General features: G+C 37.0%; 1 protein-coding gene across 5 annotated transcripts; it reads left to right on the plus strand.

The window, feature by feature from the left end:
• The first annotated feature begins 608 nt into the window (after positions 1 to 608).
• SGO2 (shugoshin 2) lies at positions 609 to 51,584 on the plus strand. Of its 5 annotated transcripts, none has more exons than XM_037850119.1 (9): positions 609 to 732; positions 3,537 to 3,671; positions 5,382 to 5,557; positions 6,340 to 6,417; positions 14,181 to 14,266; positions 33,288 to 33,535; positions 34,545 to 37,433; positions 38,852 to 39,002; positions 51,261 to 51,584. In XM_037850119.1, the coding sequence occupies exons 2-9, from the start codon at positions 3,539 to 3,541 to the stop codon at positions 51,274 to 51,276; spliced, it is 3,777 nt and encodes a 1,258-aa protein (XP_037706047.1). In that variant the 5' UTR covers positions 609 to 732; positions 3,537 to 3,538; the 3' UTR covers positions 51,277 to 51,584. The 5 variants fall into 5 exon arrangements, with proteins under 5 accessions (XP_037706047.1, XP_037706050.1, XP_037706051.1 ...); XM_037850122.1 differs by having other exon boundaries at positions 34,545 to 36,815; XM_037850123.1 differs by lacking the exons at positions 38,852 to 39,002; positions 51,261 to 51,584 and having other exon boundaries at positions 34,545 to 36,815; positions 37,238 to 37,402.
• The last annotated feature ends 637 nt before the right edge of the window (positions 51,585 to 52,221 follow it).

Raw genomic sequence — 52,221 nt, forward strand, 5'->3', positions numbered from 1 at the left:
ATTTTATTCTCTGTACCCTGTTCCCAAATTCTTTGTATAAAATTTGAAAGTCATTTGTGAAAGGAAACTAAGCTAACTGACATGGAAGATAAAGTGAATAAAATATTATTTAATGTAGTTGGGTATAACCAACAACACAATTCTTGGTAGTCTGCTAAAACAGACCATTAGTATAAGACCTAAACTTAATGAGATCCAGGATTTTCAAGGAAATGTGTTTCTTTTCCCTCAGAAATTTAAAGAAAATTCGAGATGGCTTTTAAGTGAAAACTAAATAAAAGCTCTGGAATCACAATTGACAGTCCGAAGGAAGCAGAAGAAACGATAAGATGTGGGAGGGCAGTCTCCTAATAATGTCATAAACAACATAAACCTTCCAACGGACTTCAGGTGACTATCAAGCCTTTTAGATGCCTGATTGATAAAGCAGTTTTGTCAAAGGAGAATCTCCTTTTTCACCAGCGTACCAGGGGTCAGCGAATCCCCACCTACCTCAGAGCCCAGAGACGCCCTTCTACCCCAGGCTGGCCCCGCCCCTTCCAGGCCAGCCCAGCGAGTCCCCGCCCCTTCCACCGCCTACTTCCTCTCAACCATACGCTTTTCCGCCGCCTTCTCGGTATCTGATTGGCCGGCCTGGCAACTGCTAACGGCTGAGGAGTTTAAACTCGAGCCCGGACTGCGGTTCCTCGCCCAAGTCTGGGTGCCCGGTGGTGGCCCCACGCTAAAAAAGCGGTAAGTTTGTGACTTTTGACATTTGGCGTGGGTTCCCCTGGTCTGGCGCTGTGGTGTCTTACCGGAGCTCAACCTGCCGGCGTCCCGTCCGTCGAGCTCCGCCGGGCCGGAGGTCCCCCCACCCTCCGGGATCCCGGGCCGCGACTCCTGCGCTGGCTTCGGGAGGCTCGTTGAGGTGAATCCCCGGGTTAGATCTGAGTCGCTGCCCTTCTTGTCTCGGCATTTGAACGCCCAGCTTGTCGAGGGGAGGGTGGGCCATTTGTTAGAATATCAGTTCCTTGAGGGAAGGGTTTTTTTATTTGTTTGTTTTTGTTTTTGTTCTGCTTCTATTGCACTTAGTGGCTCATTGTAAGCGCTCAATAAATATCTGCTCACTGAATGTTAGGGACTGCTTCTCGAAGTTCTTGAAGGAGTCTTCCTTTGGGCTCTCGTTTATGAGAGAAGGGAAATTTAGGCTGACTGAAGGCAAAGGGGTGAGTGAGGGATGACTAGGAGAATTTAGAACTTATGATTGGTCTTGATGTACAGGTAGGATTTCGGTAGAGAATAGGTATGATGATTTTTCTAGATGAGGGACCTGATTCAGGACAACTGGATGTGGAACCGAGTATTTCTGATTTAGAGATAGCCAAGATGCTTGCCAGACAGGAGCTACAGAGTAATAGATAAGTAATATTAATAAATGCTGCCTTATGTATCAGGTCCTATACTAGACATTTTACATTTATTAGCTCATCTGGTCCTTAAAATGAGATGCTCTTATTTTCTGTAATTTTAAATCTGAAAATTGAGACTTGGAGATGTTAAGATCACATAGCTTTTAAGTATTGAAACTGTGGCTCTTACACACTTCTGACTTCTATCTGTAATGCCTCAGGCTCTATATGATAAATCACAATAAAATTATATTTTATTATTTGATTTCCTTATTGTCTATCTTTTCCTACTAAAATGGAAGAGGGTTTCAGGAGCCTGGCTGTGGTTTCTGAAGTACTGCCTAGTCAGGACCTTGATTTGGGGGGGTGAGAGGGCATGAGCATTTGGGTGGATGATTGATGGTGCCATTTATTAAGTTAGGGAACTGGGTAAGAGCTAGCTTAGTGGGGAGGGCAATTCAGCTGTGGTTTCATAATTTGTAAAATGAGATTTGTTCTTCCTGACTGGAGTTTTTAGAAGATAGACTAAATTTCTAAGGATTCCTTTCAGGTGTGAGATGCAACTATTTGCATGGAGTTTCTGTGTGTGCCTATGTTCTATTAATGAAATTACTGCGGAGTAAATAGCGATCCTCTTTGATTTTAAGGGTGCTTTTTTGTTTTTGTTTTTTGGCAAAACTTTTAGAAGCAGCATTGAGCCTTAGTGTTGAAAGATTCTTAGTTCAACTTCTTGCCCATTGCAGAAATTTCTTCTAAAACCATCCTCCCATTATTTGCTTGACATCTTCTGTCTTCTGCTCCACACTTTCAGAGAAGTCCCATTCCAAGATTGGGCAAGAATGAATTCTTCCATTCGTTTAGTTTTTCAACAAATGTTTATCCAGTAGCTGCTATGTGCAAGGCACTAGGGATTTAGCAGCCAATAAACTGATAAAAATCCATGCCTTCATGGAGCTTGCATTTTAATAGAAAAAGACAGACAATAAGGAAATCAAATAAGAAAATTATTGTACGTTAGACATTGATAAGTCAGTAAAGAAAAATAAGACAGGGAGGAGAATGGGGGCAGGTGTGTGATTTTAAATAGGGTGGGGAGACTCTCTAAAAAAGTGACATTTGAACAGACTTAGTGGCTATTTGAAGAATCCATAAAAAGGAAAAAAGAAATACAAACATTCTGTAGCAGAAGCATGCTGAAGAGGTCATTGTGACTGGAGCTGAGTGAGCAAGAGGAAGAGTAGTAAGGAGGCCAGAGAAATATACTGATGATGGACATTGACTTACCACAGGGATCAAATGAGGGATATGCAGAGCTGGATGGAGATTAGAATGACGGAGATGAGAGTGACCTGGGGATCTGGGGATTCTTGTGGTGATTGAGATAAAGAACATTGTGAGATTAGTCCTGTGGACTCAAAACAGGTAGTGGTGAGAAGGCTGAGTATTGGAAGTTAGGCAGGAGCAGGTAACAGGGTTTCCTCTAGATCCCTGTAAATGGAGGCAGGGAGACTTGGGGAGGGGATGGAGGTTCAAAATCAACTGTACCTTCTTAGTGAAACCTTTCCTGACCCTTTTCTTCTGCCCTGGCAGAGTTAATCACTTCACTTATACATTGTGTATTATATCCATTGTTCTTATCATACTGTACAGTAATCATTTCTTTAGGTAATCTTCCTGTTTCCCTTATTAGACTATAAGGTCTAATAGACTATAAATCTTAACACACCAATAGACGGAGTTCAAGATTTCCTGCCTGCTTCCTCCCACCAACCCCTAGTAGCATTAGGTATGTGTTTTCTGGACTTGCATTAAACTCTGTACATATCTCTAAGTTACAGTTTTCACATTGTATCATAACAGTGTCTGTTCCTATATTGGACTATGCATTCCATGAGAGCAGGGATCATATCATGTCATCTGTCCCCACTGCCTGCAACGTAAATGTAATATAAATTTGAATGAAAAAATAAAAGTCATTTATCTTTTTGGATTCTACTTTAACCCACTTTTGATTACATTCATATTATCAAATTTTATACAAAGCATATTGTTTAAGCCATGACCATTACTTTTTAGAACTTATTTATCAGTTACCCTTTTATCTTTTCTTAATTAACAATCTGATTTTTTTTTTTTTTTGTACGTCAGTGATGGAGTGCCCAGTGATGGAAAGTGGCTCACTTTTTACCCCAGGAATTAAGAAGCATGTGAAAGACAAAAGAATTTCAAAGACTGCTAAGTTGAATGTTTCTCTTGCTTCAAAAATCAAAACAAAAATAATAAGTAAGTGCCATTAGTTTTGAAATATACTCACATTTTTATTTTTCCATGGAGAACTATTATGATGTTGGATTCCTTATTTTTATCAAGTAGAGACTAAAATGGCAATTTATTTTGTTAATTGATAGCTTTTTCCATTTGATCCTTTCTGTTCCCTTCAACTCCTAGTAATTAGGTGGTTATGATGATTAATCTTCAGGGCTGAAAGCTGAATTTTTGGCAGTGAGGCTGAGATGGCCCAAGGCAGCTATCTCCTACCCTGGAAAAGAGCTAAAAAGAGTGACAGTTTGTTCTTCTGGCATGCTGTAGCAATGGGAAGATGGATAATCTAGAGGTGGTGGGCTCAGAAAGGGTGCTGTTTTAGATGATTATATATAGCCAGAGTTCATCAGGAGGGCTCTAAGCACTTTTGAGATGGGGTGTCATGGATTCTGGGAGTTATGATATGAGAAGGCACAAAAAAAAAAAGAAGTAGGAAAACTCCTCAAAATAAATCTTGATTACTTTACTACTGAAAATTATCTCAGTGGTTCATACCCAAGGAGTGAGGGAGGAAGTATCCTTGTAGTCACATTTCCTGCTAATCTAGCTCCTGTAAAAGATCACTGTGTGTGCCTTGTGAAACAGCTGAGCCACCCATGTGTCTTCAATTTATGATGTTGATCCTACTCAGATCTCTAGGGATGTGTTGTATATTTCACTTCTTATAATGGCTATTTCCTGCTATTTCTATGGCAGGACTTGGTATACTCACTGTTAGAAAAGAAAACACTGAGTTTGATGAGTGCAATAGGAGATATTATTACCCTTTCACTTCTGGTAATGCTAAGCTGTTTCTAGTCTATTTCCATTTGTTATCAAGTATGGCTGTTGGAAGCTCCTCTCTCTGTGCCAAGGATAAAGACTTTCTTTGGCTTTGTTTTTCAGATGCTTTAACTTTTCCTGAGTATTTTACAAATATTAAATTTTATAAAATTTATTTTACATTCACTACTTTTATTCCATGGAATATATTATTGGATAGTGGCATGTAAATCAAAATTATGAAAAAAATAATTATTCTTTAAGTGAAACAAAGGAATACACTATATTTCCTAAGAAAGTCACAATCAAATGTCTTTGCTACCAACAGAATAGCATTTCAGGAGTGATTTAAATCATATTTACATAGTGCTTTTAAAGTGATGAGGTCAAATTTAGATTGTGATAGATGCCTAGAAATAGTTACCACATGATCAGTTTGATAGAGGTAGAAGATCCCGCAGGATAGATGACCTGCCCAACTTTACAGTAAGTATGCCCCTTTTCACTCAAGGTTTTGGAAACTGGACTTTGAAAAATGGAGCATTAACTAATTTGTTCAGTTCTGGAACCACAGAAACTGGCTTTAAAACTTCAAAGATCTTGACTGGCTACCCTAATTCCTATGGTACACTTCTAATTAGAGCTGTGGAATTCTACCTCCTAGTCAAAGAGCAAAAGGTATCAAGATTTTTTTTTTGAAACTGATCTAATTATCTAAAATACCATGTATATACTACAATCCTCTTATTTCTATCTCTGTTTTCATACTCATTCTCTTCTTTTCCAGTCTTCATTTAAAACATATAAAGTGAAGTACGTTTTGTCCCAAATAGTTTTACTGAGGAATACGAAAATTTATTAAGGTATTAAGTAAGATCAATATTAACTCTTTTAAAAATCTTTTTACAGATAATTCTTCTATTTTCAAAATTTCTTTAAAGCACAACAACAGGGCATTAGCTCAGGCTCTTAGTAGAGAGAAAGAGAATTCTCGAAGACTCACAACTGAAAAGATGCTATTGCAAAAAGAAGTGAAGAAGCTGAATTTTGAGAATACGTTTCTTCGCCTAAAGATAAATAATTTGGTATGGAAGCTATATTGTGCTTGAATTCTAAAGCATAACCAAAATCTTTTAACTACATTGTTATAGAAGCTCTAAAAAAAGTTTCTCAGACCTCCAGATATTGTGAAAAATTATTGAAAGGCAGTATACCATTTAAATCTATGTTAAAGATTAAACTGCTAATGGGATAATTAAGTAGGTTTCTTAAATGTGTGCTTTTGTGCTCTGTGAACCGGTATACTACCTTGGCCAACTTTTGATTGCTTATCACAAGCAAAGGTTGGTGCATTAACACATTTTTTAATGCTGGGCATAATTCTTCTAGTGAATTGAAAAGAGGAGAGTTCCCAGAGTATTTGTGTTCCCTCTAATCCTAGCATTTCGCTGATCACAAGTCAAATAGAATGAAAATTGTAGTAGTTGTTTTTCCTTCCAAGTTCCAACTCTTTCCACCAAGAGGGCATTAAAAACGAATAATTACCTAGGCTGTAAACCATAGATTCTAAATCTAAAATGAGCAGAAATTAATTAAAATTGGAAAATAATGTACTTGTGGCTGACAAACTATGTTCACTTGTCAAATTTTATTATGCAAAGATAGTAAAATGTTTGTAGGAATATTCATGATGCATAGCTCAAAAGCATTCAATATATGTATTATGATTGGCTATTTGGCCTATATAGTATAGTACCTTTCTAGCTCAGTGTGATCTAAATTGTTTTCTAAGTCTTTTCACATTATGGTATTATAATAAAGTCTGAATCTCAATTGATTAAAAGTGGTCTTTATTTTACATTTACAGAATAAAAAGCTTATAGAAATAGAAACACTCATGAACAATAACTTGATAACTGCTATTGAAATGAGCAGTCTCTCTGAGGTAAGTAGAATTTATGTGTAAGAAGGGTAATTTTTAAGTATCACTGAGGATAATTGAGATTAAATAGCACCAAGGTTAGAGGTTCGTATTTCAAACTGTGCAAAGGAATGATATTATCTATTTTAACTGGCACATAGCATGTTGTTATTAATATCAGTTTTTGAAATTATTATATAAAAATTAGGTTTAGATTAAAAGTAACAGAATTAGACAGCTCACTGGAACATACTAGTACTTAAATTCAAAAACATAAAGGAAATTAGTAGAAAGTAAAGATAGCATTTCAAATTATCAAGGAATTGGTATTATTAAAAAAAAAAAAGATTGACACAGTTGAAAAACTATTTGGGAAAAATAGACTCAGATCCTACTTTATACCATCCTCTAAAATGAATTCTAGATGGGTTTAAATATAAAAAAGAAATTATATAAAATGAGAAGAAATACAAATGAATTTAATTTCTGTAGGAGGGCCTTTCTATTCCTTCAAGCAGAGTTAGAAACCATAAAGGAAGTTACTGATAGATTTTTCAGGGGAAAAAATATTTAGACAGTTAAAAAGTCATAAAAATAAAAGATAATGGCAAATTGGGGAAAATAAACACATGGTAGACAAAGCATTAATATTATTAATAAACAGTTCTTATACATAGCATGAGGAAAATAAAATCAGTAGAAAAATCAACAAAGGAGAAAGAAAGATGAAATATTAGTGACATTAACTCAAGTATCTAAACAGGAAAAATAGTGTTGTGAAGGAATAACTAATGAGAAGCCAAAATTTACATGGTAAGTAAACTAAAGAAAGGTTATGAAATAATGTATGCCATGAAATCCCAATTTTAGATAAATTTCTGGATAGATTCTGGAGGCAGTTTAGTACTTGAGAGGATGGCTTTGAAATGGGGCCTGTATTTAGATCCTAACTCTACTACTTCCTGGTCCTGTGACAATGGCTTAATTTAAGCTATTTGAACCTTAATTTCCTCATCTGCCAGACATGGATAATGATGATATATCTACAAAGAGTTATTGTAAGAGTTAAATGTGACTAGCGTGTGTCTGGCAATGGAAAGAGTGCAATAAGTGTTAATCATTGCTTTTCATTGTATGTGTATTTTCCTGTGTTTTCTAAATTTTTTGCAAATTCCCCTTTTAAAAACTTTAAAAGTCATTTTTTGAATTTAAATTTATAGTCTTTGTGATGATTTTTTTTTTAATTTTTATTTTGAAATAAATTCAAACTTACAGGAACAGTTGCAAAAATAGTACAAACCCCATACACAGAACTCCAGCATACACCCAATCCCCCTCCACCAATATCCCGATCTACCAACCTTAATATTTTGTCACTTTACCATTTCTTTCTTTCCTTCCCTATCTATCATCCGTCATCTATTACTCTGCCTTCTGAACATATGAGAGCAAGTTGCACACATCCTTGAACAAATAATTTAATTCACATATACATTTCCTATGAGCAAGAATATTCATTTATGTAATCACATTAAGTGTAGTTAAGAAGTTCAAGAAATTTAACATTGATATAAAGCTTACATTCTATATTTCATTTTCTTTCTTATGTCCCAATTGTGTCCTTTTGAGCCTTTTCTCCTCTATTCTTAGACCTCATCCAGGATCATCTATGGCATTTAATTGTCATTATCTATTTAGACTGTCTTTTTTCAATTGTGGAAACATATATACAGCATAAATCTTCCCATTCCAACCCCTCCCACACATTCCATTTAGTGGGATTAATCACATTCACAATGTTACAATGCCATCACCTTCCCACCATCCATTACTAGAAATTTTCCTTCACCCCAAACAGAAACCCTACACTCATTTCTTATTAACTCCCCATTGCCCCTTCCCCCACTTCTCATAACCCTTAGTCTACTTTTCGTCTCTATGATCATATTCTCTGACACTTTCTTTGTGTTTACTGTGGGGCTTAAATTTAACATTTTAAGTCTATAACAATCTTGTTTTCTTTGATACCAAGTTAACTTCAACAGGATACATAAACTATGTTCCTATACTCCTCCATTCCCCCACCTTTATGTAGTTCTTGTCAAAAATTACATATTTTACATTGAGTCCAAAACCACTGATTCATCATTACACTTTATGTATTTTAGATCCTGTAGGTAGTAAATAGTGGAGTTACAAATCAAAAATACAGAAGTATTGGTATTTATATTTACCATGTGATCTTTACTGGAAATCTTTATTTCTTCATGTGGTTTCAGTCAATTGTTTAGTGTCCCTTCCTTTCAGCCTGCACAATTCCCTTTAGCATTTCTTACAGGACTGATCTACTGGTGATGAAGTCACTTAGCTTTTGATTATCTGGGAATATTTTCATCTCCCACTCATTTTTAACCTCCAGATGTTTGTGAATTTTCTAAGGCTCTGATGATTATTCACTTCTATTTGTATTCCATTGTGGTCAGAGAATGTGCTTTGAATAATCTCATTTTTTTTAAAATTTATTGAGGCTTGTTTTATGTCCCAGCCTATGGTCTATTCTGGAGAACTACCATGATCACTAGGGAAGAATGTGTATCCTGGTGATTTGGGATGTAATGTTCTATATACGTCTGCTAAATTTCTCTATATCTCTCTCTGCTTTCTTTGTTTCTCTGTCGGTAGGGCTCCCTTTAGTATCTGAAGTAGGGCAGGATTTTATTAGCAAAATCTCTCAGCATTTGTTTGTCTGTGAAAAATTTAAGCTCTCCCTCAAATTTGAAGGAGAATTTTGCTGGATAAAGTATTCTTGGTTGGAAATTTTTCTCTCTGAGAATTTTAAATATGTCATGCCACTGCATTCTCGCCTCCATGGTAGCCGCTGAGTAGTCACTGCTTAGTCTTATATTGTTTCCTTTGAATGTGGTGAATTTCTTTTCTCTTGCTGGTTTCAGAAATTGCTCCTTCTCTTCAGTATTTGACATTCTGATCAGAATATGTCTTGGAGTGGGTTTATTTGGATTTATTCTATTTAGAGTTTGCTGGGCATTTATGCTTTGTGTATTCATATTGTGTAAAATGTTAGGGAAGTTTTCCCCAACAATTTCTTTGAATACTCTTTCTAGACCTTTACCCTTCTCTTCCCCTTCTGGGACACCAATGAGTCTTATATTTGGATGTTTTATTTCATCTCTCATATCCCTGAGGTCCTTTTCGATTTTTTTCCCCATTCTTTCTTTTGTTGTTCTTTCATTTTCCGTTCTGGGGTTCTTGAGGTAGCTGATGTGTTGTTCAGCTTCCTCTAGGCTTGTACTATGAGTATCCAGAATCTTTTTAATTTGGTCACCAGTTTCTTTTATTTCCATAAGATCATCTATTTTTTTATTTACTCTTGCAGTTTCTTCTTTATGCTCTTCTAGGGTCTTCTTCATGTCCTTTATATCCTGTGCCATGCTCTTCTTCATGTCCTTTATATCGTGTGCCATGCTTTCCCTGTTTATCTTTAGTTCTTTGATTAATTGCTCCAAGTACTGTGTCTCCTCTGATCTTTTGATGTGGGTGTTTGGGTTTGGGTTATCCATATCGTCTGGTTTTTTCGTATGCTTTAAAATTTTCTGTTGTTTTTGGCCTCTTGGCATTTGCTTTACTTGATAGGGTTCTTTTAGGATATGAAGGATTATTCAAACATCAATCTCTAGTTTGTCAGATCTACAGCTTGGTGGTACACTTCCTTTAATTAACCAGCAGATGGCATCTGCGAGTCCCCTATTCCCCTCAAAACAGTTCTCCCCAACTTTGTCTTTGTGGTGTGTGGGGGTCTGGTTCTTGTGGGGTCCAATTGGTGAACCAAGTTTGGGTGTGTTGTTGGTGCTGTCCACCCTGAATGTGGGCCATGTGTCTGAGTGGTTAAGGAGGCAGGGCAGCTTTAATAATCCAACCTCCCAGGTGTTCCTGGAGATATAAGGCTGTTGCAGGAGTCTAAACCTTCATTTCAGTCTTGCTACAGATCGTCTCTGCTGCTGACCCACAAGACCTTGGTATTGGCATGTGGTCCCTGGGATTTCCGAGCAGGTCCCTCTTCCTAGCCGTGCCCTTCTAGAGCCTCTGCTGGTGATGAAGTCCTTCAGCTTTTGATTATCCGGGAATGTTTTCATCTCCCCCTCATTTTTAACCTCCAGGTGTTTGTGAATTTTCTGTCTGTGTTGATTATTGATTTCTATTTATATTTCATTGTGGTCAGAGAATGTGCTTTGAATAATCTCATTTTTTAAAAAAATTAATTGAGGCTTGCTTTATGTCCCAGCCTATGGTCTATTCTGGAGAAAGTTCCATGATCACTAGAGAAGAATGTGTATCCCGGTGATTTGGGATGTAGTGTTCTATATATGTCTGTTAAATTTCTCTATATCTCTCTCTCCTTTCTTTGTTTCTCTGTTGATAGGGCTCCCTTTAGTATCTGAAGTAGGGCAGGTCTTTTATTAGCAAAATCTCTCAGCATTTGTTTGTCTGTGAAAAATTTAAGCTCTCCCTCAAATCTGAAGGAGAATTTTGCTGGATGAAGTATTCTTGGTTGGAAATTTTTCTCTGTCAGAGTTTTGAAAACGTCATCACAGTGAAGCTTTCCCTTGCAACCCTGTATAAATTTAAAATCTACCTCACTCCCACCCCAACATTTCATATCCAGCTTCCCTGCTTTAATTGTTCTCCTTAGTGTTTACCACTAGATAACATACTGTATCATTTTTCTTATTAATTTAATTGTTCATCCTACCAGAATGTATGCTTTTTGAGTGCAGGGATTTTTGTCTATACCAGAACAATGTCTAGAATATAGTAGAATGTCATACATACATATAAAATGTTGAATACTGTTTTCCCTTTAAGAATGATGCTCACATTTATTTTTTAAGGTTAAGGTGCAAGTTTATGCTGTGAGAGCTATGTTGTTTGAGCTTTATAAATGAAAAATAATGTTAAACAATCTAAAATGCCTTTTTAGCATGTATGACTATGATCATAGGTTCTTTTTTCTTAGGTGTATTAATGTGATGACTTATTTTACTAGCTCTTCTAATTTTGCATTTCTGGAATAAACTTCAGAAATGATTTATTTTTCTTTTAATTTTCTATTGCTATTCATGTAAGGTTTCTTTGACATTTCTTTTTGTACAGTCTTTTTAGTTACTGATTAAAATGTTATAAATATAAGCTCATAAGAAAAATGTAGGTGTCTTCTTTCTTTTCCTAATCTCTGAAAAAGTGAATTATTAGCATTAGAATTAGAGTTATTTGTTCTTTAAAGGTTTAGTAGAATTTTTCTGTGAAACCATCTAGACCTGAGACTTTTTTGGTGGAAGTATTAGTAATTTATTTTTTCTAGGAATACTGGTCTTAGATTTCTTTCTTCTGTTAGCAGTTTTATTAAGTTACATTTCCTTAGAGAATTATCTTTTTCATCCAGAGTTTCAAATTGGTTTGCATAGAGTTGACCAAAGTGTCCATTGTTGTTGTTGTTGTTGTTATTATTTTTGCTGTTTGTGTTGTTATTTCCCCAGTTGTCTAGTTCTGTGTATTTTGGAACCTGTCTTTTCCTCCACTTGATTACATCATTATGTTTAGGTCATATGATTTTTGTATTTTATTTGTTTTTTAAAAAGAACCATCTTTTGGATTTAATTTTGAGTTCTACTATTTTGTTGTTTCAAAGATTAATTTTTGCTTTTGTCTTTGGTAAGTCCCTCTTTCTACTTTTCTTGGTTTATTTTGTTGTCACTTTTCTAATTTTGAGTCAGACACTTAATTTCATTTATTTTAATTCTTACCTGCCAGGTAAGGTGTCATTTCTGTCACTGCTTTCAGGATTTTGTTCTTTGTGTTTAGCTTTGAGAAATTTGACTATAATGTATCTTGGTATGGACTTCTTTGGGTCTTTCCTTTTTGGGATTCACTCAGCTTCTTGAATCTTGTAGATTTATGTCTTTTGCCAAGTTTGGGAGATTTTCAGCCAGTATTTCTGCAGATACTTATTGCCTCTTATTCTGAGATTCCAGTGGCATTAATCTTAGACCATTTGTTTAGTCCCACCAATCCCTGATCCCTTGTTACTTTTTTTCAGTCTTTTTCCTCTCTTATACAGGCTGGTAATTTCTGTTGCTCTGTCTTCAAGTTCACTGATTCTGTCCTTTATCCTCTCCATCCTGCTATTGAGCCCATCCATTGAGTTTTTAATGTTATTCTATTTTTCATTCTAAATCTTCTATTTATTTTGAGATTTTCTATTTTTTTCTCATTTATTTCAAGCATATTAGTAATTTCTTACTGAAGCATTTTTATGATTGTGTAAAAATCCTTGTTGGATAATTGAAACACCTGTGTCATCTTGGTGTTGACATCTGTTACTATTTTTTCTCATTGAAATTTAGACTTTCCTGAACCTTGGCATGGTGTATTTTTTTTTATTGTATCATGGACATTTTAGGTTTTAGGCTCTGAAACTCAGTCTTATTTAAATCTGCTTTAGCAGACCTCTTCTTACACTGTGCTGGTAGGGAAAGGGGAGGTGCTGTCTACTGCCAGGTGGGAATTGAAGTTTAGGTTCCCCACTCAGCCTCTGTTGATACACTGGTGGGAAGAGGTGCCTCATTGCTAATGGGTGGGATTGGGAGTTCAGGCTGACAGCACCCTGGCTGGAACAGGGAGGGGCACTTCCTTACTCTTCTCACATGGTCTCTGATAACAGGACTCTGGGGCAGTGCGGGCAGGGGCGGGGAGACTTGTTACCACTGGAAGTTGATGAAAATCCTGGCTTTCCACCAGACCTCCTCTCTTACTACCCCAGGGTAGAGGGAAAAGGGGCTCCTTGTTATCACCAAGTGGGGATAGAAATCTAGGATCTTCATGTTTTCTCTACTGACAGCTCTGGGTGGGGGGGTGCTCAGTTACTACTGGGCTGTCCCAGCTTCCCCTGGGTCTTTTTTTACACTATCCTGGTTAAAAGGAGAGGTGCCATGTTATAGCCTGGCAAGGATAGAAGTGTCGACCCCCTCATATGCCCTTTTGTACCTTTCTCAAAAATTAATGACCAAATATATATAGGTCTATTTCTGGACTCTCTGTTCTATTCCATTAATATATTTGTCTATGTTTATGCTAATACCACATAGTTTTAGTTACTGTAAATCCTGCAACTTTGTTCTTCAAAATTGGCTATTCTAAGTCTTTTGCATTTCCATGTGAATTTTTAAAAATAAGCTTGTCAATTTGGCCATACTTACTTTTTGTGTTACGGCCTAGCATTATATTAGGAAAACATGATTGTATGTTGCTTAATTTTATGGTCTTTATTAAATGATTGAAACATTGATTTCAGAAAATTTGGAAAATGTAGATAAGCAAAAACCTAAAATATACTAAAGTCATCCAGATCTTGAATAAAAAGCCATTTAAAAGTACATACATGAATACATGCATAAAAATACATGCAATCCAATAATGTAGACACGAATTATTGGGTTTATATGTAGAGCTATGTGTTTAGGTATACACATGTATTTATTTCTGTCCACAGAAGAAAGTTTGGAAGGTTATATATCAAAATATTACTGACAGTTATCTTTGGGTGGCATCATTAAGGATGAACTGTGTTTTGATCTCAACACCACTTGATTCTCATTCAATTACTGAAGGCTAATTCTATTGATATCCTTGTTTAATTTGATACTTTAAGATAAACATGATTTAATGAGATGAGAAATTCATTTCTTTTAATTTTCCTTGTTCTTTTCAAATAGTTTCATCAGAGTCCCTTTCTACTACCAGCTAGCCAGAAGAAACGTGTTAGTAAACAATGCAAGTCAATGCATCTCCTGTTTGCAAGGTAATCTATTCAAAACTTGGTTAAATATTGCCTTGTACACCTCTATCTAAATTGGACTTTGAGTAGTTTTTATTTAGCCTGCTTCTTTGAAATATAGAAAAACACTAAAAACATAAAATACGTTGTTGGCATTGCATTAATAAAAGAAATTGAAGACAATAATTTAATAGAATTCAGTTTTAAACTTTGAAATAATATTCAGTTTTCCCATAGACCCTAGAGAAAGGGGTGGATCTTGAGGCATATGGTTTTGATTTACACAGGTTCAGATTACATAGATTTTATATAACATGATCAATGTTTGTATATTTTACACAACATTTGGGTTTCATCAACCTATACTTTGCCCACGATGTTCTAAATGAGATGATTGGTGGTGTCTTTTTTGCTACAGGTTGTTTCTCCAGAGCTCCAAGGAAGCTTACCCCTCAATTCAATAATCGAGTTTGTGGTATCATGCCACCATTTAGTTCTTTTCTTTCTTTTTCCCCCAGATAACCACTGGCCTCATCTGTCATGTAAATCTGATAACCATTTTTATCTAATTATCTTGCATACTGCTCCAAGCTTTAAAATTAGCTTTCATCTTTTCTATTCCCTTCCTGTCTAAAATTCTCATTTTTTTGGATTAATTTGATTATAAGTCATATAAAGGACCCTATTTCAAAACTATCAATTTAAAGGCAAAGTCATTGAGGCTCAGTGGGGTGAAATGAATCAGTGAACTAGTGGCATTGACCAAAATCCTTCTGCCTCTTTAGACAATATTGGTTCTGCATATAAACCTATAGCTTACAGGTTTAATGCTTTTATTTATATTGAAATGTTATCTGTACCATAGTAAGGAATTTCTTATATCTACTCTGTCACTTTCTGTTTATTTTTGTTTGTTTCATAGATTTGCCTATTGTACAGTAGCAGTACCTTTTAATTGTTGTAGTTTTCAAATAGTGAATTATGTTGTCTGGTAGGTCCTTTATTTAATTCTTGATAGTCTTCATTCCTACACTCTTCTCCAAACTTTCTCTCTTGTCTTTTGCTATCAGCCTGTAGTACTCCCTTTAGTATTTCTTTTAGAGCAGGTCTTTTTATTCACAAACGTGGTGTATGTCTGTCTTTAAATATTTTAAACTCTCCCTCATTTTTTTAAAAATTAAATTCAACTTTATTGAGATATAGTGACATGCGATACAATCATCCGTGGTGTACAATCAGCTGTTCATAGTACCATCAAACAGTTATGCATTTATCACCCTAATCTATTTTTTAACATTTTCCTTACACCAGAAAGAATAAGAATAAAAATTAAAAGAAAAAAGAACACCCAAATCACCTCCCACCCCATCCCACCCTATTTTTCATTTAGTTTTTGTCCCCATTTTTCTACTTATCCATCCATGCACTGGATAAAGGGAGTGCAATCCACAAGGTTTTCACAATCACACTGTTACCCCATATAAGTTACATTGCTATACAATTGTCTTTTCAAGAGTCAGGGCTACTGGGTTGAAGTTTTATACTTCCAAGTATTTACTTCTAGCTATCCCAATACATTAAAACCTAAAAAGGGTTATCTATATAGTGTGTAAGAATGTCCACCAGAGTGACCTCTCTACTCCACTTGAAATCTCTCAGCCAGTGAAACTTTATTTCATTTCATTTCACATCCCCCTTTTGTTCAAGAAGATGTTCTGAAGCCCATGATGCCAGGTCCAGATTCATCCCCAGAAGTTATATCCTGCAGCTCCCATGTAGGGGGAAGGGCAGTGAGTTCACCTTCTCCCTCTTTTTTTTTTTTTTTTTTTTTTTTTAATGCAACAATTTCACTGTTTTAATGAAGTAGGTAGAAATATCTTGTTCATCTTCTCTCCACTGTAACAACAACAAAAAGAAAACAGTACCTAAGTTTTTAGGCAAATATCTACAAAATAAAATAATATTCTTAAAAAAATACAGGGTGTATGGTGGAAGTGTTATTGATGGAAAAGATATCATCCAATTCATGAAAAGAATTCTTATCGTATGAACAATAGTTGAGAAGCGAAATCTTGGCTCTTAACTTTGATCACCGTAGCCAGCATTCTTTTGTCTCTCTCAATATTATTTTACTATAGGTTCTGAGCGGGACAATACAGAATACTTGGGCCCTTGTTTTTTCTTTAGGGGCAGTTCTTTTGTAGACAAATGATGTTAAATCCCTAGAATGTTAGAGGATAAAGCCTAATATTTGATTGTCTCTTGAATCATATCCTGGGGGAAGGTAGTCAACTTGGAAGTGTGTTCCTCAGTACACTAAAGATAAGAAAAAATTACAACCACTCATTTGTTTTGGGAAGTTTGGAGTAATGTGATTCCAGTTGGTGACTTTCTGATACTATTTGGGTTCCAGTTGAGATGCAGCATTGTGAGGGTGTCTATTTAGTTTTTTTTTTTTTTTAAATCTTCATTTTATTGAGATACATTCACATACCACATAGTCATACAAAACAAATCGTACATTCGATTGTTCACAGTACCATTATATAGTTGTACATTCATCACCTAAATCAATCCCTGACACCTTCATTAGCACACACAAAAATAACAAGAATAATAATTAAAGTGAAAAAGAGCAATTAAAGTAAAAAAGAACACTGGGTACCTTTGTCTGTTTGTTTCCTTCCCCTATTTTTCTACTCATCCATCCATAAACAGAAATGTTGCTATATTAGGTAACTTTCTTGGGGTAGAGTAGGAACATGTTGGAAGTAAAGTAGTTATCTCCCTCATTTTTGAAGGACACTTTTGCTGGATATAAAATCTTGGTTGGCAGCTTTTCTCTTTCAGTATCTTAAATATGTCATACCGTTGTCTTCTCACCTCCATGGTTTCTGCTGGAAATCCACAGATAGTCTTATCGAGTTTCCGTTGTATGTGATGGCTCGCTTTCCTCTTGCTGCTTTCAGAATCCGTTCTTTGTCTTTCACATTTGACAATCTGATTAGTAAGTGTCTTGGAGAAGGTCACTTCAGGTCTTTTCTGTTTGGGGTATTCTGTGCTTCTTGAATCTGTAATTTTATGTCATTCATAAGAGATGGGAAATTTTCTGTGGTTATTTCCTCCATTCTTTCTGCCCTTTTTCCCTTCTCTTCTCCTTCAGGGACACCCATGTATATTCGTGTGCTTCATGTTGTCATTCAGTTCCCTGAGACCTGTTCATATTTTTCCATTCATTTTCCTATCTGTTCCTTTGTGTCTAGGATTTCAGACAGTTGGTCACTAATTCTTTCTTCTCCCTCTTCATATTTGCTGTTTAAGTCTCCATTGTGTTTTTTTTTTTTTAATTTTATTTTGAAATAAATTCAAAGTTATAGGAACAGTAGCAAAAACAATACTAACCCCATACAAAGAATTCCATCATACCCTGACCCCCCTCCCCCGATAGCTCAACCCACCAACCTTAACATGCTGTCACATCGCTATTTCTTTCCTTCCCTCCCTATCATGCATCATCTATTGCTCTGTCTTCTGAACATCTGAGAGCTAGCTGCACACATCCTTGAACATACACTATAATTCACGTATACACTTCCCATGAACAAGAACATTCTTTTATACAATCCCATTAAGCACAGCTAAGAAGTACAACAGGTTCAACAATGATACAAAGCTTACATTCTATATTTCCTTTACCTTATGTCTCAACTGTGTCCCTTGGAGCCACCTGTCCTCTATCCTCTAATTCCATCCAAGTTCATCCTTGGCATTCAATCATCTATTTAGGCTGTCTTTTTTTTTTTTTTTTTTTTTTTTTAGTTGTGGGAACCTATATACAGCCTAAATCTTCCCATTCCACCCCCTCCCTAGCCTTCCATTAGTGGGATTAATCGCCTTCAGAATGTTGTAATGCTCTTTCCCACCATCCATTACTAGAAATTTCCCTTCACCTCAAACAGCAACTCCACCCTCATTTCTTAACTCCCCATTGCCCCTTCCCCCATTTCTCTAAACCCAAACTCTACATTTCATCTCTATGGTTATATTCTCTGATAATTTCTTTGTGTTTGCTGTGGGGCTTAAAATTAACCTCTTAAATCCATATCAATCTTGTTTTTCTTTGATACCACCTTCACTTCAATAGGACACATAAACTATGTTCCTATACTCCTCCATTCCCCCACCTTTATATAGTTGTCTAAAATTACATATTTTACATTGAGTTCAAAACCACTGATTTGTCATTAGGGTTTGTGTAATTTATATCATGTAGGAAGTAAATAGTGGAATTACAGTTCAAAAATTATTGACTTCTATTTGTATTCCATTGTGGTTGGAGAATGTGTTTTGAGTATATTCAATTTTGTTTTTTAAATTTCTTGAGGCTTGTTTTATGTCCCAGCTTATGGTCCCTGCTGGAGAAAGAGCCATGATTACTAGAGAAAAATGAGTGTCCTGGTGCTTTGGGATGTAAGGTACTATATATTTCTGTTAAAATTCTCTATATCTCTTTCTCCTTTCTGTTGTTTCTCTGTTGGTAGGGCTCCCTTTAGAATCTGAAGTAGGGCAGGTCTTTTATTGGCAAAGTCTCTCAGGATTTGTTTGTGAAAAATTTAAGCTCTCCCTCAAATTTGAAGGAGTGTTTTGCTGGATAAAGTATTCTTGGTTGGAAATTTTTCTCTCTCAGAATTTTAAATATGTCATGCCACTGCCCTCTAGCCTCCATGGTGGCCACTGAGTAGTCACAACTTAGTCTTATGTTGTTTCCTTTGTATGTGGTGAATTGCTTTTCTCTTGCTGCTTTCAGAGCTTGCTCCTTCTCTTCAGTATTTGAGAGTTTGATCAGAATATGTCTCGGAGTGGTTTTATTTGGGTTTATTCTATTTGGAGTTCGCTGGGCATTTACGCTTTGTGTATTTATATTGTGTATAAGGTTGGGGAAGTTTTCCCCAACAATTTCTTTGAATACTCTTTCTAGACCTTTACCTTTCTCTTCCCCTTCTGGGACACCAATGAGTCTTAAGTTTGGACGTTTTATATTATCTATTGTTTCCCTGAGATCCTTTTCAATTTTTTCGATTTTTTTCTCCATTCTTTCTTTTGTTCTTTCATTTTCTGTTCTGTGGACTTCTAGGACAGTGAGGTGTTGTTGTTCAGCTTCCTCTAGTCTTGTATTGTGAATATCCAGAGCCTTTTAATTTGGCCAAAAGTTTCTTTTATTTCCATAAGATCTTCTATCTTTTTATTTACTCTTGCAATGTCTTCTTTATGCTTTTCTAGGGTCTTCTTTATGTTGCTTATATCTTGGGCCATGGTCTTCTTGATGTCCTTTAAATCCTTTGCCATATTTTTGTTCCTCGATTGTATTTCTTTGACTAATTCTGTGAGGAACTTTGTTTCTTCTGATAACTTGATTTGTGTGTTTGGAGTTGGATTCTCCATATCATCTAGTTTTATCATATGCATTGAGATTTTCTGTTGTTTTGGTCTCTTGGCATTTGCTCTGCTCGACAGGGTTCTTTTAATTTGTAAAAAAAAAAAACCTATCTAATTTTTCAGAAACACTGTTTGGTGACGTACACTTTCTCTAACTAACCAGCAGATGGCGTCTGTGAGTCACCTATACCTCTCAAGTCAGTTCTCTGCCTTGTCCCCGTGGTGTGTGGGGAAATGATTCTTGTGGGGTCCAGCCAGAGAACTCAGCCTGGATGTGTTGCTGGAGCTGTCTGCCCTGAATGCGGGGTGCTTGTACGGGTGCCCAGGGAGGAAGGACAGCCTCAATATTCAAATTCCCCCGGTTCCCGGAGATTCAAGGCCACCGCAAGAGTCCCAGCCTTCATTTCATTTCAGCCCCAGCCCCTCTCTCTCACTGTCCCACAAATCACCGGACTTGGCATAGTGTCCCTGGGATCTCCGAGCGGGTCCCCCCACCCAGCTGCTATCCTTCAGGACCTCTTCTGAGGGAATGCCATGCTACATCACCAGTGCGCGCTGTCCCTCAAGGGAAGCCCCAGGCCAGAGGGCCGAGCCGGCTCGCTTTCAGCCTGATGCGAAAATGGCCGAACGGGGCATTTCCACACTCCCCTCGTTGCACAGTTCCTTCTTCACAGCTCCGGGACAACTGGCGGGCTCTGGGCTGTGGGCATGGCCCCAGGCAGGAGTTAATCCATCCCTCCCGGGAGCGAGCTGCTAGCTGCAGGATTTCATTCCGCTTCTGGCTCTTCCCTCCGTTCCCCCAGCCCCCAGGATATCTGCCTCGGGCTATCCTGCAGGCCAGACACCGCAAGGCCGGTCCAGCCCCCTCTTGCTATGTTTTACTGAGTGGTTCCCACGATCGCACCTGCAGCCGCACCTGGATTTTTCCCTTTTTTTTTTTTTTTTTTTTTTTTAATTAAAAGACCCGTTGGTCTCCAGACGCCAAACCCTGGCTTCCCCAGATCACCGCACAGCTGCGGGACTTCCAGGCAGCTTACTCACTCGTTTCAGAATGCAGACTCCCAGTTTCACCAAGTATACAGCCCCTAGGAACTAGCAGATTTCGTGCAGCTGGCACATCGCTGTAACCAGTATTCTGGGTCACTCTGTGGTCCTTTTCTAGTGTTTTCCACGGAGGTGTTCCTTAGACCTGTCTCACCTAGCCGCCATCTTGGTTTCTCCTCTCCATTGTGCTTTTATCTCTTCCATTTTGCCTTTCATTCCTGTAAGTTCTGCCATTTTTTCTTCAAACTTTCAAGTTCTTCCTTAGTTTCTCTTAGTGTCTTCATTATATCCTTCATCTCTTTTGCCAAATCTTCCCTCAGCACATTGGTTTGGTTTTTTTAATTGGTTTAGCATGTTTGTTCGAGCATCTTTAATTAGTTCTTTCCACTCTTGTATCTTGTTGGAAGTGTTACTTTTTTTCCTTTGGGCCATATCTTTGCTTTTCCTAGTGTGACTCATAATTTTTTATTGATGTCTGGGCATCTGGTTTCCTTGATTAGTTTATTCTAGAGGTAGTTTTCACTCTTTAACTTTGGGTTTTCTTGTTGGTTGGCTTTGTTCTCTATCTGTTCTTTGGCATTCAGTTCAACTTACTGTAGACCTTTAACATAGCTTCTGTTTATAACTGATCAGAATTTTTTAGCTCTTGTTATTCTGGTTCTTGCCCTGTCTATATGTCTCTCTTATTGGCCAGTTGTCAGATTAGCTGTCACCCACTCTCCTCCCAAAACCAGGTACCCACAGCAGCCTGCCTCTGGGGAGATAGGCACTGGACACCACAGCAAGTTCTCTATGTGTGGGTAAAACATGTCTGCTGGCTCCCAGTGGTGCTGTGGTTTTCACCAGCCAGCAAGTCCTGGGTTTGTTTTGGAGCACTGCTTTAACCGTTGGGTCATCTGTATTTCTCAACTTAAACTGGACTGTGTTCCCATGCAGGGGGTGTAGACCAGCCCCAGTGGGCCTGGAATAAGGTCTGAAGAGATTCTGAAAATTCCTAATATTCCCAGCAGATGGTGCTGTTCGGAGACTTAATTGTCCTCAGAAGGTGTTTACCTTCTGGATCTGGAGCAGTGTCTGACTAGGCAAGCTGAATTACCTCTTGGATCCTGGTTGAGTCTGCTGGGCAGGGCTGAATTATCTCTTGGAGCCATGCTGAGTCTGTCTGGGCAGGGCTGAATTACCTCTTGGAGCCCAGCTGAGTCTGGCTGGGCAGGACTGAATTACCTCCAGGAGTCCTCGTCTGACAGGTTACGGCTGAAGCTTATGGGTTCCTGCGCCCTCACTTTGCTGGGAAAAGTTTGACTCAGTGTGGGACTGTGTCCCCCATTCTCCTTGTGGAACAGGATTCCCCCAGCTGCCATGGATTTCAGCTGTCCCCCAGGCAAGAATTGGGCCCCCAGCTACTATGTTCCCATTGGGCTTTCAGACCCAGGGGTGGCATCAGTCTCTGCCCATGTTTTCTCAGACTCTTTGTCCCTCACTGATCTAGTTCTTGAAATGTCCTACCCTATCTCCTTGATCTCCAAACAATGGGTATCTGTCTCACTGCTGTGAACGATTTAATAGTCTTTGTCCCCCATGGAAGGTGAGAGGAATCCCAACTGCTGGTTCTGTGTTCCTTCCATGCTGCATGATGCTGAGTGGGGAGGAGGGGAAAAGACCAGCAGGCCTGGAATGGAATTCCCCTACCTGATTTCTCTCTTCTTCAATTAGGCATTTGTAGGGTTCTTCTCCTGTCCATACGCTCCTCCATAGTTCCAAATACATCAGGATTATCCACCTTTTTTGCTGAATATCTGAGGGGAAGTTTTCAGTTGCTGTTTACATTGCCATGTTGATGACATTGCCCCTATTCTGGTATACTAAAGCTGCCATTATGCAAAATACTGTAAATGGGTTGGCTTTTATAAAGGGGATTTATTAGGTTACAGATTTACAGTTCTAAGGCCATAAAAATGTCCAAACTAATGCATCAACCAAGAGGATACCTTCACTAAAGAAAGGCCAATGGTGTCTGGAACATCTGTCAGCTGGGAAATCATGTGACTGGCATCTGCTGGTCCTTTGCTCCCGGGTTGTGTTTCAGATAGGTTTTCTCCAAAATGCCTCTGGGATTCTGTCTCTCTTAGCTTCTCTTAGCTCTCTGCTTGGTTCTCCTGGAGCGTTTCTCTTTAAGAGTCTGGGAGTCCTCTCTTAGCTTCTCTGGGGCAAACTGTGGGCTCCATCTCTTAGCTCTTTTGCATCTTGGCTTATTCTCCCAGGGCAAACTCTGGATTATGTATCTTAGCTTCTCTCCAAAATGTCTCTCTCAGCTTCTTTTAACCCAGCATCTCCATATGTCCTTCTGTCTGCATGTCCCAGTGTCTCCAAGTATCTGTGTCAGCTCTTGAGCTCTCTGAAGTACTCCAGTGAACTATTCAAGAACCACCCTGAATGGGTGGGGTCCACACTTCCATGGAAATAATTTAATTAATGATCTCACTCACAGTTGGGTGAGTCACATCTCCACGGAGACACTTGATCAAAAGGTTCCACCCTAATCAAAAGACTAATATATCTGTTCCCACAAGATTGCATTAAAGAACAAGGCTTTTGTGGAGTCATAACAGTTTCAAACTGTCACATCCCCCATTGTGTTTTCTTTTTTTTTTTTCTCCTATGGACTAGATGCTGCCAGATTCATTGACTCTCCAGAAGAGTAAGCCCTGCCAAATTTTTGCCTATTATTTGCTCCTTTGTTTTCTGACCTCCTTGATTTCTATTCCCTTCTATTTGCATATTCTCTCTAAAAACAGTTATAAAACTGAGCAACAGAGCAGCTTAACAGAGCAGCTTGTAGTTCCCTTTCACATCAGTTGTTACCACCATAGACACATTGATTGGATTTGGTTATGTAGAAACTATAGCCTTCAGCAAGTTTCTTCTACTGATGGTTGGTTCATATCCGTCATCACATCTTTTTTTTTTTTAAGTTTTATTGAGATTGTTCACATACCATACAATTATCCAAAGATTCAAAGTGTACAATCAGTTGCCCCTGGTATCCTTATACAGCTGTGCATCCATCACCACACTTAATTTTTGTTCAATTTTTAGAGCCTTTTCATTACTCCAGACAAGAAAAAAAGCAAAAGACGAAAAAAGAAAAAAAAAAAAGGAAAGGAAAGGAAACTCGAATCCTCTCATATCCCTAACTAACCCCTCTCAATTGTTGACTTGTAGTATTGGTATAGTACATTTGTTACTGTTTATGAAAGAACGTTGAAATACTACTAACTTTACTATATAGTTCGCAATATGTATATATTTTTTCTCCTATATGCCCCTCTATTATTACCTTCTAATTGTATTGTCATACATTTGTTCTGGTTCATGGAAGAGATTTCTCATATTTGTACAGTTAATCATGGACATTGCCCACCATAGGATTCAGTTTTATACATTCCCATCTTTTGACCTCCAACTTTCCTTCTGGTGACATATATGACTCTGAGCTTCCCCTTTCCACCTCATTCACGCACCATTCGGCACTGTTAGTTATTCTCACGTCTTGCTACCAACACCTCTGTTCATTTCCAAACATTTAAGATCATCCTAGTTGAACATTCTGCTCATACTAAGCAACCACTCCCCATTCTTTAGCCTCGTCCTGTATCTTGGTACCTTATATTTCATGTCTATGAATTTACATATTATAATTAGTTCCTATCAGTGAGACCCAGCAATATTTGTCCGTATGTGTCTGGCTTATTTCACTCAGTATATTGCCCTCAAGGCTTCTTCATCAACCCATTTTTTTTTTAGATGGTTTTGTTCACATGCCATACATTCCATTCTAAGTAAACAATTGATGGTTCTCTGTATGATCACATATTTATGTGTTCACCACCTTCACTATCTATATAAGGGCATCTACATTTCTTCCACAAGGCAGGAGGGAGAGTCAAAGAAGGTAGAGAGGTATTGCTGACAGGGCGATGCAGGAATGAGACACGGACACAAAGCTAAGAATTAAGGGAGCAGGGGGCCCACTTGTGTCTCGTGCTAAGTGGACGACAGTGCAGCCTTGCTCCAGCTATTTATTTCAGAAGATTAGGTGTATATGCTAAAGGTGCTCAGGTGGGGGAAAGTCCATCAGGTGTATCCAATCTAGGTTTAAGATAATGGTAGTCACAAGACACACCTCTTTACAGGGCGGGCCTGCATGGCATTCTATGCAGGCCTGCAGCTCAGCATTCCAAGTCACCACCCTAGATATGCCTCAGGCAACATGGAAGACTCAGTTTCCCACAGAGAGGCAAAAGAAAAAGAAAAAAGAAAGAGAAAAAAAAATGACACTAGGAAGCAGCAAAAGCAAAAATAACGTTAAATCAAAGTAGAGTAAAGAGTCAGACACCACCACCAATGTCAAGTATCTAACACGCCTCCCCTATCCCCCCTCTTATCTGCATTTACCTTGGTATATCGCCTTTGTTACAATAAAGGAAACATAATACAATGGTTCTGTTAGTTACAGTCTCTGGTTTAGTTGATCGTATCCCTCCCCCAATGCCTCCCCATTTTTAACACCTTGCAAGGTTGACTTGTTCTCCTTTGTAAAAGAACATATTTCTACATTTTATCACAATTGTTGAACACTCCATATTTCACTGAGTTACGCAGTCCCAGTCTTTATCTTTCCTCCTTTCTTCTAGTGTCTCACATGCTCCCAACCTTCCTCTCTCAACCGGATTCATAGTTATCTTTGTTCAGTGTACTTACTTTGCTGTGCTACCATCTCCCAAATTGTGTTCCAAACCTCTCGCTCCTATCTTCTCCTATCACTCTGTAGTGTTCCCTTTAGTATTTCCTGTAGGGTGGGTGTCTTGTTCACAAAGTCTCTTGTTGTCTGTTTGTTGGAAAATATTTTGAGCTCTCCCTCATATTTGAAGGACAGCTTTGCTGGATATAGGATTCTTGGTTGGTGGTTTTTCTCTTTCAGTTTCTTAAATATATCACACCACTTCCTTCTTGCCTCCATGGATTCTGCTGAGAGATCCACACATAGTCTTATTAAGCTTCTTTTGTATGTGACGGATTGCTTTTCTCTTGCTGCTTTTAGGATTCTCTCTTTGTCTTTGACGTTAGATAATCTGATTATTAAGTGTCTTGGCATAGGCCTATTCACATCTATTCTGTTTGGAGTATGCTGTGCTTCTTGGGTCTGTAATTTTATGTCTTTCATAAGAGATGGGAAATTTTCATTGATTATTTCCTCTATTATTGCCTCTGCCCCTCTTCCCTTCTCTTCTCTTTCTGGGACACCAGTGATACGTACATTCTTGTTCTTTGTTTCATCCTTGAGTTCCCGGAGACGTTGCTTACATGTTTTCATTCTTTTCTCCATCTGCTCCTTTGTGTTAGGCTTTCAGGTGTTTTGTTCTCCAGTTCCTGAGTGTTTTCTTCTGCCTCTTGAGATCTGCTGTTGTATGTTTCCATTGTGTCTTTCATCTCTTGTGTTGTGCCTTTCATTTCCATGCATTCTGATAGTTGTTTTTTTGAACTTTCAGTTTCTGCCTTACATATGCCAATGTTTTCTTTATAGCCTTTATCTCTTTTGCCAAATCTTCTCTAAACTTTTTGAATTGATTTAGCATTAGTTGTTTAAATTCCTATATCTCAGTTGAAGGGTATGTTTGTTCCTTTGACTGGGCCATAAGTTCGTTTTTCTTAGTGTAGGTTGTAGTTTTCTGTTGTCTAGGCATCTGACCTCCTAGGCCACCCCAATCAGGTTTTCCCAGACGAGAACAGGCTCAGGTCACAGAAGGAGGAAATATTCAGTATCCAGTTTCCCTGATGGTTTTTCTTAGAGGATTGACACACCCTGTGCTTTTCTGCCTGGAAGGTGCACCTGTCAGCCTTTCACCGGCTGGTGTAAGGGGATGTGGCCTGTGGCTCTCCTCCCCCAGGCTTTGGGGTCTGGTTATGGTAAGGCAAGCAGTAGAGCTGGGTCCCTCCCTTTCCTCTTGGGAAGCTATGCCCCCTCCAGAGAGGTCATCTGCTTATCAATAAGTTCTTTGTTTCTCTGACTCTGCTGGTTAAAGTGCTGCAATTTTAAAATGGCTGATGCTTTTTATTCTGCAAAGCACTGCGGGCTGAAAATGGCTGAGACTTTCTCCATAGAGAGAGAAAGGGACAGAAAGCTCCCAGATTCACCCATCAGCCGGAGATAGCACTCCATCCTCTGGGCTCCCCATCCTGAGACAGATTTGTCCCCTGACTCTCCCAAGGTCAGTTGTCACCAAAAGCCTCTGTCTGCTTGTTGGAGATTCACAGTCTGTATTGAGCAGTTAACATTAAAACCCCAGTTGGAGCTGGGCTGAGGTACACTAGCTTGTTTGGGGAGTTCTGCTCTCTAGCACCGCGGGCTTCCGTGAGGAAGGGGCTCTTGGCTCTCGGCTCTCGGCGTGGGGCCGCAGTTTTTACTTACAGATTTTATGCTGCCATCTTGGGCATTCCTCCCAATTCAGGTTGGTGGATGATGAGTGGAAAATCACGTTTGTCTCCCGCAGTTATTCCAGGTTATTTACTAGTTTTTTGGTCATTTATGAATTGTTCCAGGGCAGGACTAACAGTCTTCCACTCCTCTCTATGCTGCCATCTTAGCTCCTCCCCCGTTGTGTTTTCTTAAAGTAAACTTTTGTTTGAAGTGTAACAGACATACTAGAAAAGTGAAAAATCTTTAGAGCTTCGTAAATTTTCACGAAGTGTGAACACTGCTATATAGCCAATACACAGGTCAAAAAAAGAACATTGCTAGTACCTCAGATACTTCTCTTGGCCACATTCTAGAGACTACCTACCACCTGCTAACCTGACTTCTAATATACATTAGTTTTGCCTGTTTTTGTATTTTGTATAATGGAATTATAAAGTTTGTGTGATTTTTGTATGTATTTGTGATTTTCTATGATTATACTACAATTTTTCCATTCTTCTGATGGTGAACTTTAGGTTTATTTCCAATTTTGTTTATTTCAAATAGTGCTGCCATGCATGTGCCTTTTGATGAATATTATATATACACATTTCTGTCAGTACCTACCTAGGAGTCAAATTATTGAGTTTACATATATTTATTTTTAGGACAAAGTAAAACAGTTTTCTAAAGTGGTTGTACCAGTTTTCATTTCTATCAGCAATATATGAGAATTCTTGTTGGTCTGCATCCTCAGCAACACTTGTTATTGTCTCTCATTTTAGCCATTTTGGAGGTGTGTAGTGGTATTATATTGAGGTTTAAATTTTCATTTCCCAAATTGTTAATGAAGTTAAGTGTCTACTCATATGCTTATTTTTTTCCATTGGGTTGTTTGTTGTTTTCTTACATATTTGCAGGAATTATTTTATACTGTATATGAGTTCTTCATGTTCTACAAATTTCTTCTCCCATTCTGTGGCCTGCTTCTTCACTCTTTTAATGATGAACACAAATTCTGTATATACAGACACACATATGTGTCTGTATTTTTTCCCTTCTCTATAGTTAGTACTTTTGTATCCTTTTAACAAAATCTTTACCAATTTGCATCTATGTTCATAAGGGATATTGGTCTGTAATTTTCTTGTAATATCTTTGATAGATTTTGATAAAGTTTATGCTGGCTTCATAAAATGAGGTGAAAGTATTTCCTTTTTCCTCTGTTTTCTGAAAAAGTTTGTGTACAGTTGTTATTTCTTCCTTCAGCACTTGATAGAACTCACAAGTGAAGTAATCTGGGCTTAGAGTTTTTAATTATGAATTTAGTTTCTTAAATACATATGGGACTTTTCGGATTTTCTGTTTCTTCCTGAGTAAATTTAAAAAAATTTTGTCTTTCAAGAAAGTCATCTGTTTCATCCAGGTTGTCAAGTTTATTGGCATTAAGTTGTTTGTAATATGCCCTTATTATTCTCTTAATGCTTGTTTTCGATCTGTAGTAACATTATTTCTTTCATTTCTGATATTAGTAATTTGTTTCTTCTTTCTCTTTTGCTCAAACTGGGTAGAGGTTTGTGCTGGTTTGAACCTATTATGAACCCCAAAAGAGCCATGATCTTTTATTCCAATCTTGTGTGGTAGGACCTTTTGATTAGGTTGTTTCCATGGAGTTGTGACACACCCATTTGTGGGTGGAACCTTTGATTAAATCATTTCCATGTTGGTATGAGGCTGCCCATTTAAGGTGGGTCTTGGTTAGTTTACTAGAATCATTTAAAAGAGCTCATGGAGAAGGAGCTCAGAAATGCTGAGAGAGACATTTTGGAGAGAAGCTAAGATACGTAAACCAGAGTTTGCCCCCGAGAGAAGCTAAGAACCAACACAAACCAAGATGCTTGGAGATGCAGACAGAAAGATTTTCGAGATGCTAAACTAATAGATTATGCCCAGAGTTTGCCCCAGAGAAGCTAAGAAAGGACCCCCAGAAGCTTAGAGAGAAACACCCAGGGAGAACAAGGAAGAATGCACTGGAGCTGAGAGAGAGCTGCTAAGAGAGACAGAAGCCCAGAGAAAGTTTGGAGAAAGCCGTTTTGAAACCTGACCCAGGAGTAAAAGACCAGCAGGTGCCAGCTATATGCCTTCTCAGGTGTTCCAGATGCCATCAGCCTTTCTTCAGTGAAGGTATCCTCTTGTTGATGCCTTAGTTTGGACACTTTTGTGGCCTTAGAACAGAAAGTTTGTGACCTAATAAATTCCCTATATACAAGCCAGTTTAGCTCTGTTCCAGGAAGATGGAGGACTAGGAGAGACAGAACAAAATTGTCCTCTGTGAAAAACACTACAAAAGGATGGAAAGCGCCCCTGAATAGCAGGTCCAGGGTTCCACCAGCTGGGCAGAGACTTCTATAGCCATAGTGAGTGTATACTTGGAGAAACAGAGAGACTGTGTTTAAGACTGGTGAGTGTTCAGCCCCGAACACTGCCAGGGAACAGGCATTGGAGCCAGCTGGCAATCGTGGAGGGGAGCAGCCTTCCACGACCTGGGCACTGCCCTCGGCACGTGGCTTGGGTGATAACCCTTCACAGACCCATGGCCAAGATGCTCCCTTGCCAGGGACTGGTGGTTGGAGCAGGCAGACAGGTGCGGAGAGGGGCAGCTTTCCATGCTCCTTGCAGCAATCTTTGCAGTTGGCTGGGAGATAACCCTTCACAGCACTGCAGCCGAGAGCTTCCTTGAGGGAATTTGGGGTTTGGTGGACTTGTGACGGTGTCCACTGTACCTCCATGGAAGCCCACAGTATGCACAGCCTAGAGGCAGGGGTGTTGCATGGAGGTGCCAGGAGATCTCCCCCAGTACCAGGAACTCATGGATGCCCAGCAAACAAAGGAGTATGGGGCATTTGAGCTGGAAGGTAAGATGTGCATCCCTGCAGCCTCAGAGTACTCCACCTGCAGCCTCAGGAATGGCCGTGACCACCATGTCCTGCAGCGGACTTCCTGCCAAACTGCTCAGTCCACGCCCCCACAGGGCTGACAGTCCCCAATGCACACAGGAAATTGGTACACTGATTGGACTTCCACATTGTTTGGACTCCTACTCAGTGCATAGACGTAGTTGGGGGGAACTGTCTTGATGGTAAGTGGTGGCTCAGGAGCACCATCTGCTGGTAGGTCAGGGAAAGTTCACTCCACCAGGCTGTAGCTCTGCCAAATTATAGATAAATGTTCAAATAACCCTGCATATCCCAAAAGAGCCCTATCAAGATAAGCAAATGCCAAGAGGACAAAAACAGCAGAAAATTATAAAGCATGTGAACAAACCACAAGATATGGATAACCCAAATGTCCAAATTAAAAGGCCAGAGGAGACACAGAACTTGAAGCAGTTAATCAAAGAAGTACATGCAAACATCAGTGTCATGGCTAAGGATATAAAGGAAATGAAGAAAACCCTAGAAGAGCATAAAGAAAAGAATTTGCAAGAGTAAATAAAAAAATAGTGGGTCTTATGGAAATAAAACATACTGTTGTTCAAGTTAAAAATATTCTTGAGACCTATAACAGCATATTTGAAGAGGTAGAGGAATGAATTTGCAAACTCGAGGACAGGATGATGGAATGTGAAAGCACAAAAGAATAAGAGGTGAAAAAATTGAATAATTTGAAATGGATCGCAGGGAAGTGATGGACAACATGAAGCGCACAAATATAAGAATCATTGGTATTCTACAAGGGAAGAGAAGAGAAAAAGGCTAGGAAGAGTATTCAAAGACATTGTTGGGGAAGTCTTCCCAGCCCTTCTAAATGACATAAATATGCAAATAAAAGATGCCCAACGAGCTGCAAATAGAATAAACCCAAACAGATCCACTCCAAGACATATTCTGATCAGATTGTCAAATGCTGAAGAGAAGGAGAAAGTTCTGAAAGCAGCAAGGGAGAAGTGTTTCACCGCATACAAGGGAAATGACATAAGACTAAGTACTGACTACTCAGCAGGCACCACAGATGTGAGAAGCCAGTGGTATGACATATTTAAAATTCTGAAAGAGAAAAATTACGAGGCAAGATTGGGGGTATATTAGTTCACAAATTTGTAGTTCTAAGGTCATAAAAGTGTCTAAACTAAGGAACCAACAAGAGGATACCTTCACTGAGGAAAAGCCAATGGGTCCAGAACACCTTTGTCAGCTGGGAAGGTACGTGGCTGGTCTGCTGGTCCTTTGCTCCCAGTTTGCATTGCTTTCAGCTTCTGATTCCAGTGGCCTCCTCTTTAGTCATCTGTGGTTTCTCACTTTTAGCTTTTCCAAGGCAAACTCTGGGCTTCATCTCTTAGCTTAGCATCTCCAAACATCTGGTTTCAACACTGTATCCAAAATGTCTCTGGATGTTTTCTCTCTAAGCATCTCTTTTCAAAATGTTTCTCTTAGTTTCTCTGAGCTCGTTTTTCTCCGTGAGCTCTCTTCAAGAACTCCAGTAAACTAATCAAGACCCACCCTGAATGGGCTGGTTCACACCTCCATGGAAATAATTTATTCAAAGATCTCACCCACAGTTGGGTGGGTCACATCTCCATGGAAGCATTCAATCAAAAGTCCCACTGCACAAGGTTGGATTAAAAGATAATGGCTCTTCTGGGATGCATAACAGCTTCAAACAGGCACACTATAGTAGTTAGGGTTTATTTCTAGACTCTCAATTAAATTCCAGTGGTATATATGTCTATCCTTATGCCAGTACCACACTGTTTTGGTTATTGTAGCTTTATAGTAAATATTGAAATCCAGACATATGCGTCTTCCTACTTTGTTTACTTTTTGAAAATTGTTTTGGCTAATTGAGGCCCCTTGTGGTTCCATATGATGTTGAAAATCAGCTTTTCATTTCTAAAAATAAAAGGACTTTGTTTAGGATTTTTGGTGGGATTGCATTACACCAGTAGATATGTAGGTCCGTTTGGGTAGTATTGACATCTTAGCAATACTAAGTCTTCCAGTCAGTAAACATGGGATGTCTTTTCATTTATTTAGGTCTTTCATTTCTTTCAGCAATGTTTTCTAGTTTTCAGTGTACTAGTCTTTCACCTCCTTGATTAAATTTATTCCTAGGTATTTTATTCTTTTTGATGCTGTTGTAAATAGAATTGTTCTTTCAATTTCCTTTTTGGATCATTCTTTGCTTGTGTGTAGAAACACGATTTTTGTGCATTGATGACTCAGTTTATTTTTGCTAACTTGTTTTCTTAAGTGGCTTAGAAATTTCCTCCCAATGGTTATTCCAAGAGTAGTTACCTTTACATTTTAACAAATATTTTTCAATATTTATTTTTTTCATTATTAAGAATTTTTGATTATCTGTGATTTTTTTCGGGGTACAAAGCAAGATCTTTAGCATTAGGGGATATTAGTCTTTATTTGAATTCAAGATTGTCAGTTTATCAAGTCATTTCTATGGGTTTCTACCTTCCATTTTTCCCCAAAGATTTAACTACTCTAGGAATATGAATTAATTGTACATGAATGCTCCTTGGGAACAACAAATTTATTTATCTCATAACTTTATATATAATTATACTTATGAAGCCAGATAAAGAGTTTTGGGAATTCCATAAAATTAAATTTAAGTATAGGAAGACTATAAATATAATAAATGAGTACTTGTAAGTATGTTTGAAATTTATTTATTTAATTAGTAGTGTTATCCTAAGAGATTATTGATTATATCAGATCTCTCCTTTTGGGGCCACTGCGACTATGTGTATGAAGCATTCCTATTTCATGACAATTTCTGTATTTCTAGAAACTAATTGTGAATAAGAAAGCATTCCTATGTCACGACAACTTCTGTATTTCTAGGAACTATTTGTTACCTTTAATTGTCTTCATTGAACAAGAAAAGGTATCTGGGCAGGGTTTTCTGTTCAATCTTAAATAAAAGGAATATAGAAAGAACTATCTGCAATTTCCTAAATAATTATTTCATTTATATTTATTATTTTATTTATATTTTATTTTATAAATTATATTTATAATTTATATTATTTTATTTATATTTTATTTATAAAATATAAAATCCCTCATTCCAGAATTTTGCTCTTTCCCTTAGGGTTCCTTTAACTTCAAATGATGATGATGATGATGATGATGATGATGAAATTAAAGAGAAAATGCAGTGTGACAACAATGTTATATCAAAGACATCACCTGATATTCCCTCTTCAGTATCAATAAGACAAACTTCATCAACTCAGCAAAAGTTGGAATCATTATTTCTTAAAGAAAATAAAAGTCAGGATATATGTGGTTCAGATAATTCAGAACATATTTCTTCTATTGTTGATATACTTCCCAAAGGTGAGATTGTTTTAAAAATTCATTTTGTATGTCTGTATCAAATAGTTTGTATTCGTCAGATTTTTTCTTGAGGACAATGATGTACAGTTAATAAGTTAGAGCTCTTATATTGAAGATTTGTTAATAACTTCTGCCATTTAATACTGCTGATAAAAACTATAATTTAAAATTAAATATGCTCACAAGTGTTAGATTCACAGTAGCCTAATACTGTTACGTGGAGACAATGTTTAGACATGAGTTGACCTAAAGAACTTTTTCTTGGTGCCCTAGCATATAAATTGCAAGATAGCATTTATTTATTTTAGTTTTACTTTGTCTGTTTTATAGCTAAGAAAATTTGAGTCTAAATAGGTGCAGTGACTTTTCAAGATAATATCCAGTTGGTAGTAAAGCAAAAATTTGAATCTGGATAATGACTGAACAGGAGAAAATGTTAATGCTTACGTATTATTAATGTGGTATTTCTAAATGGTAATCTTGTGGTGTATTCTTTGATGCTTATGTATTTGTGATAGATTTTCAGATTGGACTATGGAACCATAACTATATTGAATTTAGAGCTTAGAATTCTTTTTTGTTTCTGAAAATTTATATGTTTATTAAACTTATATAATTAAATTTATTGAAATTTCAGCTTCTTGCTTTTAATCTTTTGATAATAAACCTTTTCATAGTTATCTCTGATTTGGGTTTATTTGCTCATCTCCCAGCCACTCTAGAAATATATGTTAATGACTAAACTGTTAGCAATATTCCACTCTATTGTTGGGTCTGAGGCAGATGTATTCTCAATGTAGATACAAATGTAAAATGTGACTTTTGAATACTCTGATCTTTTCTACTTTATTTCTTACCCGCATAGATTGTTGGTAATATACAGATCTTAACAGAGCACATTGTCACATATCATACCTGTGAAAGAGCTTGATTTTAATCTCATTTGTTTAAAATGCTAAATTCCTTCTCATTGCTTTTTTTCTTAATTTCGTTTGTCTTTATTTTATAGAAAGCCTTTCTCATTCAGACCAAAGTTCCAAGAATTCCCTAATGAGTGAGATGAAAAATGTTCAGTCGATAAACAACAGAAAGGAGAAACCATCTCCAAGTAATGTGACCGAAAGGAAGAAACGTGTGTCAACTTGGGAGTCAAATAATCCTTCTGCAGATATTCCCTTTGTGATAGATTTAGATCAACAGCTGGTTTCAGGTTCAGATTTAAATTGGAGTAATGAGATAAATGATCATACTAATGAAGCAAATATTAAAAGACAAATACCTCCTTGCCTTCCTGCTTCACCTGAGTGTATGACTGAACCTGTTGCAGAGTGTGTGAATAAAATTCAGAGTAGCAATGACTTTCAGTTGCAGAAAACTGTGTATGATGAAGACATGGATTTAACTGCTGGTGAACTAAGCAAAATTATTACAGTTTCAACAAATACTAAAAATAAAAGTAATAAAAAAGCAAATGATTGTGTATTGAAAACTTTCAGAAAAGTGAAAGATTCAAGCTCTGAAAAAAAGAGAGAAAGATCAAAGCAACAATTTAAAAATAGTTCAGATGCAGATGTTGAGGAAAAGATTGAAAACAGACCAGAAAGATCTGTTGTTCTGGATGGCACAAGGGATTCAGAAGATAGAGATTTAATTTTCAGTACTGAACAATTGACTCAGACGAACATACTGAAGGAAATAACACCTGATAATGTCTTTGATCTAGATGACAGACAAAGTACACAGTGTAATAAAAAGAGAAGAATTTATGGAATCAATAAGCAAGAGGAAATATCTTCTTTTTCCCAAAGTTCGGATAAATTCCAGCAGGAGAGTGAATTTGATATGACTCAGATTTCCCTAACCTGTAATAAAAGTAAAGCTTCTAGGCAGACGTTTGTGATTCATAAGTTAGAAAAAGGTAACTCCTTCCCAAACAAAAAGGATAAGAAAATCATTTCTGAAAACCTAGAAGTTACAGATGAATTTCAAATTGCTGGTCTTTCCACCAAGGATAATGGAATTTTATCTGATTACAAGATCCAGAATATGTTGGGTTTGAAAAAGCTTATCACTGATAAGCAATATGTTCAGCAAAATGAATCAAAAATAAATAAGCTTAAGCAGAAAGTAAATCGGAAAACACAGATAATTTCAGAAATGAACCACATATATGAGAGTGTTAATAAAGATGATCATGGTCCAGAAAAAGGTAACTTTTTCTTCCAAACCCAAAAGGATAAAGAAACCATTTCTGGAAAGCTTGATGTCTCAAAAGAGTTTCAAACGCCTGCTATTTCCACCAGAGATAATGGAAACCTGTGTGATTGTGAGACACAGAGTGTTTTGGGTTTGCAAAAGCAGATCACTGATATATATCCTGTTCAGCATAATGAATCAAAAGTAAATAAGAAGCTTAGGCAGAAAATAAATCGGAAGACAGAAATAATTTCTGAAGTGAATCATACAGGTAATGACAAAGGTGTGCATAGCCCAGAAAAGGCTAATAACTTTTTTTTACTAACCCAAAAGGATAAAGACACCATCTCTCAAGACCTAGAAGACTCAGATGAGTTTCAGACACCTACTCTTTGTACCAAAGATAGTGGAAACTTATGTGATTATGGGACTCAAAATGTTTTGGGTGTGAAAAAACATTTCCATGATAGGCAACCTGTTTGTCAAAATGAATCAAACATAGATAAGAAGCTTCGGCAAAAGGTATATCGGAAGACAGAAGTAATTTCGGAAATGAACCAAATAAATGAGAATGATGACAAAGGCATGCATGACCTGGAAAAAGGTAACTTCTTTTCTCTAACACCAAAGGATAAAAAAGCCATTTCAGAAGACTTGAAAGTTACAAATGAATTGCAAATAGCTAATCTTTCCACCGAAGATAATGGAAATTTATATGATTGTGAGACCCAGAATATACTGGGTGTGGAAAAGCATGTCACTGATATACAACCTGTTCAGCAAAATGAATCAAAAATAAATAAGAAACTTAGGCAGAAAGTAAACCGGAAGACACAGTTAATTTCAGAAATGAACCAAATGTATGAGGATAATGACAAAGATGAGCATGATCTAGAAAGCAATACAGGAGATGTTGATTTCATAACAAGTAAACAAAGACTTGAATGCCAAAGCATTACTAGTGGATACTGTTTGGAAATCAACAGTAATGAAAAGGAAAATTGTGATCAAACTTCAAATCCTTACAAATTAGTTAAAAAGCATAGGAAAGAATCCAGCAAGGCAAAGAATGTTTTGGCAAAAGGTAAGAGCAAACCTATTTTGCAGTTAATAGATTCTTCACAGATTTCTGTCTGCTTAGAATCAGATCTAAAACAAATTACTAGTGAGTCTCATTTTGATCCTGGAAACCAAATTGAACTACATAACAATCGGAAGCAAAGCACTGCAACTCTGAATAAAAAAAGGGGTATCCCTTTTGTGGAAGTGGTAAAAGAAGGAAAGTGCAAGGTCAAAAAAGTAAATAGAATGATATCCAAATCAAAGAAAAGGAAGACCTTCATAGATTCTCCTCCTGTCAGCTGTGAAATAATGGAGGCGATATCTGACATTGTACAGGGAAAGTCAGCTGAATCTGAAAAAATTGATAAAAAAAATTTGGAGAATGAGGAAATTGTCACAATTGAGCCAGACTTGTATGCAAATGTGTTTAAATCTTTATCTCAGATATATTCACCTAAAATACAGGATTCCTCCTTTGACACTGTTTATGAGAGTCCAGTACCTGTGAGTAGAAATCTGATAATAAAAGAAAATTTTGCCCCAAAGAACTCATCAGTTTCTCAAGTAAGTGGTGACGTGCGTAAGAAGACAAGAGAGATGAAATTTAAAGTCAGCCAAAGAGTACAGAAATCAAGAATAGGTAGGTTAATATCTGAAGTGATTAAGTTTTAGAAGTGACTTTTTTTTTCCTTATCCAGTAAGGTATTAACTGTTATAACTTAAGTTTTGTGGAATTTTAAAACTGTAATTTGTAGCTTGATATATAGAAGCAACATGAAAGGATTTAGAAATTTTAATACTTTGGGTGCATAACAGGTGAGAGTATCTTGTGTATTCAACACCTAAAACTGATTCAGCCATTACCACAAACTTGTCTAATAATGGCTTTAGGGCAGATGATTTCCTCTTGTGTTTGAAGGACATTGAATGTTTTAAATAAATACAATAATGAGTTGTACTTGTTTTATTTTACTAAAACAATTGCAAGTTTCTTGAGGGTGTGACTATTTCACCATTCAACAGTTATTTATATTTAATGTGATAAAAACATTATAATAGGTATTGTAGAGGATTAAAAAATAAATAATACCGGCTTCCTTTCCTCAGGATAGAGGTATGTAAAAGTAACAAAAATAGTGGTTAATATGTGGTAAATGGTTAATTTAGGTGGTAAATGCTAAGGGATGCAATGGGAAGTGATTGTGACTAGAGGAATCTGCAAAGATGTCATGAAGTAGGTAGCATTTTAGGCCCTGAAGGATAAGTAGATTTCTAGCTTTAGTGTTTCCTTTTTATTTTTCTTCAGTTATTAAAATAATATGCATTGTATAAAATTGAAAGTTGAGAATCAGAAAACAAAAAAAAATCACCTGAAAGAACTATTGCCAATATTTTGGCATGAGCATCCATACTTTAATCTATGGATTTTTAAATACATATTTGAAATCATATTACACATAAAATTTTTATCCCACATTTTTCCTTAATATTGGATCCTTTGTCATTAGAAATTTTTTAAAATGAAACATTTCCATATCAATAAAAATTTTCTGTTGGGGACCTAACTATCAATATGTATGTTAAACACTAGGATTTTGATGGATAAGGCTGCTCCAGGTGAAAGGAACACTGTAGCAAAAAGAAGTACAAAGGTCAATAATTACAGGATATGTTAGAGAACTGGTGAATCATCTTTTTTCTTTATACTCCTTGTTGTGCCTTTCACTGAGTGCACATTGAATGAATGTGCATTAACTTGTGTAATTTTGTGAATAGAGTTGAACCTAAAGAATTTGTCAGCCTATATGTGATTTCAGAATTAAAATGTTGGAGACTTCTTTGATAGTGTGTTTCAGATTTTAAGTCTCATTTCCCCTCAATATTGTTGGAAAAAATTGAACTGATTCATAGATTTTTCAGTGCTATTGTAATATTTAAAGTTATAATTAAGTTTTAAAATTTGCTCCCTATTACTTCAAACCACCATATTTCCCATATCTATTTCTACATCTCTATATATTTTATTCCAAATGTTTATAAGAATATTATTCTTTTCAGGGGACAGAATACTACAAGACTTGACAAATACCAGTGTTGTTTCAAATCATTCTCCTAAATCTGAAAATAAATCAGAAGATCCATCTTCAGAGCAGCCAATCAGAAGGAGGAAGTGTACTCCTCTCTCTTTAAAAGAACCAAGTCTCAAACAGTAAGTATTTCGGTGATACTAAAGTTTGGGGTGATGAAAAGGTTTGGGTTGTGGATGGTGGTGGTATTGAACACATAGTGAATATATAATATCACTGAATTGCACACATGATAGAGGTTAAAATGGGAAATTTCATATTGTATATATGTCATCACAATAAAATTTAAGAAAAAAAAGACATTATTGGTTGGTTTAATACTTTTGAATAGTGATAAAACTTATAATGTTGATATGTAACAACCACAGTATGATCTGAGTAAGATTTGAAGGAATTTATTCTCTGAACAGGATTTTTTGCTCAAAGATCTCAATGTTTTAAAGAATAAATCAACTACTTATTTTGGAGAACCTGATCATATTGGAACCGTATTTTCAGAAGAAAGAGAAAAATGTCTTTAAATTTTCTTTTCCTTTGCATTGTATTGGTGTTTGCTTCTTTTATAAAATAAATAAACAGACATTGGTATTGGGAAATGCAAATCAAAACCACAATGAAATACCACTTCCTACCCACTAGGAGGGTTACTGTTATTTTTTAAAAAAAAAACAGGAAATCACACTGTTAGCAGGGATGCAGAAAAATCAGAATCCTCATACCCTGCTGGTGGGAATGCAAAATGGAGCAGCTGTTGTAGCAGTTTAGCAATTCCTCCGAAAGTTAAACATAGAATTACTACCTTATGACCCAGCAATTCCACTCCTAGGTATATACCCAAAAGAATTGAAAACAGACTTGAACAGGTATTTGTACAGCAATGATCATAGCAGCATTATTCACAATAGCCAAAAGGTAGAAGCAGCCCAAGTGTCCATCAACAAATGAATGAATAAACAAAACATAGTATATACACACAGTGGAATATTATTCAGCCGTAAAAAATGAGTGAAGGTCTGATACAGCATGAGTGAAACTTGAATATATCATGTTGAGTGAAACAAGCCAGACAAAGAAGGACAGATAGTGTATAATTTCACTTACATGAAATACCTAGCAAATATGTAGCGACAGAAGTGGATTTCCAGGGGCTGGGAATTGCAGATTTAGGGGCGTGGAAATGGAAAGTTATTGCTTGATGGCTATGGAGTTTCTGTTTGGGGTGATGAAAAAGTTTGGGTAATGGATGGTGTTGGTATTGATCACATAGTACATATATAATTAATATCACTGAATTGTACACATGATAGAGGTTAAAATGGGAAATTCTGTATTGTTTATATGTCATCACAATAAAAATTAAGAAAAAAAAAAAAGACATTGGTTGGTTCTGACAGGTATTTTAAAACAGTAACCAGCAGATGGCATCAGAAGGGAAAGTGAAAAAATCAAATTAGGAGTACATAAAGGGCCAACAGCTTTTCTTAAACTTTTTATTTTGAATTAATTTTAGACTTACAGAAGAATTACAAAAACAGTGCAGAGGGTTTCCATATATGCCTCACTCAGCTTTCACTAATTTTAACATCTTACATACCCACTATGTAGGTATCCAACCTAGAAAATTAACACTGGTACAATATTATTAACTAAACTATAGATTTATCTGAATTTCACCAGTTTTTCCACTAATGCTCTTTTTCTGTTTTAGAATCCTATCCAGCATCCCATGTTGTAATTAATGTGGTTTCTCCTTAGCCTCCTCCAGTCTGTGACAGTTCCTCAGCCTTTCCTTGTCTTTGATGACTTTGACACCCTTGAAGAGTACTGGTCAGTTGTTTTGCAGAATGCCCCTCAATTTGAGTTTGTCTGATGTTTCCTTATAACCATAGTGCAGTTATGCATTTTTGGCAAGAATATTATGGAAATGATGTGTCCTTCTCATTGCATCATATCAAGGGGTTCATCATGTCAATATATCTTATAATACTGGTGTGAATTTTGGTTAAGGTGGTATTGCGGTTTGCTAATGCTGCCATTTTGCAAAACACCAGAAATGGATTGCCTTTTATAAAAGGGGTTTATTTGGTTACAGAGTTACAGTCTTAAGGCCATAAATTGACCAAGGTAAGGCATCAATGACAGGGTACCTTCAATGAAGGATGGTGGATGGCATCTGAAAACCTCTATTACCTTAGAACCAGGCATGTGGCTGGCATCTGCTTGCTCTCAGGTTGCGTTTCAAAATGGCGTTCTCCAAGATGTTGCCCCTGGGGTGTTTTGTCCTCTGTTAGCTGCAGCTCCTCTTCAGAATGTCACTCTCAGTTGCTCTGAGGTCCTTCTGTCTGTGAATTCCTGTATGTGACTCCAGTGATCCAATTAACACCCACCCTGGATGGGTGGGGTAACACCTCCATGGAAATTATCCCATCAAATGTTTTGCTAACCGTTGATTTGAGTCACATGTCCATGGAAACACTCAATCAAAGGATTGCAATCTAATCAACACTAATACAAGTCTGCCCCCACCAGATTGCGTCAAAGATAATGGCATTTTGGGGAACATAATACATCCAAACTGGCACATGTGGTATCTGCTCGGTTTCTTCACTATAAAGTTACTGTCTCTCCCTTTATAGTTAACAATCATTGGAGGAGATGCTTTTAAGTTTGTTCATCCTGTTTCTCCTCAGATAGCCTGCCTAGTTTAGCATCCATTGGTAGACCTTGCCTGCAACAATTATTACTGTGGTATTTGCTTATTAGTGATTTTCTATTTCTGTCTTTTCCCTCTACTTTTTATTTAATTGAAATTCTTCTGTAAGAAATCTCTCTTCTGTAATGAAAAGCTGTCCCTTCTCCCCTATGTATTTATTTATATCAGTATGGGCTCATGGATATTTATTTTATTGTATAGGTTAAATCCAGTACTATCAATATTTATTCTGTGGCCCAAATTATTCTAACTTCAGCCATTAAGAGTTCCCTCAGTTTGACTGCTGTGTTCTTTGGATAAGGCTCCATAACTATTTTGAGTACTTCCTTACTTTCTGACACACAAGATTTTCCAGGCTCATCTTATGTTTTTCCTCCCCCATCCCTGAAACTAGGCATTTCTGCAAGAGCCTGGTTCCTTTGATTGGAAAACAGTATTTAGAAACCAAAATCTGGGCACTAAAAATGATCATTGCTTATATTGTTTTGAATTTGTTATCTATTGCTATGTAACAGTATTACCATAAACTTAGTGGTTTCAAATAACCCACGTTTATTGTCTCTCAGTTTTATGTGGGTCAGGAGTCCAGCCATGGTTTAGTTGCTCTGCTTAGGGACTCAAAACTGCAACCAAGTTATCAGCCATGCTGTTCTCACTGAAGCTCTACTGGGGAAGAATCCCCTTTCAAGCTCATCAGGGTTATTGGCAAAATTCATTTCCTCATGGTTGTAGGACAGAGGCCCTCAGCTTCTGGCTGTCAATTTGTTCAATTCTAGCATTTACATAAAGCACTTTCAGAATTTGTAACCCAGACCCTCTGAAAAACATATTTACTGATTAGATTATGGCATTTATGTATAGTTCTTTTTATGTTAGGTTCATTCTTTTCTTCCCCACTTCCTTCAATGTAGTTATATTATTCATTTGTAATCCAGTTAGATTTATGTTATTGTTTGTATTCCATTTTGTTCTCCCCTCACATCTTGTTTTTTTTGTGTGTGTGCGTACTTTTGGGGTATGTGAAACATTTCTAGGGTTGTAAAAGTCAGAGCTATGCAAAATGGTATATGCAGAGAAATGACAACTACTTCATCCTTGCTACCCTATTCCCATTACCCTTCTTTCTATCCCATTTTCACCTACCTCTTATGGATACCCAATTTCTTTAGTTTCTGGTTTATCCTTTCTGTATTTCACTTGCACCAATAAGCAGCTATGGGTATCTTTTCTAATATCCCCTTCTTCCTTATATAAAGGTAGTATAATGTTGATATTCTGTTGGGCTCTGCTTTTTTCATTTAACAGTATTTCTTGGAAATCACTCCATATAATTCATGGAGATCTTCCTCTTTCTTTTTTACAATTTGATAATACTTCATTGTGTATAGATACTATAGGTTATTCAATCACATTTTTATATCTGCACATTTCGGTTGTTTTCAATATGAATAATCTTGTGCATATATATTTTCATATTGTCGAGGGTGTATCTTCAGGGTAGATTCTTGAAGTGGGATTGTTGGGTTTACAAATTGCTTAGGTAGTTTTGTTAGGTATTGCCACACTTTCCTTCAGAGGCTTGTACCAATTTGCATTTTCCCACCACTACTGTGTTGGAGCATGTTTCCCCACAGCCTAATAAACAGATTGTGTTGTCATGTTTTTTATTTTGCCAGTCTAATAGATAAGAAATGGTATCAGGTTGGTTTTAATTTGTATTTCTCTGTAAGTGAGTTTAAATGTTTTTTTCATATGCTTGAGGGCCAATACTTTTTTTTTTTTTTTTTTCTGTTTGTTTATGTATTAGTTAGGGTTCTCTAGGGAAACAGAACCAGCAAGAGATATCAGTAAATATAAGGTTTTATAAAAGTGTCACACAACTGTGGGGATGCACAAGTCCAAAATCCATAGGGCCAGCAGTGAACTGGCAACTCCAGGGAAGGTGTTTGATGAGCTCCTCAGGAGACACTGGCCAGGCGAAGAAGAAGTGAAGGTTCTCTCTCTTCTCCCTTTAAAGTCTTTAACTTATTGAATTAAATCCAGCCGATTGAATTCTCTCATTGTCAAGACACGCCCTTCATTAATATAATCAGCCACAGATGCATCAAGTTGACTGATGATTTACTAAACCAGGAAATTTTTTGTTTTTTTTTTTTTGGTTTTAAAAAAATTTTCTGGCAACATAGATTCAACGTAAAACTTCCCATTTTAAACACTTTCAAGCATACAATTCAGCAGCATTCATTGCATTCACACTCTTGCACTACCATCACCAAGACTTTTTCATTACCCCCAAAAAACTCTACCCATTAACCATTAACTCCTGCCTTCCCTCTACCTCCTGTCCCTGGTAAACTGTATTCTAATTTCCAAGTCTATGTATTTGCAGATTCTAATTCACTCATATAAGTGAGATCACACCATATTTGTCCTTTTGCATCTGGCTCTTTTCGCTCAGCGCAATGTTTTTGAGGTTCATCTATGTTGTAGCGTGCACCAGAACTTCAACTTCATTCCTTATTACAAGTTGTGGGTATATGAGGTTTTTTTTTTTGTTTTTTTTTTAAATCGCAGTCTCTAGTTTATGTTGATTGCATCCCTCCCCCAATGCCTCCCCATTTTTAACACCTTGCAAGGTTGACATTCGCTTGTTCTCCCTCGTGAAAGAACATATTTGTACATTTTATCACAATTGTTGAACACTCTAGATTTCACCAAGTTACACAGTCCCAGTCTTTATCTTTCCTCCTTTCTTCTAATGTCTCACATGCTCTCAACCTTCCTCTCTCAACCATATTCATAGTTATCTTTATTCAGTGTACATACATTGCTGTGCTACCATCTCCCAAAATTGTGTTCCAAACCTTTCACTCCTGTCTTCTCCTATCACTCTGTAGTGTTCCCTTTAGTATTTCCTGTAGGGCGGGTGTCTTGTTCACAAAGTCTCTTGTCTGTTTGTTGGAAAATATTTTGAGCTCCCCCTCATATTTGAAGGACAGTTTTGCTAGATATAGGAGTCTTGTTTGGTGGTTTTTCTCTTTCAGTATCTTACATATATCACCCCACTTCCTTACTGCCTCCATGTTTCTGCTGAGAGATCCACACATAGTCTTATTAAGCTTCCGTTGTATGTGATGGATCACTTTTCTCTTGCTGCTTTCAGGATTCTCTCTTTGTCTTTGACATTAGATAATCTGATTATTAAGTGTCTTGGCATAGGCCTACTCAGATCTATTCTGTTTGGAGTATGCTGCACATTTTGGATCCGTAATTTTATGTCTTTCATAAGAGATGGGAAATTTTCATTGATTATTTCCTCTATTATTGCTTCTGCCCCTTTTCCCTTCTCTTTTCCTTCTGGGACACCAATAATATGTACATTCTTGTATTTCATTTCATCCTTAAGTTCCCAGAGACATTGCTCACATTTTTTCATTCCTTTCTCCATCTGCTCCTTTGTGTGTAGGCTTTCAGGTGTTTTGTTCTCCAGTTCCTGAGTGTTTTCTTCTGCCTCTTGAGATCTGTTGTATATTTCCATTGTGTCTTTCATCTCTTGTGTTGTGCCTTTCATTTCCGTACATTCTGCTAGTTATTTTTTTGAACTTTCAATTTCTGCCTTATGTACACCCAGTGTTTTCTTTATAGCCTTTATCTCTTTTGCCATATCTTCTCTAAACTTTTTGACTTGATGTAGCATTAGTTGTTTAAATTCTTGTATCTCTGGTGCAGTATAAGTTTGTTTCTCTGACCGGGCCATAACTTCATTTTTCCTAGTGTAGGTTGTAGTTTTCTGTTGTCTAGGCATCTGACCTCCTAGGCCACCCCAATCAGGTTTTCCCAGAGGAGAATAAGCTCAGGTCACAGAAGGAGGAAATATTCAGTGTCCGGTTTCCCTGATGGTTTTTCTTAGAGGATTGACACACCCTGTGCTTTCCTGCCTGGCAGGTGCACCTGTCAGCCTGCCATGGGCTGGTGTAAGGGGGTGTGGCCCACGGCTCTCCTCCCCCAAGCTCTGGGGTCTGGTTCGAAATGTAAGGCAGGTAGTAGAGCTGGGCCCCTCCCTTTCCTCTTGGGAAGCTATGCGCCCTCCAGAGAGGTCATTTGCATATAAATAGATTCTTTGTTTCTCTGACTCTGCTGGTCAGAGTGCTGCAATTTTAAAGTGGCTGAGGCTTTCTCGACTGCGAAGAGCTGCAAGCTGAAAACGGCTGAGGCTTTCTCCACTGAGCTGCCCAGGTTGTTGTCTCCCCGCAGTTATTCCAGGTTATTTACTAGTTTTTCGGTCATGAATTGTTCCAGGGGGACTAACAGTCTTCCACTCCTCTCTGTGCCGCCATCTTAGCTCCTCCCAGCAAATGTTCTTGCAGTATTGGTTAGGCCAGTGCTTGTTTGACCAGACACCTGGGTACCAAAGCTGGCCAAGTTGACATATAGATCTAACCATCATAAAATAAAGTTTATTTTTCCTTTATTAGATAAATTGTGGGTCCTCAGAATAATCATGCATAAAATACAGAATTCGCACACACTGCCCGACCAACATCATCTTGCATTGGTGTGGAACATTTGTAACAATTGAAGATTGCACATTTTCTTAATGGTACTATTAATGAAGGTCCTTGGTTTAACTTACAATTCTCTGTTTGTGTAGTATAGTTCCATGGATTTTTTTTTTTTAATTAATTTTCTTACCATATATACAATCTAACATTTCCCCTTTTAATCATACTGTTCTAGTTTGCTAATGCTGCCAGAATGCAAAACACCAGAAATGGACTGGCTTTTATAAAGGGGGTTTATTTGGTTACACAGTTACAGTCTTAAGGCCATAAAGTGTCCAAGGTAACATCGGCAATCGAGTACCTGCACTGGAGGATGGCCAATGGTGTCTGGAAAACCTCTGTTAGCTGGGAAGGCACGTGGCTGGCGTCTGCTCCGAAGTTCTGGTTTCAAAATGGCTTTCTCCCAGGATGTTTCTCTCTAGGCTGCAGTTCCTCAAAAATGTCACTCCTAGTTGCACTTGGGATATTTGTCCTCTCTCAGCTTCTCTGGAGCAAGAGCTGCTTTCAATGGCCGTCTTCAAAATGTCTCTCATCTGCAGCTCCTGTGCTTTCTTCAAAGTGTCCCTCTTGGCTGTAGCTCCTCTTCAAAATGTCACTCACAGCTGCACTGAGTTCCCTGTGCCTGTCAGCTCATTTATATGGCTCCACTGATCAAGGCCCACCCAGTGGGCGGGCCAACACTCCATGGAAATTATCCAATTAGAGTCATCACCCACTGCTGGGTGGGGTGCATTCCAAAGAAACACTCAAAGAATTACAATCTAATCAACACTGATAACGTCTGCCCACACAAGATTACATCAGAGATAATGGCGTTTGGGGGACACAATATATTCAAACTGGCACACATATTCAGATATGAATTTCAGTGCTGTTGATTGCATTCACAAGGTTGTGCAACCATCAGCACCATCTATTACTACAACATTCCCATCATTCCAAATAGGAATCCTGTACATTTTAAGCCTTGACTTCCCATTCCCTATTCCCACCCTGTCCCCTGGTAAACTATATTGTAGATTCTGACTATGAGTTCTTTTATTCTAATTGTTTCAAATCAGTGCAATCATACAATATTTGTCCTTTGGTATCTGGCTTATTTCACTTAATGTGAAGCCTTCAGGATTCATCCATGTTGTCTCATGTATCAGAACTTCATTCCTTTTTACAGCTGAATAATATTCCATTTTGCTTATCCATTCATCAGTTGCAATACTTCTTTTTTTATTTGTGTTTTCCCATTTTTCAGTTGGGTTTTTGGTCCTATGGCTCTCAATTATTAAGAATTCTTTAACTATTAGTGATATTCACCCTTATATATTGCCAATATTTTTTTCCAGTCTGTCAATTGCCTTTTGACTTTGTTTATTGTGTTTTTATCATGTAAATTTTTTAAGTTATTAAATTTATGAATTTTTTAATCTTATTGTCACTCAATTTTGAGTCATAAAATGCCTTTCTGCATACTGAGGTTAAAGAGGAATTCACCCATGTTTTCTTGTATTTGTATAATTTCATTTCTTACATAAATCCCTAGTCTATTTGGAGTTTTTGGGTTTTTTTTTTCCTCATTTATGGTATAAGCTATGGTTCTAATTTTATCTTTTAGCAAATGGCTACCCAGTTGTCCCAGCACCATTTGTTTACTTAAAAATCCAGGTTTATCTGAAAGATTAGAGATGGTAACCTTTTCATATACTAAATTTCTCTATGCATGTTTTGGGGACTCGAATTCTGGACTTTCTATTCCATTGCAGTGGTCTATTTGTCTATTATTTAGACTTTACAGTATGTTTTTAATGTCTGCAACAGCTAGTCTCCTTTTGTGGTTTTACTTTTTTAGTGTTTTCCTGGCTATTTTTGAATGTTTATTTTTCCATATGAACTTTAGTATTGACTTCTCTGACTCAAGTTTTTCAACCTAGGCTCTATTGACATTTTGGGCTTTATAATTTGTTGCAGGAACTGTTCTGTGCTTTGTAGAGTGTTTATTAGTATCCTTAACCTCACCTAATAGAGTCAGTAGCAACCCCTGTAACAACCAAAAATGTCTCCCTGTATTACAAAATGTTATGGGCAGGGGAGGGAGGGTGGGGTAACCCTGGGTTGAAAACCACTGGTCTACCTTGTGAATATTTTTATTGGGATAACATTGAATTTATACATTAACTTAGAGGAAACTAATGTGTTTATAATGTTGAATTGTCTTATCTAAGGACAGGGGATGCCTTTCTTTTGTTCAAGTTTTCTTTCGTGTAGGTTTTGCACGTCTTGCTAAATTTATTCATAGTTTTTTTGTTGCTATTGTAAATGGACGTGTTTTCAAAATTATTTTCACAGAAGTCTGTAGAATTATCTCTGTTGAATTTATAAATATCTTTTCTTTCAATAATTATTTCTCCTTTGTCATTTATTATTCTTTATATTTGTGCCCCCCCCCCCCTTTTTTCCATGATCAATCAAGTTAGTGGTTGGTCTGTTTTGTTAACTTTTCTAAAAAATTAGAATTTTGATTAATTAGATCTACTCTTTTTCTGTTCTCTAGCTCCTGGATTTCTGCTTTATCTTAAATATTTTCTTCCTTGTATTTTCTTTTGATTTACTTTGTTCTTTTTTCTAGTTTTGGGGGCTGGAAAGTTCTTTATTTTTATTTTATTATATTCAAAAAAGTATATAATACAATGAATTTGCCGCTGATCAGTGCTTTAAATGTATCCTACAGATACTGTGTACTGCTTATATTGTTACTATTTTTTAATTTCTCCTTTTAATCAGGAGTTGTTTAATAGGAGGATTTTAAATTTCCAGGTGGCTGAGTCTTTATTTTTTGTTTTGTTTATATATTCGAGTTTATTGTGGTCAAAACTTTATGGAAGTTACCAATGCATTCCTTGTAACTTAATTAATATACGTTCACTTTTTGTAACTGTGGTGTGAGCACTTGAGAAAAATGTGTATTCTCTATTATCAGGGTGTAGAGTTCGATATATCCATAAGATTTACCCTACTGATTGTTGTTTTGATCTTCTATCTCCTAATTTTTTGGCCCACTTGATTTGTCTTTAAATGAGAGTGGTATATTAAAATCTCCTGTTATTACTGTATTTCTATTTATGTCTCTATGCCTCTCCTAATTTTGAAGTTTTTGCTTCATAAAGGTGGTTGCTGTACTCTTTGGTGCATAAATATCCATAATTATACATTCATTGTGGATTGTGGCCTTTACTGTTAAAAATGTCCTTCTTGATCATGTTCAATGTTTTGGGCCTTAAGAGATAAAGGACTTAAAAAATATCTTCATGTTACCTTCCTGATAACTCCTACCACACCTATCCTCAATAACTGTGGTGGTCACTCTATAATAGCAAGCAGCTTCAATCAGTATCTACTGTCATGGGTTATCAGAAGCTGTAATATAACTGCTTCATGTATTCTCAATCCAAAAATGAAAGAAGAAAAAAAAAGGCAGCTAGATTGTCATCACTGTTACTATTTATACTGATGTATATTATGATTTGCTTTTAAAAAATTTACCAGCTAAGCTCTTTACCATATAATCTACATGTACAATAGATCTAAACTGATATAGAACACTTTCATTGTAGCATTTTACTGTATTTTAATTTAGAATAGGTAGCTTTTGAAAGGATTAATTAAATTCTATCTAATTACCCAAGGCAATGTATCATATTTGCTCTGGGAAGGTGTGCAGAAGAGGGAGAGAGAGAGACCTACTCTCTATACCTTTATACCTTTTCAATTTGGGCATGTATTTCATCCAAAGGAAAAAAAATATGTATTTTTATATATATTTAATATATAATAAATATATGTGTAATATATATGTATAATTATATATAGCATCTAGAATAAATATAATTCCATTTCTTGCAACATGATATTCTGGGTGCATGGATTGACCCTCTTACTGAAATTAACTAAAATTACTGGGTAAAATATTTGTAAAGAAACAACAACCAAAAAATTTGAATGCAACCATTTCCTACTAGGGAAGTAAGAAAAGCTCCCATCAGGGACTGAATGAGAGCAGGAACTGGGTGAGACAAGCAAGATCCTGAAATTGGCTTTTGCTCTGAGGGCGTTTGCCTACCAAAGTGAACCTGAGCATTGGATTCACAGCCTTGTGGGGCTGGGGTAAAGAAGGCAAATCCTTAGCGTAAAAGAAAGAGAAAGAGTTGATCTGCTTCAATAAAGTTGAGCTATTTTCTTAGCAGAAGAACAAACTAAAAATAACCTCCCCACCACCCTTTACAGCCCCAGGAAAGAACCTTGTTGCTGAATGGAGGAGAAAAATTACCCTCTGAGAATTCATAATTTGCAGATATTCTCTAGAGGAGCCCTCATCTCAGGCATCAGTCAACACATTTTCCACAGATTAATTTCCAAGGGAAATGAACAGCTTGCTCACAGTAAAGAAAAATGATAAAACAAGGGAACAAGGCACCAGCAGGAACAAGTGATAGCAGAATCAGATTCACAATATAAAATTAAGTACGTTTATCATGTTTCAATAAATAAAAGAGAGGCTTGAAAATAAGTAAAGATGTTGAGTAAAAAAAAAAATCAAGTCAAAGAAAAGTGCCTGTAGTATGTATTCCTTTAATATAAAGGTCAAGCCTATACAAAACCAAATAATACATTTTTAGGCATACTACCCACAGGTGGTAAAACAAGAAAAACAAGAGAACAGTTAATACAATTCAGGATACTGGTTACTTCGGGAGGAGAGGGATGTGATCACAAAGGGACACACAGGAGGCATCTGAGGTGTGGTATATTTTATTTCTTAACCTGGGTGATATGTACATAAACATTATTTTGATGTTTTGAAATTGTACATTTTCTAGTATGTATGCTAAAGTTAATAAAAAGAAACATAGTAAAAATGTATAAAATCTATGTTACGGATTTTTCTTATAAACCTTATTTATAATTCCCACTATCATAGCGTCTTAATCTATGACAAGGTTTGAAGAAAATGCTTTTTTACTGGTGTGATGCAACATGTTTCTTCTCCATGTTTCATAGCATAAGCATTAGTTTGGGGTTGTTATTGCTAATCTTACTTTTTTCCTTCTTTGCAGGAAAATGAGAAGATGAGGTGAATTCCAATTTTCTGAACCCCTCAAAGCATAGAGTCAAAACAGGGATATAACTAGGATCAAGAAGATGAAATGCTTGAAAAGTGTTTTGTTCATTTTTCACCCTATAAGGAACTGTTGATTTGTCCATTCTTGTATTTAGGTATATGTGCATAGTATAGCTATTTTGTAGTAATCTGTTAAAATTATTTTGGTCATCATATAACAACTTTCTGCTTATTGATACTTCTTTCTACTTTACAGGCTTTCGTCAAAGAATACCTATTAACCTTTTAACCAAATATTAATAAATACTTTTGCATTGGTTATACTGTTGTACACCAAGCTATCTTGTTTTTTGTTGTTGTTGTTTTAATCATTCAATATATGAGAACATCTAAAAGGGTTTAAAAGTCACCTCCTGCCCCGGTCTGTTTCCTCTCACCCTTTTTCCTGTTGATTTCAAAAGTACTTTTCAAGGCAGCTCAGGAGTTACTTCCCCTGGGGCTCTTCCCAATTTCTCTCCTTTGCCCCAAATATTCTGTTTCCTACTCCCTCCTGTGCTACGAGTTCTTTATACATACTTCTTTTATTTGAATTTTTATTGGGCATTGCATGATTGTTTGGTCTGTCTTTCTTACCCTTTAACCTGTAAAATCTTTGAGGGCTAACATCATGTTGGATTCACTTCTCCTAGAACAGTGGCAGAGAATCTGAACACGTAAGTGCTTAGGAGATAATGGTTGCAAGTTCAAAAATCTTGCACTGCATCTTCTTGTACTACCTTCAAGAGACTGAGCAGAGCTCTCCATGCTGTGTACTCTGAAATAATGCAAAAACAAGCAAATCATTGCTCCCATCTTCTCCTCTGGCCAAGCCTTGTGGTCTATCTGCCATGCCTGTCTTTCGTAATTCTCCCCCACATATTTCTTACTTATTCTTTCGCAGAGTGCCGCCTCTGTGC

Source organism: Choloepus didactylus, chromosome 9 (genome assembly GCF_015220235.1).
Source record: "Choloepus didactylus isolate mChoDid1 chromosome 9, mChoDid1.pri, whole genome shotgun sequence".
NCBI lineage: Eukaryota > Metazoa > Chordata > Mammalia > Pilosa > Megalonychidae > Choloepus > Choloepus didactylus.

Coding starts and splice junctions, on each gene's coding strand:
- SGO2 (XM_037850119.1), top strand. CDS start 3,539: ATGGAGTGCCCAGTGATGGAAAGTGGCTCACTTTTTACCCCAGGAATT. Junction 6,418..14,180: donor AAATGAGCAGTCTCTCTGAG/GTAAGTAGAATT, acceptor CTTTTCAAATAG/TTTCATCAGAGTCCCTTTCT. Junction 33,536..34,544: donor TGTTGATATACTTCCCAAAG/GTGAGATTGTTT, acceptor TTTATTTTATAG/AAAGCCTTTCTCATTCAGAC.